The sequence below is a fragment of the Piliocolobus tephrosceles genome, chromosome 3 (genome assembly GCF_002776525.5).
Source record: "Piliocolobus tephrosceles isolate RC106 chromosome 3, ASM277652v3, whole genome shotgun sequence".
NCBI lineage: Eukaryota > Metazoa > Chordata > Mammalia > Primates > Cercopithecidae > Piliocolobus > Piliocolobus tephrosceles.
In genome coordinates this window covers 26,138,785-26,210,873 of record NC_045436.1, presented here as the reverse complement: position 1 = coordinate 26,210,873, position 72,089 = coordinate 26,138,785, and positions in this window count along the sequence as shown.

The window sequence follows — 72,089 nt, the reverse complement described above, 5'->3', positions numbered from 1 at the left end:
ACTGTTGCATGAATGGTCCAGTTGCCATACCAGCTTTCCTTGCCTTGCCCCAAGATGCCCACAGGGATGTGCCTGACCCTGACCCACCCTGCACTAGGGCCCAGGTCTTCTTCCTGGCATGGAGGGTAACAGCAGAATTCAGACCACCAGTCCAACCCAACCTGCAGCCCTATGTGGAGGATGTCAGGGGAGGGGAAGGCTGGGGTAGAGATTGAGTGAACAAGAACCCATTTGGGTGAGGCAGAGAAGCAGTACGAGGCAGGACCTGTGAGCTGTTTCCAAGTCCCTCAAGGGTACTCTGTTGTCATATTGGACTTCACACAAAACACAAATTCAAAGACAAAAGTATTAAGAATTGTTATTTTAAGATGACATCCACAGAAGATTAAACCCTGAACATAGTGCCTTCTGAGTATGGGTCCCTATGAGATTGCACGAGTCCCACAGCCATAAAATGAGTGCAGTCCCTTCTGATTATGGGTCCATAGGTGATTGCGCTGGTCCCACAGTCATAAAGTGTAACTCAGCCCAGATGGAGATAGGTAGTGTCTTAGTGAAGCTTGTGGAATTTTTGATTACTTTTATTTTCTCAATAAAAAGAGATGATCAACTAAAGAAAGAATTGGGGGTGGTGCTCTTAGAAGACAAAAAGAAATTAAATTATTTAGGAATAGTAGAAGAGAGAGGAAATGAACTAGAGAGAACAGTTCAAGGGCCCTATGTGTATTTAAGTCATGAATTTAAAAAAAGATCAAGCCACGAGATGGTGTGGTTTTCTTCAGCCACATTCAGATGTGTAGGTGCAGCAGGGAGGGGTATGTGAAGAGTTGGATTTAAGTGGAATTGGAATTTTTTTTTCCAGGAAAACATGATGAAGGAAAAGAGGGCTAAAGAGTTGAGCTTGTATATAAAGAAGTGATTACAATGTCAGAACATGGCCAAAAATAACCCAAAACAAAAAAAAAGAAACAAAATCATAGATTTCTTAGTAAATTCCAGACACTTTGTTCCAGATAGATTATCTTCTATCATTATATCATTAATATCATTCATTATATCATTAATCTTTATGTCATTATATCATTAATCTTCAAAACATTATTTGATATTGTATTTATTCATTTCACTGAACAAATATTTGTTGAGTACCTATTAGGTGGCAAGGACTTCAGCTTCAGCTGTTGCTCATTCACAGAGGTTTGGACTTTAATGAGGCAGGAAAATCACAATAACCACAAATAAATGAATAGGAAAATTCCAGGTAATGGGAAGTCCTTCAAGGACAATGTAATTGAGTAAGAAAGTACAGACTGAATGAGGTTGGAGAGGATACTAAATCAAGTGTTTAGAAAAAGTCTTTCTGAGATGACAACTGAGCTGAAACAAGGATGAGAAAATACACACTCTCCAACACACACAAAGTTAATTTGAGCAGAGGATGATGAGATAAGGCTTACATTCATAAGAGCAGCTGAAATACAGTGAAGCAGATGGGGGTCTTTCATTATACAGTCTGTGCCTAGCACAGTCTATGTGAATGGTGCCCTTCAGAGATTTGCAGTGCACAACCTGCACATAGGATCCTAAATTAAGGGAACTTAATGTTCAAGTGGGTGTTATATAGCAAATTCTCTGCTGAATTATCTCATCCAATTGCAAACACATAATTAAAGTACACGTAGAAATCACTACTCTCAGCCGGGCACGCTGGCTCACGCCTGTAACCCAGCACTTTGGGAGGCCGAGGCGGGCGGATCACGAGGTCAGGAGATCGAGACCATGGTAAAACCCCGTCTCTACCAAAAATACAAAACATTAGCCGGGCGTGGTGGCGGGCGCCTGCAGTCCCAACTACTCAGGAGGCTGAGGCAGGAGAATAGCGAGAACCCAGGAGGCAGAGCTTGCAGTGAGCCAAGATCGCACCACTGCACTCCTGCACTCCAGCCTGGGCGACAGAGGGAGACTCCGTCTCACACACACACACACACACACACACGCACAAGAAATCACTGCTCTCTCTGTATACATAATATATATGATATATATGATATGCTAAATATAAGTATATATTGAATATCATATATATTTAAATTACCAACAGATGTGGATTTCCATACTTTAGGAATTGGAGAAACTTCTTTACCCCGTGAGGTTAAGCTGTTTGTTTCTGTTTCTATCTGGTACCTATTTTTCTCTTCTTTTGTTGCTGCTGCTGATTTGTGTACGTGTTCTCCACTGTTCTGTCACACATGTCTGTGCTTGAATGCCATTTACTTTTAGCAGAAAGCTTATTTAACACTCTGTAGAAAAGACCTGGTTTCTACTTCTACAGTTACACAAGGTTCATTTTAAAAGAGAGTCATTACCTATTGTATTGTCTGTGGGGCTCTGATTTTCTTCCCCGTGCTCTGCAAAATACCTGTCACCAGTTTTATGTACGAACACTCTACTCTGAGTGATGTCTGTTCCTTCACCAGATGTCCCAGTGTTCTCTGGTCTTTCAGCACTGCTTCCGTGGGAAGAAATTTTATCCTCTGTTTCATTATGACAAAGTATAATTTTCTGATTGGGTATCGACTGTAAAGGAATCTCCATTGGGCAAAAACATGAATATCATAACAGTTATAATACAATGTAATTTTTCATATTCTAAATTATATATTCTCATGGATTTGCCTGTTTAGTTCCTTAATGACCATCGTATCACAAAATGAAAAGAACCATAGACTAGGAATCAGAAGATCTCTGTTCTAGAATTGTTGCTGATGCTTATTACCAACCTACTAAACATTGTTGATTATTATTTTTTCTCTTTAAACAGGTGTGATGATTCAGGTGTAGCCTACCGTGTTCTTCTGAAGACCAAAGAGATAATGTGGGTGCAGATGGTTTGTACACCAAAAATAAATAAATAAATAAACCACTTTGTAGACGTAAGGCATCATTATATCGGTAATTTTTCTGATGATGTCTCTGTAATACATTTATTTTAAGATCATAATTAAGAAAGGTCGTAAAAGGATACAAGTGAAATGACATCTCTGGCCAAAGATAATTATATGGAATATTCAAACATAACACTATCACACAAAAGCAAAAAGATTTTGCCACGGAAAACCTTGCCCTTGCTGTCCAGGAGATGGGGTTAAAGATATTAACAGTAATTGATCTTTTTGTGAATATGAGTCACGAGAAATTGAACTGTACTAATGTACTAATGACTTAAAAGCTTATGAACTGACCAAAATACATTCTTACACATGAGACAGAACATTGTGGCCTTACAAAGTACTGAGGTTATGTAGCTACCTTAAAAAACACCAAAGCGGAAGAAGTCTTACTGTCTTGTTTAACCCCTGTTTATTGAAGAAAGGAAGTTTCATTAACAAATTGTTACTAAAATAAAAATCTTCAGTAAGAAATTGATATGGAGAAACGGATTTGGAAGGATCACGGAGATGACAGGAATTCAAAAGGTAAATAAATGAGTAAGAATAGCTCATTTTAGAAGTGAAATGATCCCTTTAAATAAAATGAATCTAAGAACTTCCATCAGTTGGCATTGATTGGAGAATCAGCAGATAGAAAGGGGTTGCTGTATTCATTGTTACCAATTCTGTCTCCTTGGTTTTTACTTCTATCTGGGATTTTCTATTTTTCCTACTGCCATTAATATGCTGGTCCCCAAGGCTTCCCCTTAGTATACCAAGAGCCCTGCCTTGATTCCTCTAGCCTAAATCTGAGTCTATGAAGACTTAGTCTAAACTGAAACCAGTGTTAAATTTGGACTCTCAGAAATGTCACTCCCACCAGATTTCATGTTCTTGACACCACAGGTCACAATCCAAGCACAAGCTCCTAATTTCTCCTCTGACCCATCTGTCATTTCCACTCAGCCTAACAGATCATTCATTCACACGCTAACCTTCTTCACCGGATACTACCTTTACTATCTAAATTTCGTAGGAAACATCCCTCTCCAAAAACACCACATTCCCTGTAGCCATCTAAGCAGAAAATGTCCATCCTCCCAATCTACCAAATCTACCAAAATATCAAAATGCGGAGATTTTTTAGTCTGAATAAATTAGAAGCCAGAGGGTTTTTAACAGAGAAGTGATATGGTCTATTAAACGTTTTGAAAGAGCCACTCTGAGTGACATAAGTCAGTGAACACAAAAAGGAATATATTTCAATAATCCAAGTGATTGATAACGGTCTCTTGGACTAGCATGTTAGTGATTAGAGGTGCTTAAAACATGGTGAGGCCCTGAATATTTGTAAAGGTAGAACTGTCAACATTTGATGTTGAATTGGAAGGGGATGTAAGAAAAGAAGAGGCAAATATGTTTTGTGTGTATGCACACGTGAGTGTGTGTTTATTTGCTAATCAGGAGGGTGAAAGAGGGTGTCATATTGAGCTGGAGAAGACTAAAGAGGGAAGAGGATTATTTAGTAGGAGTGGTGGTAAAGAAGTTCAAAAATTCTGCTTTGGACATGTGAATTTAAAATGCCAATTCGATATTTGTGAAGAAACTTAAAAAGAGAGAGAGAGACTGAATTGTCAAATCTGGGATTAAGGAAAGAATTTGGAGCTGGATACATACATTTAGAAGTTTTCTGAACAGAGGTGGTATTTAAAGGCTTGAGACTGGAGATTATTCAGATAATAAATACACCTAGAGAAGATTAGCAATGCAAATACTGTACACACAAATGTAGAGAGATGTGGTAGAATGACAAAGGATACCAAGAAGGAGCAACAAAGGAAGCAGAGAGAATCAAGAGAGAAAGGCGTTTTGAGAACAAGTGAAAAAAAGCTTCTCAAGCAGGAGGAAACCATCAATTGATGCTGACAAGTCCAAATGAAGATAAAAGGACAAATATTTCCAGGAAATAGTTCTTTGGATTTAGGAGTTCTTGGGGTGGGCAGCTCATTTCCTGCATTTAATTGAGGATCTTTAGAAAGCCCTGTCACCAGAGAAAATCACTGTTTTCCAAATTTCCAAAGAACCCATGTTAGATGAAAATCTAAATATGAACAATAGTCAGCAATAACAACGACAGCGAAGATAGATAACATAATTAGGAATAAACAAAATAAGAGAAGTATAGGATCTGAATGAAAATAAAAGCTTTACTGAGGGCTACTGTGGTGGGAAGAATAAGGGCCCTCCAAAGATGTCTATGCTATAATTCCTGAAACCTGTGAACAAATTACCTTACTTGGCAAAGAGGACTTCGCAGATCATATTTAAAGATCTTGAGATAAAGAGATTATTCTACATTATCTGGGTAGTCCCAAAGTAATCGCTACTCTCTTTAAAAGAGGAAGGCAGGAGGATCAGAGTCAGAGAACATGTGACTCCTCTGAAAGAGGGCAGAGGGATCTGGGGCTACTCAGAAGGAATGCAGTCAGCCTCTAGAAGCTGAAAAAGATAAAGAAATTTTTCTCCCAGAAAGCTCTGCCAACTGATTTTAGACCTCTGACTTCAAGAACTTCATGGTAATACATTTGTTTATTCTCTAAGCCACTGTACTTGTGGTAATTTCTTGCAACCAACAACAGGAAATTGATACAGATTTTGAAAGACTTAAACCAATAGTAAGTAAGAAATCCCTTATCATTCATAGACAGATATCTGTATATGCCTGGAAAGGTTTTTGGAAAGACTCCCAATTGGGTAGTAAGATTTGGAACAGCCTTAGGGAAGAACATTTTACTTCATCTTTTATCCTCCTGTGCTGTTAGAATCTTTTTTTAAAAAATTAGCCATCTGTATATATCACTTTTTATACATTTTTTGAACATGCCTCCAATGGGATGAAACTTAAACCAATTCATTTCTAGTCACTGCACTAGGTAGTTTCACCCACCATTAGTGAATCAGAATGCTTCTGCCACTGTGAAGGACAAGAAAGTTTTGAGAAAGAAATGTGTGAACAGTTGGTTTGTCCTGCTGCCCTTAAATTTAAGCAGTCGTGTTTTATACCTTAGTATAGAAACATACAAAACCTAGAATCATAGAGAAAATGTAGCTAAGGTTTTCAAGCTTCGCCAGATACTCTGCAGTCCAAGTAATTACGAATCATCAAATGATAGTATTTTCTTATATTTAGAAATTACAATAGCTTTGAGGCAAATTTTGTATACCTACCCGTTATTGTTCATTTCCTCCTCGAAAGATGATTTAAATCAGGGAGGAGAAAAGAATGATAGAACAGCTCATGAATAATAGCTCAAGGTTTAGATAAATTAGGAGTTTGGTAGAGAACTGCTGTTATTCAGTATATGGTATTTTACTTGAATAATAACTGGGTAATGTGTGAAAAGGCATAAATGTGACTGTTTAGCAAGCAGCATGTTTTACTTAATGCAAATCACTAAGATGCAAATCCCTTTTGCAAACCCTCAGCATGTCTGCTTCATTATAAAATGATGCCACTGATGATGATCAAAGCAATAACTGTGTGTATGACTGAGAAGAATAAGATTCAATCAACAAGGTTTTCCTATTTGGGGACATTTACAAAACTAATATTTGCTTATTGTGGTAGACAGTTGTTTCTTGCTTTTTCAACCACAAACTATTCGGATTGCTGCACATTCACTGTTAGGCTACATATTGCTATTCTTTCTCAGAAGGCCACACATGATATCATTTGCTGTCATACTTTCATGTTTCCTCAGGTTACCACACTTTGGTTCTATATAACAAATTACATAGGATGGTACAAGACTTCAGTCTTATTCAAAAATATCATAAATGTAACCAATTCACCTACTATTACCTATATTCCCTAATAACTGTTTTTAAAATTCCAGAGCTTAAAAATTATTTCTAATAAATACAATTTTGGCATTCTATCCCTACACACTAAAATACACATTTTCTTTCTACATAAAGAAGATTTATAATATTTTCTAAAATTGGCCTAAAATAATAGACATGCTCATTTTTAAAAATGAGAATTTCACTTGAATAGAAAGTACCATGTGCTTCACTACTCTTTCAGAGAATTTAAATACAAAAATGTAAGCTCCTTGGAAACTTAGCATGTATATTGTAACCAAAGAATGTCTTAATTTTTTCCTGTTAATATCAATATTTTTCATGTTCCCAAAAGTATTCATTTCTAGCTAAGAAATTCAAATGCTGTAAAGTAGGATTTAAATGTTATTAGATAATAATGGAACCTGAAATGTGAATTCAGAAGATAACTACTACATAAAGGTAGTGATTTGGCCCTAAGTGATTGTAGTTTCTTCCTTTTTTTTTTCTTTTACAGTTTAATTCTGAGAGAAAGCAAATAAAGAGACAGGTGCCATGTTCACTCGACAGGGATTTTCAATGATGTTCATTTGACTTTATGAATTTGGGTTTGCAAAACAGGCACTTAGTACTTTACTTGTAATTAACAGGTATTGTCATCAGGAAAATCAAGGCTGTGCCACTGATAGCATTTACTATAAAAATTCTACAACTTTATGACCTTAGTTAATAGTAGTGTATAGCAGTCCTCTCTTATTTGTGGGGAATACATTCTAAGACCCCCAATGGATTTCTGAAATTGCAGAGAGTACCAAACCCTATATATGCTATATATTTTTTCTTATGCATACACACCTATGATAAGGTTTAATTTATACATTAGGCAGAGTAAGAGATCAGCAATTATTAATATTAACAAAACAATAATAATACATATGCTGTAATAAAGGTTATGTGAATGTGGTCTCTCTCTTTTTCTAAAAATATCTTACTGTTCTGAACACATGCTTTTTCTTGTTATGACGTGAGATGATACAATGCTCTACGTGATATCATGAAGTGAGGTGAATGATATGGGCATGATGACCTAGCATTAGACTACTATTGACCTTCTGATCATTCATCAGAAACAAAATCATCTGCTTTGGATGATTCTGGATCATGAAGCCATGATGATGTTGATGGTTGAATGTCAGATGCAGATGATGTTGGTGGCTAACTAGAGGGTAGTGTATATAGGAAGGATTCACTTCCTGGGCAGGACGGAATGGGATGGCACAAAATTTCATCACACTGCTCAGAACAAAACAGAATTTGAAACTCATGAATTGTTTATTTCTGGAATTTTCCACTTAATATTTTCAGGCTGCAGTTGACCCTGGGAAACTGAAACCATGGGAAAGTGAAACCATAGATAAGGGATGACTACTGAATTGTATTTGCAATTTTTGCTAAATGAGTAGATTACAGCTGTTCCTGCCATAAAAAAACTATGTAACTATGTAAGATAAAGATAAGGAATCATCATGATGTTATGAAATACAAAGAGACAAGAAAAAGATGCAAAGTACTATGCATCACTAACCTTTTTCCTATCTGTTTGTATTCCATAACATCATGTTTTGTATCTTAAGTATATACAATAAAATTTATTTTAAAAAAGAATTTATATGTTCTCCATTCAGCAGTATTAATGAAAACAGGACATTTAACAATTGCCAAATACATCATTTGTCACAAAATAATACTGAAATGTGGAAGGTTAAACAAACATGGTTTCAAATGTAATTTTTTCTTAACGTTATTATTGCTAATGTGATAGTTAAATATTGTTAATGCAGCACTCTATAAAGGGCGCTACTTTCTTTCTCGGCTCACTTGAAACAAAAAAATATTGATGACAACAGCCATTTAGGCTTCTCGTCATCAATGTATTTATGAAATGTGAGCCCTATGCTATGCACAGTATAATTCACTAAGCATAATTGAATAGTGAATCATATAGAGAGGGGCTGACAGTTTAGAGTCCTCCATATTAAGGAAACGGTGAAAACTCCACTGGATGTAATGGCTTCCACTCTCACCTTTCATTTTCTGTTTGTCTTCAATTTTCCCGGCCTCCAGTGTTGGAGGATGCGATGAGGTATTATCTGCTCTTTTTGCTTAAAAGTCATTTGGCAACTCCCAGTCTAAAGAGACAGCAGGTGTTACAGTGTCCAAGGCCCATTCAGTCAGTTTTCTGGGATGGTGAGCTGTCTTTCAAAGTGAAAAAGAGAGAAAAATAAGTCTTGTGATAAAGCTCCAAATATGTAATCTTGAATGAAGCATGTTGTATTTCTAATTAGAGGGAAACTTTGAAGCTACTTGGCCATTCGTTTAAACTTTAGATCTTTGTCTTTGAAGCTTAAAAGGAAGGTAGTTTCTAATCTATGATGTATTATCCTCTTTATTAAACACAAAATTTTACTATATTTCAGCCTTTTAATCAAAATTTTAATCATGTTGATATTTATCAATGTATTCATTCATGCATCCTATCAACAGACATTTATTTAATGTCTACCACATGGAAAATATTGTAATAGGCACTAAGGATTCAGAGTATAACACAGACCTGGGTCCTACTCTTATTAAGCTTTTTATTTTACTCAATTATAGATATTAAACAATTCTGTTTTGCTAGACATAATATTTCTCTTTGCTAGAATCTGCCTTGAACTCTTGAGATGCTGAATCTTTATGACTGGAGGGCAAAACACTTGTTTTCGTTTTTTACTTTTGTTTATTGTAGATGTAGGATCTTGCTCTGTTGCTCAGGATGAAGTGCTGCTGTGTGATCTTAGCTAATTGCAGCCTCAGACTCCTAGGCTCAAACTATCCTCCTGCCTCAGCCTCCCAAATGGCTGGGATTATAGGTACACACCACTATGCCTGGCTTTTTTCTTTTCTTTTTTTTTTTGTGTGTGTGTGAGAAGAGGGCTCACTGTGTTCGCCAGGCTGGTCTCAAATTCCTGGGCTCAAAGTGATCCTTCTGCCTCAGGCTTCCAAAGTGTTAGGATTATGTCAGCCACTGTGCCTGACCATAGCTTTCTTTATTAAAAGGGTCCCAAAGTAGGGTTGCTTGGGCCATGATGTTATACAATTTAGCTAAGCAGATATTTCAGTGCAGACAATCTGTTTGATGGTTCTGATATGTATACATTTCAGTTATTATGGTTTAGTTAAACATTACTAGTTTCCATCAACACAGTTCATATTTCAGTTACCATGGGATATTAACTGTAATTGCATAAAGCACCAGCTTCACCGCTAACTCTTTAGTCTACATATCTCTACTGAAATAACAGATGTACATCATGATCAGTGGCAAAACACACCACTTTCAAAGTCTGTTGGTGATTGGTTATGGCACATCTGTTATTTGGTTCATATTCAGATAGCAAGGCAAGTAGTTTCATTCCTTCCTTGTTTTTCAGTGATAAACACACATGATATGAAATTTAAAAAAAAAAAAAAAAAACAAGGATGATTGAAAAAGGGAATGGGCCAATAAAGACACAGGTGCAGCAAAGAAGCAAAAAGTGATAATACTGGGAATGAAATTCAAATCAAACATAAGTGCAGTCATAGAAGAATTAGCTAATTATAGAAACATTGACACTAAGGCAGTTTGAAAGACTCTAGATATGTAGCCAGAGGAACTTAGTAAGGTAAATGTACCAACATAAATGAGGAAGGTGGTATGGTGACATGTCCCAGTGGACGGGACACTAGCAACAAAATTTTCATTAAAGAATCTTCCAGAGATAGAAAGCATAAAGAATAGAACGTTGGAAGTTGATTCAAATTTAGAAGGAAGCATGGCAATTTGCAAAGGCATAGAAAAGATGCTGGCTTTCTGTCATTACACAAAAAGAAGGCAAGCACATTTCAAACCATTCTTGCTAAGATTTTTTACAAAGAAATAAAACCCATTACTTCTCAACATTTCGAAAGTTTTAAATTATAGTGTATTAAAAAATAATAAATACTAGTTTTACTATGTTTTTCTTACACATCTATAACTGACAGTAAAAAAGCATCTTTTAAGTGTTTTGATAAAAAGCTTTCAAGATCAAGGATTCTGCTTGAAGTTATTTTCATGCTCCTGCATGACTCTGTAAAGTGGAGATTGCCTGTACGGTATATAGTATATCCCACTACCTTCACAAAAATCTATAATGCATGCAGGGGTTGGTCCAAGAATGGTTTAATTACTGGCAACCAAACTCAGAACCCATTTTCCTCTTCAATGACTAAGCACCAATTATGCTTCTCAGTCCTTCTGCAAAGATAGGCAACTTCACCATTTTGGTAGGCATGACAAAATATGCCTGAACCGTAGAAATGAATATAGTTTAATTGGTTTTCCAGGCAATTCCTCAGCTCCTGTGTACATATAATTAAACAATCTTAGCAGGTCTCTCAACATTTCCAGTCACAGGTAACAGGAAAAAGGACACTGCCCCAGCTGAGATCCTCGGTTTTTTTTTTTTTTTTTTTTTTTTTTTTTTTGAGACGGAGGAGTCTCGCTCTGTCGCCCAGGCTGGAGTGCAGTGGCGCGATCTCGGCTCACTGCAAGCTCCGCCTCCCGGGTTTACGCCATTCTCCTGCCTCAGCCTCCCGAGTAGCTGGGACTACAGGCGCCCGCCATCTCGCCCGGCTAGTTTTTTGTATTTTATAGTAGAGACGGGGTTTCACCGTGTAGACCAGGATGGTCTCGATCTCCTGACCTCGTGATCCACCCGTCTCGGCCTCCCAAAGTGCTGGGATTACAGGCTTGAGCCACCGCGCCCGGCCGAGATCCTCGGTTTTTAAGAAAAGCTAGCAGAAAGAAGAAAGTTTTCAAATAACACAAAAATGTGATAGATTGCCAGCCATCATTGCAGAAAAGTTCTAATAATATTTAGAGAACAGCGGAAAAGAATATTTATTTCTAGGTCCTAAGGCAAAACTATCTTGATTTTTTTAATGCAGTATAATTAAATAAAAAGAAAACCTAGGCAATACTATTGAAGACTTAGGCATTAGCAAAGACTTCATGATTAAAACACCAAAAGCAATTGACAAATGGGATCTAATTAAACTAAAGAGCTTCTGCACAGCAAAAGAAACTAACATCAGAGTCAACAGGCAACCTGCAGAATGGGAGAAAAATTTTGCAATCTATCCATCTGACCAAGGGCTAATACCCAGAATCTACAAGGAACTTAAACAAATTTACAAGAAAAAACAACCCCATCAAAGGATATGAACAGACAATTCTCAAAAGAAGACATTTATGCAGCCAATAAACGTATTTTTAAAAAGTTCAGTATCATTGGTCATTAGAGAAATGCAAATAAAAACCACAATAAGATACCATCTCACACCAGTCAGAATGGCAATTGTTAAAAAATGAGAAAACAATAGATGCTGGTGAGGCTGTGGAGAAATAGGAACACGTTTACACTGTTGGTAGGACCGTAAATTAGTTCAACCATTGTGGAAGATCGTGTGGCGATTCCTCAAGGATCTAGAACCAGATATACTATTTGACCCAGCAATCCCATTATTGGGTATATACCCAAAGGATTATAAATCATTCTACTATAAAGATACATGCACATGTATGTTTATTGCAGCACTATTCACAATAGCAAGGACTTGGAACCAACCCAAATGCCCATCGATGACAGACTGGATAAAGAAAATGTGGCACGTATACACCATGAAATACTATGCAGCCTTAAAAAAGAATGAAATCATGTTCTTTGCAGGGACATGGATGAAGCTGGAAGCCATCATTCTTGGCAATCTAATACAGGAATAGAAAACCAAACACCACATGTTGTCACTCATAAGTGAGAGCTGAACAATGAGAACACACAGGGACAGGAACAATGCAAGGGTTGGGGGGCAATGGGAAGGACAGCATTAGGACTAATACCTAATGCATGAGGTGCTTAAAACCTAGATGATGAGTTGATAGGTGCAGCAAACCACCATGGCACATGTATACCTGTGTAACAAACCTGTACATTCTGCACATGTATCACAGAACTTAAATTTTTTTAAAAAAAGAAAGTCAGCTAAAAAAAAGTCTCTTAGAAGACATACTCTATTCATAATTTATCATGACTTGAATGCATATTTTGGGGCTCAGAAAATGATATCCCAAAGTATGGTGCTTTGACATGCTGAGTATTTGAACAAAAGGATATCAGAAGACACCTGAAGCAGCTTCAGAGTCAAGGTTTCTCTGAACATCTCTCGTCTCTCACCCTTCATTCTCCCATAAAGTGAGTCAGAGAAATAAGACTTTCTCTTCCTCAAGGCAGGTCATAGAAACTAGAACCCTTTTTCCCCAAAACAAGCCATAAAACCTAGAAACATTACTCTAAATTTTCCCTGCCTTTCTGTTTAGGAGCTAGCCATAAAGAAATTCTCTGAGTTACCCTTGTCTGATAGTTGTTAATAAGACCCTCATTCCAGGGGTCCTGCCCCACACTCAGGAGGAAGGAATGCTACAATAGAGAGGCTAAGAAAAATCTGAACAGACAAGCCTTGTTGAGTTTCCCTCCTTAGTCTGTTAGCATTAGGTCATACCCATTTGTCCAAACACATTTGTACATGGTTGTCCATGTTTCATGGAACCAAATCATAAAAATAGACAGTTTTCCTTGAGTCTTTGTGCCTTCATTTCCAAAACCTCTATGTTATGTAAAACTTTGATTAAATAAATCTGTTATGCTTTCCTTTTGTTATCTGGTCTTTTGTTCTAGAAATGTCCGTTGTGATCCTTATGATAAATAAACGCGGAACATGAAAGTAGAAAACACTAATATCTTTTAATTTACATTTCTTTTGGTTAATTCTTCATAAAATGGAGTAAAAGCAATATATTTCTATTCTCTGTCTAAAAGACATTCACGCAATTCAACTTCTGACATTTCCAAAGATACACCACTTAGGATGGTAGTAAAAACACCATTTTAATGAAACAGTTGCATTTATTTGCCTGATTTTGAATGTGCATTTGGATGTGCAGCCTTGAAAAAGATTATATATAAAACAATTTCCAATAGTGATTTGATGGTGGAGGTCACATATTTTAACTCATGAGTCATGTGGCTCATTGCTATACTTTGAGAGGCCTGGAAATGAGTTGTACTAGATGATGGTTGCATACGTAAATGAACAAGGCCAGAGCAGTTCAGCACAGCACCAAATCACCAGTGAATGGATACTAAAAACCTTCAATCACGCAGCTCCAATTTTTCAAAAGCAGCAGCTGGAACAAGCACAAGGCCTCAGGTTTGCTCTATTTAATATGGAGTAAAGAAGTCTTTTTTTTTTTTAAATAATAAGTATTCTTACACTGCATCTTAGGTAATAAAATACAAATCCAAGTAAGTGAGCTATACTTTTGAAACTCCTGTTAATGCTAATATTCTTTCAGAACTGAAGAGTAAAGAAGCATTTGGGATTAAATTATTAAACATCAGCGGAAGTGCAAAAGTGTTTTTTAGAATATAACATTTATAGGCTACATATATTAAACAAATTATTGTTTTTATAAATAAAAATTAAGTTAAAATATGTAGAATTTTAACTTAAACTGTAGAATTTATACTAGCCAAATTCATTACGATTTGGAACTCCCTTTGTTAATAACAGTAGGTAGCTTAAATAAGAAGGACTATAGGAAACAGGAGCAACAAGAAGACCCAAACTACCTTTGCCACTAATTCAATGTCTTGAAAAACCAAACAAAAAGGAATATTTTTCACTAAGGACTTACTTTATGTCAAGCACTGTCAGGCCCTTTGTCCATACATTCATCTGGTCCTCACAATAATCCTGTGAGACAGCATCTTTTTCTATATATTACAACTAACAAGCAGCATCTCAGGGCTTCCCAAAGCTGCAGACAGGGAGTAAGTAGGTACCCAATATTAAAATCAAGATGTGTTGTACCAAAGCAAAACCAGACCTGATCAGCAGATAAGGAGTAAAAACAGATTTTATTTAAGACTATTACAATAGGGGGAAAGAGACTTCAGTATGAAACTGGGCTAAACTCTGACTGCAGCATGGGCATGTGGGAATATATAGTCAAGGAGCAGGGGGGAGGTCACTGGATGAAAAATTACTAGGAGGTAACACAAGGAATAAGGTGAATTCAGTCTAAAACAATCTAACAGGATTCTTGGTAAAGATTAGCTTGAGTATTCAGGATATCACCCAGGGAATGATGAAGGATGAAGACCCTGATTAGATATTGACGATGATCAGCTATCAAGGGTGGGAGGTTCTTGCTAAACTGACAAAGAAAGATTCTTGCTAAAACTGGATTTTGTAAGGAAGTATACAGATGGGCCTAGGGGAAGACTCAGAAGCCTAACTACAGTTGGTTCAGGCAAAGAAGCTTTGTCAATGGCACTCTAAATACTGTGGCCTTCCCCATATGCTAAACTTTGTTCCTACTGCAATAATCCAAAACACAATGGTTCCTTTCTCCTGTCAAATCAATTGTAAATACAAAACCCCAATTTCGCTTCTGTCATTGAAGAAGCTCTCATTTCTCATCCATGTTCTTTCTAACACTTCATGCTACTATCACTATTTTATGATATTAGTTAAACATTTATACCATTGCCTTTTGTATTTCTAGTTTACCGTAAGGGTATTTTATTATCCTTTTCTGAGCATTAATAAGGCCAATTGAGATAATTAGGATACATGTGTTTTGAAAATTTAAAGGTAGTAGATGAGCTGGGGTCATAATTATGCTTCCAGTATAGAAAAACAATTTCCTTAACAAATTTTGAAACTACTTTAGAAGAGTGTGTAGCCATGTCCTTCATTCTGTATCAAGAAAATCCATGTTAAAGAAACTATCTGTACACTAATCATCAGGAGATCATCTGCTAAGAGTGTAAGGGCATATGCAAGTGAAAAATAAGAGCCTTAATTCCTCCAGGTTGAAAATAAGAAAAGACATGATTTTTCTCACTTTTCTTAAAGCATTTACTTTAGAAAACTTATCATTGAAACCGTATGTAAATTGTTTTAAAGCTAATTAAGCCTCTTGTCAGGTTTATTACTCAGAAATATCTATCTCCAAGACCTGGAAATCATCTCTTTAACATACAATCATCAAGAAAGATTGTGGCCCTATCTCCCTGTTTCTGGGATGGGTGAGAGCTTTATACTTCTACAGGCACTACAGTCTGAGTTGCAAAACTCCCTTGCCATAAAGATATGAGACTTTTACTTTTTTCTTTGCATAAAGCTAATTAGCTAACACAGATGATCACCACAATTAACAAGTAAATATAGGAGTAACTGTGTGTGACAAATGGTGCTGTCAAGTCCTCTTGCTTGAGGAATAGCTATGTTTATTTCGAGAACACGTATGTAATGGGTTGTATCTGCTTGGCTATATACGAGTGAGATTTCTTTCTATCTTGGCAATCTCTTTGATGATTGCCTAGGATATGCATCGCATTCTGGTTTAATGTTTATTCAATATTACAATTGTATTCTTTCTCTTTCACCATTATGTAGAGGTTTCCAGAGTTAGAAAGATATTTTGTTTTCAATTATATTTTTCCAACAAGAGAAAATATATCCTAAAACTTGAGCTCTGAGCACAGAGAATGAAGACCATAAAGACAATGAACATTTCACCAATGGAAATTTTAAAAGATGGGTATAACTTACTTGTTACAGGAATTCATAGTGAATTATTCTTTTTGGTATGAAAGAGGTGTGCTTTGTGCCTTTTCAGAAGAATATCAGTTCAATTTTTCCATAAAGCATTTGAATTGCATGAATGGATGTATTGGTGTGGGGTTATGAAGGGTTACATATTTAAATGCAAAATAGTGAAAAAAAAACTGGTGATTGACAGGATATAATAAACTAGGGCAGTGTTCATGAACATTCATTTTCTAGACTCCTAACCCATAGGGTGTTCTGTTAAAACACATGGGGGAGAGGAGGCAAAGAAGTTTTGGAGACTGTATATCATACCCTATTTTAAAGGTTCACATTATTAACATATTTTTGCAGTGGAGGTATTTGTCTCACTTTGTTTGATCTAATTTTCTCTAAATTTATTTTACCTTTGAGAACATTTTTATAAACTATTTCTTAGTACCCCCTGATGCTAATGTTATTCCATAGAACATAGCCCTGCACTGTGAGGAGTCACTGAAGGTTTTTTTAAATATTAAAACCCACTACATCATTGGAACATATTTTGGGAAATGCCGATGTAAGGCCAAAACTGAAAGTTTAGATTTTCCCTATCCCATTTAAGAGTATGGAGAAAAAAGGCACATTTGATCAGTTTGTTTCAGAGTTTAGTGTACGGCAACAGAGCAATTCAAGGTTTTTGGTTAATGAGGATTAACAAACACAGCTGGAAAGCCTCTGTTAATCATTAAGAAAAAGTAATCTGTAAAAACAGTTTTAAAAGTGCTTTTCTTTCCCTGAATTTTTGAATTGTGACTATTCTAAGGGAAATGAATTTAACATTAATCCCTGGTGAGTAAAATTGCCATAATCCTTTCTATAATTAAGTGAATTATTTTTAAACACATCTACAGCTTATGCAAGCATTTTCCCAAGCTAAATAAGTAAAACATAAATTCCCTTTAGGCCGAGGTAAGTTGTTTCCCTGGAAGTTTATAGTCTTCAGAATGAGAGCCGAAACCTCTGTCACTACATTCAACCTGGACACTGAGAACTGTATCTACGACCCTATGAACACTTACAATAACATGAGTTTGCTATTTCCTTGTTTTTGTTGGCATTACTTTATTTTTCCTGGAGTCTCTTGCTTAAGTAAAGGATTTTGTTCAGGACACGAAGTTCCGGTGCAACAATCAATTTCTGTTTAAGCTTCCCAGTTTGTGGTATTTTGCTACAGAAGCAGCCCTGTCAGAAAGAATATGCCTTCCCCACTCCGCAATACTGCCAGTGTTCTGTGGCGTTGGTGCTCTTTCCTGCAGTAAGCAAGAAACTCAGCCTTTTCTTAATGATAACTCATGCTACTTATATTGGAGATGCCAGCATTCAGCAAGAGCCCGCTGGATTTGCCACTCTTTTAAAGTTGTCAAGAAGAACTTTTGAATAAGATATTATGCCGTGATTTTTTAGTAATGAGAGAAATGTGCATGATTCTTGGAAATGCCCACCAGTTACAAGAAACATCTAGAAATGAGGCCCACGAAATGGTTGGCAGCAAAATATCTGATAGGCTTGAGCCATACTGTGCAGTCTGAAATTTACCCTGAAAGCAATGAGAAATAATTAAAGGATTTAAACCAGAAAAGCAAACAAACAAACTAAAAAAATCCTTCAATTCTATTATAGCTGCCATTAATTTCATTTGGAAACTTTTTATAGTATACCATATGCCTACATATATGAAAAAAAGTTTGCCTAAACTCTGTTCTCAGAAAAATTAAATTGTCATATCTATCTATGTCTCTATCTATCATCTTACAACTCAGGCAAAGTAAAAACGAGTCCCAGGTATATTAGATGATTCAAAATACAGCTCTAGTGAAAATGAGGACGCCAAAGTCAAAGATGCATGTGAGCAATATGAAAAAATTGCTTTGCAAAATGTGAGACTGAAAAAAAGAATTATTTAGAAATTTATATTACATTATATAAAAATGTGTTCAAACATATATGAATAAATTAATAAATTATATCAAATAGTAATATATTTGAGTATTTTAAGTATTTTATCTATATCTGGACAATAGATATAGATAAAATTTACCTATCAATTTTCAACGTTTCTAGTCAACACTTAAGGCCGGCCAAAAATTTACTTGGAGGGATCTTATCTTTGGGAACATAGGGGATCAGAGTATCACCTTAATTACAGTCTTATGCTATTGGTGGGTAGATACATAGAGAGACAGCCAGATATTAATCACAAATTCTAGCAGATTCACAAATGTACTTACTCTATAGGTCGGGTCCTTTATTTCTTTATATCGCAAGTGATTCTTCTCTTCCAAATACTGAGTACCAGGAAAATAAGTGAAATTTAATCCAATCTACCTGAAGATTAGTCTATTTAGATTTAACTTTCTTTCTTCAGAGTAACTGCCAAGCCTTCCTCATTTTCTACCCCCATCCTCTTACTCCTCCCCAAAATGGAGTCTCATGTTTGTTTCAGGCAGGAATGTACATGCCACTATGCCAGTGAGGGAGAGGAAGACCTCAGCTTTCTGCTAATCTTCCAGGGCACACTGGCTGGTATCTCTAGAAGCACAAGTGGCTCGATCCTCTCCCTGAGTGTTCTGCTAGAATCTATTAATCATACAATTAATGGTCTACACTTCCTCAGGTTGGCTATTTCCCTCTGACCCTTCTTTAATATTTGGTCTCACTTTCAATATTTCTAACATTGAAGATCCATGGTGAACGTACGTGCCCTGGGATATCATTGAACCAAGAGTTAAGAATTCTTATTTATCTAATAAACAATGAAATAGTCAAAATGAGAGGAGAGGAGAGGAGAGGAGAGACACAAAGAGAAAAGAGCCTGGGTTTAAAAATAAAACATATTTAATTATACTTTATATTTCATAATAATAAAACATTCCCTCTCAATATATTTTTTAAAGCAAACTTTTAGTAAGTGGAATAACAGTATGGAATAACCAAAGTGGATCTTTTCATAACGGAAAATTCACATTACCAAAAGCCCAATGAGGGTAGCATTAGAAAATCAGTAGGTAATATCTCATGAACTGTGATGAATATATTTCAAATAAAATTAGCTTTCAAAATTCTGCTGAAGTGCTACTTCCCAGAATATGGAGTGACTGTAATCTTGTTTATTACTATGTGGCTTACTCAGGAATATACGTAGGACTGCATCATCTTGACCACTGATAACTACATGGTTGTTTATATGGTTGCTTGAGACTCTTGCAGAGTTGTGCCTTTTAAAACTAAAGAGTTGTTAGTTTCATTTAAAAGAAAAAAAAGAAATTACGTGCAACTCAAAAAGATTTGGAGCAAACATCATGTAAAATATAATGAGGGTCTTTCCTCCATTCCAGGAAATTTAAGAACATTTTTATATTCTATGGTGAGGTCTTCTGAAACTGGAGCCTAGAAAGCATTATTTCTAAAGTAGTATATTTCAATAGATAACTTTCTTAGATAATCTGTTTTTGTTTCCTTAATTTTCTCAGTGTTTCAGTACATAAAATACTACTAAATTTATATTGCAGGAAGCTTTCAAAAGTATTTCAAAAGCATGTTTGACAATTTTTAATGTGACTAAATGTTATTTCCTAATGATATAGAAAGTCCTGTTGACCTTGTGATGTGAAAGCACATAATTAGGTTCCAAATTAGTGATCTGTTTAAACTTGATACTCTTGAAGTAGATGAGAGTCTGGTTTTAGGAGGGGCCCAAACTGAGGGATAAAACTTTGCAGATGAGGCTCAACATTAGACTATCCTGGTCTACATAATCCAGTTTAAACTTCTTTAAATTATGGCTTTTCTACATTTCCTCCAAAATCCCTAGGCATATTTCTTCACTTTTAGGTAATGTAAGCATAAAGTAAGGAGAAAATGATATCTTCGGTGAATGTAATTAGGAGGTGAAAAGTCCACCAATGTGTTAAGATTTGAAACAACCTTTATCCAATACATATTTTCCACATTTTGATATTTTAGAACCTAAAATTCACAAATAGACACTTGGTAAGAAAAAAGTGACAACATACACTTCCTACCCTAATACTTGGGTATGTAATACATCTTTTGTGCCTTGTACATAATAGGTGCACAATAGATGTTTGTTGAATGAATGAATGAATAAATGAATGAAAACGTTGTCTATGTAGGTTTATCCTAACTTGTGGAAAGCATACACTAATGAATTCTACCCTTTCTAGGCATAGTTATATCTCTTACTATGATCTGAGGATCATATCCTTTAAGTGAAATTGCTTTTCTAAATCTAACACAGTTATGATATCAAGTGATCAACAATGAGATCTTTTGTTTTTAATTCCATGACAAAATAATAATTATTTGATAAGGAAATAGTTACTGATCCTTAATTAAAAAGAAAGAGAATTCTGATTTGGTGAGTTTTCAATAAAACTTATTAAGTCTACAAGGAAATATGGAGTTGGTGAAAGCTAGAAATTGGAATCTACAGTCAGTTGCCAAAGAGCTTATTTTATCTCTTCATTTCAGTAAAAGAAATGAAGCTGGCAAAGCCAATATTAAACTTGTTATTGAGTCCAAAAATTACTATACAGTGTTCATGAGGAGACTACAGCAATGCTTCCAGACTCAAACTGCTCTTACATCAAATTTCACTGAAGACAGATTCAGCCTAATTCATGAGTACATTGAATTAGCATGACTACATGCTTTATTCAGGTCCCTGAGGAGACTGAATTTATCTGCTTAGTGGGAAGGTCAACTGGATGGGAATTAATTAAGGAGTATTGGAAATGGATTACATTGTAAGCTTCCATATAGAATATAGAAGAAAATTAAGACCCAGAGGTAAACATCAATAGGTAGGAGAAAAGGTGCACCAGGTTCGCATGGATTAAAGGTAAATTTTAGTGAAAGAGAACAAATATATTTTCTGAGGACAAAAGGATATGGAAGTAAATTAAAGTACTTATGAACCTTAGGTAGTCATAAGAAAGATAGGCTCTTGTCTAACGTTTAACTCCATCAGTCTTAGCAACTGCCTGAACACATGAAACTTTACCAAAAATCTTCCATTTCCTAATTTTGGGAACTTGGCTATTATACGTTTTGGCAAATATGATTTGAGACTCGTATTTTAAAATTATTCTTTTTCTAATCTTTATGCCTCTAACTATTAATAAACAAATATTACAAACTTAAACAGCTAGTCAAGCCTCTAAAAGCATATATAATATTATTCAAAGTAAAAGTATTGAAGAATGAAGCCTGAGCAACAAGGCATAAGGAGGTAATTTAAAATTAAGATTTGGCATCTATGTATAACTTTTGACAGTTTTGTTGTTGTTCTTATTTTTTCTATTAAATACAGTACTCTCTTCCTTCTCTTTTTTTCTTTTTCTTTTTTAGATGGCGTCGTGCTCTGTCGCCCAGTCTGGTGTGCTGTGGCGTGATCTCGGTTCACTGCAAGCTCCACCTCCCGAGTTCTCACCATTCTCCTGCCTCAGCCGCCTGAGTGGCTGGGACTACAGGCGCCCACTACCACATCGGTCTAATATTTTTGTATTTTTAGTAGAGATTGGGTTTCACAGTGTCAGCCAGGATGGTCTCTATCTCCTGAGCTCACGATCTACCTGCCTTGGCCCCCCAAAGTGCTGGGATCTCTTGCTTCTTTTGAATACAAAATGGAAATTAGTAAAAAGGGGTAGATTTAGAAATAATCCAAATTTATGAAGAACCTGAATGTTTGAAATATTTTGGAGTTAATTTCGCAGTTAGAAAGGAAATTCAAAGAATAGTTTATAAAATTCAAACTACATTATAGCATAGACTTTAGAATCAAATAGAAATAGCTTTGCATTCTCACTTCATTACTTAATGACTGGGAAAATTTGTACAATTTACATATTCTCAGTGAGCTGCGGTTTTAAATGGGATATCTTATTGTGTTGTTAGGTAAATTAATATAGGGAAAGTGTATTTAATATCATCATATAAAAGTAGCCCCTAGTAAGTATTATATTATATGGGGCATCTTGTTTCTGTATTCAATAGAAAGAAAGCTTTAGTTATTTTTAAAACAACTGAACTCCGACAAACTTACAAAAATAACCAAAGGAGGAAAGAATATTGTATACCTTAAATCAGAAAATTATTTTAGAGCCCTGTTTTACAATTTTTAAGTGTGTTAATAGTTTTTTGTGAAATATTAAAATCTCCAAAAAGAATTTTCCATTTTTAAAACAACACTTATTAACATCTTATGGAACTTCATCGTACCCAAAAATGCAGTTTAAGAAAAGCGAATTTTGAACATTTGGAATTCTGCTTGCCAAATGTTACAAAAATACTTAATTTTTAAAATACATATTTAAATTATATAACTATTCCATTGGTGCTTCAGTCACACCCCTGGGAGGAAAAAGATTATGGATAAAAACAAGGCACTTGAGGATGTTTGAGACTATTAGAGTTAGAGTACATTCAAATGAGTCCAGTGAGTGGACTGTTTTACAAAGACATGAGGAAGCTTTAGAGAAATCAGTTAGAGAGGAGTCAGTACCCCATGGCTAGCAATAGGAAAGAGCTATTACCACACCCAGGCTTAAAAGTGCAAGGAGAGGAAGTAGACCCTTATGAACAGAACTAACCTAAGATTACCGAAGGGGAGCCCTTGGTGGAGGAACAACACCAACCTACAGCAGTCTTAAAGGGAAAGAACCACAGCAATAAGTACCTAAACTGTAATAGCTTAGAATCTGCCAGTATCATTCATCGTGTGTCATTGGTTTAACCCAACTAGAAGCCAGACAGTGAAAGACTCCACTCCACTCCGCAATCCTTAAGAGTCAATGTCCTAGATACTAAGCAAGGTGCCAAAACAAATAATAATGTAGAATGGATCTATAAAGGCATGAACAACATCACCTCTAATTGTAACATTTCTGTTTTATAGGATATAAAGTTTTGTTTGATGGCAAGGCACAACCCAAGTGAACTTGAATAGATGAAAGCCAGAATTTTTTGTTATAGTCCTAAGTGAGAGAAGACTGCCTGGCAAGGCCACATGGGAGTTTGCACCTGGAGAAAGATAATAGCAAGCTGGAGTTGTAGGGTGCAGTTTATGTAGGGTAAGTAGGGTGGCATTAGCTAAGCTCTTTGTGGACTGCTTAATTTGAATTATTCCATGGGCTTCAGGGTAGAGGGGTTGTCCATAGTCATGTGGTAATTTTCAAAAATATTTTGAATAATTTGTTATTTATATACTCATCTACTCTGTAAAAAATAGATCGAGATGACTAAAATGCAATATAGCGGATCATGAATAAAAATCTATATTTTTCTAGCACTTATGAATTTATATTTGGAATTTTTAAAGCACTTCAATCACTATAGAATTGATTTGTAGACTTTTTAACTTGTAAATTATAAACATTTCTCTGTAACATTAAAATGCTTCCAAAAATATTTAATAGTTGTACATATTATTTTATATGACTTCCCTCTAATTTATTTAATAAATCACCTTATTAAAAACATTTAATTTAACTTATTCCTACTCCCTTTGTTTTAAAAAAATATATATAATGCCATGGTGATGCTCTTTATGTGTGAATCTATCTGAATATCTTTGATTTTTTATAATACATTTCTATAAATTACCATTTTGGATGCTCTTTATTCATTTCAGTGTGTCTATATTTCCACCTTCCATCATTTTCTTTTTGCCTTAAGAATTTCCCTTGACATTTTTTATAGTGTAGGTCTGCTAGTGATGAAGTCTTTTAACTTTTGTATGTCTGAAAAGGACTTTATTTCACCTTTATTGTGACTGGGTATAGTATTCTAGGTTGACAGGATTTTTTTTTTCTTTCAGTTTTTAGGAAATGTCATCTCACTAGTAGCATTTCTAACCAGCAATCTTCTGTAACCTCTATCTTTGTTTCTTCATACACAGTATGTTATTTTTTGTCTGGCTGTTTTTATTATTTTCTCTTTGTCATTATTTTCTAACAATTTAAAATGAGTCCTGATGAAATTTTCTTTGTATTTCTTGTAAACGGGTTTCATTGTTCTTGAATTTGTAGATTCACAGTTTTTATTAGATTTAGAAAAATTTTGGTCATTATTTTTTCCATTTGTTTTTCTATCTCTTGCTTATACTCTTTCTTTACTCCTTCAGGCACTTTGATTACATGTGTATTTTCAGTTGCTTATTTTCTATAACAATGTAGTTTTTCTTTAGATCATATTATATTGGGGGCAAATGACTCATTTTTAACTTAACACTATCATGTGGAATCATTCTGCTTCAGTTATAAATTCTGCTTTGGGATGCTTACATCTTGAATACACTCTCTGAGTGAATAGCAATACTGCAAACTAGGAATACAGGAGAGTTTATAGAATCAAAGCACATTTCCTCCTAGTCACTCAAATTTGATTCTGCTGATGGAGCCCTTCCTGTTAGTTTTCCAGTCATCTTTTTGTTAATCAAGCCAATAAACTAGAGTCAAGAATATGTCAGTCTTACCATTTGTAAGAAGCTGGAGAACCAGTATCAAAGAGGAAAAAATAAAATCACTTCTTTAATGCTCTGAAAATAGAGTTCTCACTGTGAAATTTCCTCCAACTTAAGGCACAGTCTGAAGGTGAGGCTGAGGAGTAATGTATCTAGTTATTTTTGTGGGGAAAGGGGGTGGGCAGTGATTATTAATAAATATGTGTGAATTATGTTTTCAAAGAAAGAATTTCCTATTCAGAAAAATGTTAATCCTATTTTGTAGCAACCAGAAAACCGGATTTGTAAAGTGTTAGTGGTTGATATTTAAGTTAATTCTAAAGCATACTTTTAAGATTCCAGCTAGGTATTTTACCTAAACTTCAATCTTTCTTGATTTCAACTCTAAGCAGCTGATGGTTATTTATAGTTAATGATTAGTTTGCAAAACTGAGAACAATATTCTTTTGACAGTATTCCTTTATTTACAATTGCCTTCTTCAGGATCATTAAGAAAGAACGATTTTAAAATGATATGTTCCTGGGTCTCAATCCATATCATGGCAGTGGGGAGGGGAGGTGGAGGAGGACTAAAATCTTTATAGTTTTAAAAAGAACCACAAGTTATTTTTATTCACCTTAAGTTTTGAGACTTTATCCCTGAGTTTTTGAGATTGCACATATATTAATTTTCTTAGAGAAACATACATTTTAAATCATTTTAAAAGCCAGAAAATAAGAACTATTTCTTACAGTACATTAAATAACAATAAATTCAACACTGTTTACTTAATTCAGATAAAGATATAACTGTTTCCAATTTTGAAATCTTTTCTCAGAAAGTAAATTACTGAGTTTCTAAAGCTCAAAAATCAACATTGAATATATTCACTAATAAGAATTTGTTTCTCCAGTCTATCCCTAATTAACTGGATTAACTTAGCCATTCTCTAAATTTATCTATCTCTCTTCTTTCTTTTAGAAAACATCACTGTCAGCCTGAGGCTCTCTCGGTAACATTCATCATACTCATCCACTTTGGCTAATAAAATAGGCTTAAATAAAGATTCTCTCAAAAGCCTATGAATACATATTTTTTCCAATTACACAGCTTAATAATTATCAGTAGCACAGCTTTTCATTTGAAAAATAAAATAAATTTGTTCTGTCAAGCATGAATCATTTTCTTAGGAGTGAAAAAAGTGATTTTAATGTTAACTTGATGAATTTTCATTATACAAATTTGAAAGCTTCTCATAACTTAAAACGAGTTTCTTCTTACCAAACCTTTTAAAGATGAGCTCCACTCCCATCTTTATAGCAAGTAAAATTTGTGTTTCTAGGCAACCTGCTCAAGCTGTCTGGCTCACTTTGTTCACTTCCGTTTGGGGACAAAAGAATTTGCCATTTCAGTGGACTCTGTGTTATACATTCCCACTTTCCTTCAAGATGTTCCCTCTTCATGTCCAAGGTATTTATTCCTGAGCCCCTGGGGACATTGACTGCTGAGGGTTCATAGTTCAGTCTTTTTTAAGAAATCATTCTTAACCATCCTATGTTACACTCCTACCCAAGGTCAGCACTTATTCAATGACTAGCTCATGTGAAGTACAAAGTCCCCACTCTCTTTTCTTGACCGAGGACAAAACTGAAGGGCAACCAGTATCCATGTCATGTGAACTGCAATGCAGCTTAATTTTTCTCTTATCTGCCCCACCGTCTGTCATCATTCACACTCAGGTATTGTTTCTGAGAGCACATCCCAATAAACCTACTGCACAAAATGTTTTTTCCTCTGTTTTCTGGCAAATCTAACCTAAAAACAGATATCTTGTGATATGTGTAAAGATGTTCAAAATAATTGTGCCATTTATTAGTTGATAATTTTAAACATTAAAATGTCATATTTATAACTGAAAATGGATCATAGACCTAAATTTAAAATCTAAAATTTTTAAAGTGTTAGAAGAAAATCTTTGTAATCATGAGTTTTACAAATATTTCTTAGATACAACACCAAAAATATAATGCATAAAAGAACAAATTAATAAATTAGGCTTCATCACATTTTAACACTTCTGCTCTTCAAAAGAAACTGTTAAGAAAATGAAAAGATAAGCTCCAGACTGGAAAATAATCTTTTGCAAGGCAAACATCTGATAAAACTCTTGTACCCAGAATACATGAAGAACTCTGAAAACCCAATAAAAAGAAAATAAAGAATTGTATTAAAAAGTAGACAGAAGATTTGGACAGACATTTCACCAAAGAAAGTATACTACAAACGACAAATAAGCACTCAAGAGGATATTTAACATCATTACCACTAAGGAAACAAAAATTAAATACTTAATGAGATATCACTGCACATTTATTAAAATGGCTAAAATTAAAATGACTGGCCATAACAAGTGTTGGTGAGAATTTAGAGGAACTGGAACTCTCATACACTACTGGTAGGAATATAAAATGGTACAAACACTTTGTAAAACAATTAGGCAGTTTCTTGATAAGTTAAACATATGCCTACCATATAATTTAGCAATTCTACTCTAGGTACCTACTTAAAAGACAAAGAAAATATGTCTGCATAAATACTTGTGCATTTGTATTTACAGCATTTTTATTTGTAATGGCCAAAAGCTGGAAACAACTCAAATGTTCATCAACAGATAACTAGCTAAACAAATTGTGATATATCCATAAAATAAATCTATATTACTCAGCAGTAAAAGCAATCAGTTATTGATACATACAACATGGATGAATATCAAATTAAATAAGCTGAGTGAAAGAAGGCAGTCAAAATATGTATATTTTAGGATTCTATTTATATAAAATTCTGTAAAATGAAAACAAATTTATAGTGACAGAAAACAAATCAGCTTTTTACTGGCATTTGGGGGGCAGCTGCAGGAGAGGAATTGCAAAGGGACACAAATACTTTTTTTGTTTAATGAATATCTGTATTCTTTTGGTTAGGCTGATAGTTTCATGGGTATATACAAAGCTTATCAAATTATACAATTTAAATATGTACAGCTTATTCTATGTAAATTTTACCTCAGTAAAGCTGTTTTCTTCAAGGCCATATTTAGCCCTGTGGTCTGCTCCCTGAAGTGTACAATGAATGCTGAAAAAACGTGAAGGAAAAATTCTGCAGTTCTGTGTACTGTTATACTGGAAGAAGTTGAGAGATGCAATTTGCAGTGACAGGTTCAACAAATATTAGAACAGCATGAAATGAGAAATTATGTGGTGAGCAAAAAATGTGTTTAATAACATAGTGCATTAAAAATGGTGAAAATGTTTTAGCCTAGAAAAATATTGACAGATAAAATAAGCTATGGAATCAAAATGTTCCTTGAAAATGTGATCTCAATCCTTTGATAAAGGATTACTGAAACTTGTAACACATTGATTTAGAGCATCTCATGTAAAAGAAATCAAATACTATTACTTTTAAGGTTTAAAAGTAATAAAGGATACATATAATCTATGATTCCTTTCCCAGAACAACATGGCTAGAAGTGAATATAGTAGACTTGGCCTCAAAGCTTGATTCTGGCCATTGGTAGCTGTATAAATATGAGCCAGTCATACTCACTGTAAACCACAGTTTTCTCATCTATATAAAATATGAGATTAATAATGCCTAACTTAAGGTTGTTGTAAATGTATGTCTTTCTGTGTAGACGTTTTGTTTCATAGTAGGCATAAACAAATGAAATAATCCCAGTGCACCCTTTTAGCTTGGAAAGTAAATATGTGGTATGATTTTTATACAGTGTTAATTTTTTCCTGAATATGTATTCATCAACATAATTAACGTTTAGCTTTGCTACAGTCAGCCAATAAGTCTTGGATCTTGGTAACTTAAAGGAAGCAACATTTATTTTACAAAGTCTTATGCAAACACTTTGAAGGATCCAGGCTGCATCCATCTTGTGATGACTAATATATTTAAAAAATTTTTTTTTTTAATTTTTAAAATTGGTCTCCTGGAAGTGGTGAATAGAATGATATCTTAACACCTGTCCTCTAAGGCTCTCCAGCTGGGAAGAAGGAAGGTAAAGGTACAGAGTACATTAAAATGTTCAGTTTGAAAGGAATTTGCATTAGTTTCTCTCACATTTTATTGGTCAGAATTAGTCACATGTCCTGACTAACTGTAGGAGGCTGACAAATGGTTTCCTTGCATATGTTCAAGAAGGAAAGAACTGGGTTAGCTGAGTACTAATAGTCTTGATCACAGTATAACACTGGGTTTATTTTTAAATGCCTGGAATGCCACTTCTAAAAATCATGCTTATTGGTGTAATGGTGATATGTACATGTCCTGATGCATACAGCAATACGCCAAGACACCAAGTTGCAGCAGAGAAAGAGTAACAATCACAGGACCACCTAACTAGGAGATGGGAGGTGATATGGTTTTTCCTGTGTCCCCACCCAAATCTCATCTTGAATTCCACTCCCATAATTCCCACGTGTTGTGAGAGGGAACCGGTGGGAGATAACTTGAATCATGGGGGTGGTTTACCCCATACTGTTCTCCAGGTAGTGAATAAGTCTCATGAGATCTTATTCACTACCATGAGATGGTTTTATCAAGAGTTTCCACTTTTGCATTTTCCTCATTTTCTCTTGCCACCACCACGTAAGAAGTGCTTTTCATCTCCTGCCATGACTTTGAGGCCTCCCCAGCCATGTGGAACTGTAAATCCAATTAAACCTCTTTTTCTTCCCTGTTTGAAGTATGTCTTTATCAGCAGCGTGAAAACAGACTAATACAGTAAATTGGTACCAGTAGAGTGGGGTGTTGCTGAAAAGATACCAGAAAATGTGGAAGCAATTTTGGAACTGGGTAACAGGTAGAGGTTGGAACAGTTTGGAGGGCTCAGAAGACAGGAAAATGTGGGAAAGTTTGGAACCTCCTAGAGCCTTGTTGAATGGCTTTGACAAAAATGCTGATACTGATATGAACAATAAGGTCCAGGTTGACGTAGTCTCAGATGGAGATGAGAACTTGTTGGGAACTGAAACAAAGGTGAATCTTGTTATGTTTTAGCAAAAAGACTGGTGGCATTTTGCTGCAGGGACAAAATGCCTAGAGTTCTGTGGAACTTTGAACTTGAGAGAGATGATTTAGGGTATCTTGGTGGAAGAAATTTCTAAGCAGCAAAGCATTCAAAAGGTGACTTGGGTGCTGTTAAAAGTATTCCATTTTAAAAGGGAAACAGAGCATAAAAGTTCAGGAGATTTGCAGCCTGACAATGCCATAGAGAAGAAAACCCCATTTTCTGAGGAGAAATTCAAGCTGGCTACAGAAATTTGCATAAGGAGGAGCTGAATGTTAATTCCCAAGACAATGGGGAAAATGTCTCCAGGGCATGTCAGAGGTCTTCAAGGCAGCCCCTCCCAGCACAGGCCCAGAGGCCTACGAGAAAATGGTTTCACTGGCCAGGCCCAGGGTCCCCATTCTGTGTGCAGCCTAGAGAATTGGTTCACTACATCCCAGCCACTACAGCCATGGCTGAAATGAGCAAATGCAGAGTTCAGGCCATGCCTTCAGAGGGTATGAGGCCCAAGCCTTGACAGCTTCCATGTGGTATTGAGCCTGTGAGTGCACAGAAGTCAAGAATTGAGGTTTGAGAACCTCTGCCTAGATTTCAGAAGATGCATGGAAATTCCTGAATGCCCAGTCAGAAGTTCCCTGCAGGGGCAGGGCACTTATGGAGAACCTTTGCTAGGGCAGTGCAGAAGGGAATGTAGGGTTGGAGGCTCCACACAGAGTCCCTACTGAGGCACAGCCTACTGGAGCTGTGAGAAGAGGGCCACTGTCTTCCAGACCTCAAAATGGTAGATCCACTAACAGCTTGCACCGTTTGCCCAGAAAAGCCACAGACACTCAACGCCAGCCCGTGAAAGCAGGCAGGGGGGAGCCTATACCCTGCCAAGCCACAGAGACAGAGCTGCTCAAGACCATGGGAACCCACCTCTTGCATCAGCGAGATCTGGACCTGAGACCTGGAGTCAAAGGAGATCATTTTGGCGCTCTAAAATTTGACTACCCTCCTGGATTTTGGACTCACATGGGACCTGTAACCTCTTTGTTTTGTCAGATTTCTCCCATTTGGGATGGCTATATTTACCCAATGCCTATACCCGCATTGTATTTAGGAAGTAACTAGTTTGCTTTCAATTTTACAGGCTCATAGGTGGAAGGGACTTGCCTTGTCTCAGATGAGACCTTGGGCTGTGGACTTTTGGGTTAATGCTGAAATGAGTTAAGATTCTCGGGGACTGTTGGGAAGGCATGATTGGTTTTGAAATGTGAGGACATGAGATTTGGAGGGGCCAGGGGCAGAATGATATAGTTTGGTTCTGTGTCCCCACCCAAATTTCATCTTGACTTGTACACCCATAATTCCCACGTGTTGTGAGAGGGACCTGGTGGGAGAGAATTTGAATCATGGGAGCAGTTTCCCCCATACTGATCTCGTGATAATGAAAAAGTCTCACGAGATCTGATAGTTTCATCAGGGGTTTCCGCATTTGCATCTTCCTCATCTTCTCTTGTGGCTGCCATGTAAGAAGTGTCTTTTGCCTCCCACCATGGTTCTGAGACTTCCCCAGCCATGTGGAATTGTAAGTCCAATTAAACCTCTTTTTCTTCCCAGTCTTGGGTATGTCTTTATCAGCTGCGTGAAAACGGGTTAATACAGGAGGAAACCTCAAGTGTATCTCCCCAGGGAGTTTGGGGCTAGGGATTTAAAGGATTTTGGAGGGGATTGAAATGTAGAGATTGTTAATTGGTCAAAGAATGCAGAGTGAAGTCATGGGACAGGAAGATGAAGAAGTTATATTCGTGCTGATTCCGTACCTCTGTAAGAGTCTTTAAACTGGTTGGCATCAGCTATTTTGCTGAAATTTGGAATCTACAAAAACACCTTCAGCAACCCATAAACAAAATCTTATGATTCTAATGTCAAAGATCCTGTCTATAAGTACAATGTGAATGCAAATCAATTCTTAAACGGTTTTATGATCCTATTACCAGCAATCCTACATATGAGAACAATCAGTATCTAGTGCTACGTGACTTCAGCAAGAAGGAAGTGGGCGAAAGTGCAGTCTGATTAATGTTTCATTATGCCTATATTTCTGTCCAGAACCTGGTGTGCAACTCCTGTCAACCCTGTAAGGATTAATTGGCATGAAACAAAGTGTACATGGCTTACGTTCTCTAACTCCTAATAAATCATTGCATTGCTTTTTAAATTGTTGCTTGCTTAAAATATGAATTTAATCTGTGTCTGGCAGAAAGAGATGCTGCTTTACTTTGCCATTACTGTATTTGCTTGAGTATATCTGGCTATCTTTCAGGGAATACATGGATATATTTACTTCTTACTGTCTCCATGGCTAATACTCAAGTCCATGAAATCTCCATTATGTCTCGTTAGGAAGTCTGTAAATGTAATCGAACTAATTATCCCTCTTCAACTTTTGTCCCTCAAAGTGCATATGCACAGCAGCCATGGTGACTTTTTATAAACCTAAATTAGGTCATGTCACTCCTCTGCTCAAAACTCTCCAGTTCCATCATACTCAGATTAAAATTCAAACTATTTACTTCAGCCTATAGAATCCTGCATATATTTCAACCACATCATTGTGTAAACCTGCCCAGTCCTCTTGCAACTTTCTAGCTGATACATGTGTGCATGTATTTGCATACATGAATGCATACATAAATACACACATACATATACTCCTCAAAATCAGTTATTAGTCACAGTTCAAGATACAGAAATTAGAAAATAAATGATTAGATATCTAAAATGGTTTTGTGGTCTTAGAAACTTTAGCAAGAGAGAATTCTCAAATAATAACATTTTATTGTAACTGTGTATTTAGTTTGTCTCTCCCAATAGACTGAAAGCTTCCAGAAGTCAAGAACTATGTCTTAGTTGGGTGCAGTGGCTCACGCCTGTAATTCCAGCACTTTGGGAGGCCAAGGCAGGCAGATCACAAGGTCAGGAGATTGAAACCATCCTGTTTAACATGGTGAAGCCCCATCTCTACTAAAAATACAAAAAATTAGCCAGGAGTGGTGGCACGTGCCTATAGTCCCAGCTACTCAGGAGACTGGGGCAGGAGAATAGCTTGAACCTGGGAGGCGGAGGTTGCAATCAGCTGAGATCATGCAACTGCACTCCAGCCTAGGCGACAGAGGGAGACTCCGTCTCAAAAAGAAAAAAAAAAAAAAAAAAAGAACTATGTCTTATTAGAGGTTGTATAGTGCTTAGCTAAATACTTAAACATGATGGGTGACTAAGGTGAATGATTTAACAAGTAACAAGATATACATTAAAAAACTGGAATTCTACATGCCATTGGCAATGGTAACATAAAGACTATAAGGTCTGTATCTTTTCTATGACAGATCTCAGCGACCTTTCCTTCCTTCAACATCTGATGAGCCACTTCTGTCTATTCACTTAGTGATTTATTTTTAATTAACTCTTTTGTGGTCTAGAGTCCTTAATAGACTGTAAATTTGGGGGAAGAGGAATCTTACATTGTCTTTGTTTGTATCTTGTAAAGCAACCTCCTGTAATGAACATTATATATAATTGCTTTTCAATATCAATAAATATCAGGTAATTGCTAGGTTGAATGGGCCCTAACCATGCAAACCTGATTCAGGACAAAGTGTAGTCTCAGATAGAGTTTAGAGAGTAGCAAGAAAGCAAATGGGCAGCTATTAGAGCTTTTACTAGAAACATCCTGAAAATAGAGAACTAAGGCCATTTTCAATAGCATTCAAGGTTCAAACTCCATGGCCAGTGAATTAGCTAGAAAATTTCAGCCTAAATTCAGATTTTCCTTTAATGTAATGATTTATTTTGTTTGCAGGCTTAGATTTATTGAGGAAAAAATATGGGTGTGTAAACAGTGAAATGACTTGATCTGTTATTTATTGCATATAATTGCATACCATTGACTAAAAACACAATACCAACAGTGTGGTAAAGGAGTTAAAGTGAGGAAAACGTTTGTTTTTTAAAAATGAACGTGAAAACCTAAGAAAATTTTTCCTGGTATGAGTCACGTTTTTGAAGTACAGATTTTTGTCCCATGAAAAGCTGATTCATTTCCATTACCATGATGAGCTAAAGGGAACATGAAATTGCCATGGGTTGATGGTTTCATTTAGGGGTCAATTTTCAAACTAATAGACATAATGTTCCTTTGTCCTTACTCTTGTTAACATTTACCAGTGAACTTACATCAAGTTTTGGGATATATTGCCTCTTATTTTATCAGGAAATGACATGTCTATGAAACTGAAACAGAACAAATTGTATGCCTTTGACATAACTCCCAAAAGTAACTAGTGAATACAGAGACCATTTCAACTAACATGCTTGCCTTCCTATTGAAAAATGTGGCAGAGGCTGCTGGAAGTTTATTAAAATCCATTGTCTTCTTTCTTGGTACCAAACAAGATTATTTCACTGCACTCGGATTTGGCTGTGTGAATTGGGTTCTACCCAATGCAATGTCATCAAAGGTTAATTAGTCACATTCATTGAAAGCTCATAAAGTCTCCTACATGTGCCCCTTCATATTCTCTTCCCCTTCCAGGTAATAGGATGGCAATATCCTTGGACGCAACATGTCAGTGATGGCGGAGAAGCTGTCAGCCTTGTCAGTGAATAATTTCGTGAAGGAAAGGCTCTGACTTTGATACCTGCCTTGTACTGGTATAGGAGAAAGAAATAATCTTCTTGTTCTTTAAATTACTAACTTTTGGAGGTCTATTTTTATTGCAGCTTAGCCTACCCTAACTAATATTAACGTTGGACTTAGTATACAGATAAATGTATGCATGTGTGTATGCACACACACGGGCCTATCTCGTATCAGTTAAAATTATGAATTGAGAAGAAATGTAATTATTAAGAACCTGAATTGTGAGATCCAAAGAAGAAAGTGATGCATCTTCACAAATGACTTGAACTTCTCAAGGGATAGCATCAAGAATAATTTTTTAAAAATGTGTTTTATGCTTATATCTTTTGGTTGGCATAAACTAATATAACTTACTTCTAAATGTAAGGACTTTAAGAATTTAATGATAAATACTTTAGTAAACTGTATCTATACATTTTCTTGAAATTAAGGGTTCCTTTCTCATTATTTTAAATTCTCTATTTTCTTACTAATGTGGATCCATTAAACTGTGGCAATCAATAAACATTTGATTACCACAAGTGTCAAGGCTCAAATAATATCATTTTGATATACTAACAATCCCAAAAGAATAACCTTGCTATTACATAATAATAACAATAATAGCGATATGTTTAAAGTAGGTGTCATAGCACTTGCTACTTACACACGATATAAATTGACTTTAATCTTCATACTAAGTTGAAGTTTGATATTTTTATTCACATTTTTCAGATGAAAAACAAAGGCTCAGACAGAGTTAAGTAACTTGTCCAAAGCCCTACAAAAAGTAAGTGGTGGAACTAGGATTTGTACCCAGACTTTGACTCCGAATTTCATGCTTTTAGTTCCCCACTATACCATCTCAGAAAGGGAAGTACTCAGAACAATCACTTTGTCAATTTTCCTTGGATGTTATGTTTTATAGATGACTCCATGTTCTATCATAGCACTAATACAACTTTGTATTGCTATGACATAACTGGACCCTTAAATTCCTAGCTTTATATAAATCTCTTTTAAATCAAGAAGAGAATAGAAAACATAATTGCTTAATGATGGAAAAAAATTGCCTTTTAAAGCCAAGATAATTACACCTTTCAAAATGTTAGAACTGTAAGCTGAAATTCTTGGTTCTTCTACATCTACCATGGAAACCCCATGTAATATTATATTATATCCATTTATGTTTCTACAACAAAAATCTGAATGTTTATCTTCAACTTCTACTTTTAACCTTGGTTTCATAACATAATTCTCAATATTTTCATGAGTTCCCTCTCGAATTTATATTAAAATATTTAACTCAACAACTCTTTTATTATTTAACTCTTATTTTAAATTCAAAGGTACGTGTGCAGGTTTGTTATACAACTAAACTTGTGTCATGGGAGTTTGTTGTACAGATTATTTCATGATCCAGGTATTAAGCCTAGTACCCATTAGTTACTTTTCGTGATCCTCTCTCTCCTCCCACCCTCTGATAGGCCCCAGTATGTGTTGTTTCCCTGTATGTGTCCATGTGTTCTCATCGTTTAGCTCCCACTTATAAATGAGAACATGTGGTATTTGGCTTTCTGATCCTGCATTAGTTTGCTAAGGATAATGGCCTCCAGCTTCATCCATGTTCCTGAAAAAGACATAATCTCATTCTTTTATGGTTGCAAAGTATTCCATGGTGTATATATACCACATTTTCTTTATCTAGTCCACCACTGATAGGCATTTAGGTTGATCCCATGTCTTTGCTATTGTGAATAGTGCTGCAATAAACATACATGAACTCAACAGCTCTTAAAACACACAATTCCTCTAAGAAAATGATTACCCATCCTGACATTTATGTCTCCAATGAAGGAATTGATTTATTTGTTCCTTCATGTTACTTTGTTTGTATTTTACATATACTAGTTATCAAAATTTGTAAATTCTAACTTATTTTTATGCATGATCCCCCTTTCCTAGTCACTTATAAACTATTTTATGGGTGCATTATTTGTTTAGGAGGAATCAATTTTAAAAATTCAAAATTCAGTGATTTATTTATTAAACCACAAATATACTTTAAGAGATAACGTTCTCTCAACTAGGTAGGAACCATAGCTCCATATTCATTTTTTATGCTTCCAAAAAGATCTGGTGCAATGACCCAAATTTAACTGGGTCATGACAAATATCTGTCAAGTAATAAATCACACATAAATCCATTAATAAAGAATGCTAGTACTAATAGAAAAGATAAATTCTGAAACAAGAAAGGACAGTTATGTGAAAAACCTAAAGTATGCATGAATCAATCAACTTCTTACCAGTGGCAAGAAGTAGGTAAAATCCATCTTAAATTATGATTTGGAGAAAATTTTACTGATAACGTTAAGGTGATGAATAATCACCTACGAAAAATATAGCTAATTGGGAACTCTAACATTTTGCAAACATAAGATTGTATGATAACAGGAGTTTTGGAGACAAATAAAGAATAGCGAAAATGAAAAGCATTGAATAAGTATTTGTCAGTGTTTATCCAGAAGGATGCAGATGACAGACACTCTTTACTTATTTGACAGACAAGAGTATTAAAGTCATTTTTAGAAAAATGTTCTCAGAGAGGAGCAAAGGCAGTTCTCTAGGCTTAATCAGGTAAGATTATTCATCCTCCCTTGCTTAACTTTCTGATAACTTCTTTCATTTATCAGGTACCTTAATGCTGACAATTAGGTATTGTAAGTATTGGATTTGAATATTAAGATCACTGGAATAATTACAGGTATCACCTTCTGTTGTAATATGTTTATTAGTATACAAACAGGTAGCTTAGTGTGGCATGTGCTGTGGAGTCCATTTATGTGAAATTCTGATTTTATTATTAAGAAACTATGAAATCTTAAGCAACTTACTTAATCTCTCTGGTTTCCACTTTCTTCATCTACAAAATGAAGAAATGGGATTAATGTCTTAAATTTACAGGCTTCCAATAATTGTTTTTGTAGAAAGGACTGCATTATTCAGTAGGATAGTCACCCTGACTGGTCATCTTTTCTGACAGGCCACATCTTTACTCTGATGTGGCTAGTCAAAGGGAAAACTAAACATTTCTTAAGAGGAATATGTTTTTAAATGGTTTGAACTCATTTATTTCTTGTTTACAAGTATTTAATTTGATGCTTATAGTTAAGGAACACATTTCTTAAAATTAAGTTTTTATTCAAAATAGTAACCTGGACTGGCACAGTGGCTCATGCCTGTAATTCCAGCACTTTGGGAGGCCGAGGCGGCGGGATCCCCTGAGGTCAGGAATTTGAGACCAGCGTGACCAACATGGAGAAACCCCGTCTCTACTATTAACCTGGCGTGGTGGTGGGCTCCTGTAATCCCAGCTACTCGGGAGGCTGAGGCAGGAGAATCGCTTGAACCCAGCAGGCGGAGGTTGCCGTGAGCCAAGATCGCGCCATTGTACTCCAGCCTGGGCAGCAAGAGTCAAACTCCATCACAAAAAAAAAAAAAAAAAAAAAAAAAGGAAAAAAAAGAAGAAATAGTAACCTGTAGGGAAAAGAAAGAGAGATCATACTGTTACTGTGCCTGTGTAGAAAGGGAAGACATAAGAAATTCCATTTTGACCTGTACCTTGAACAATTGCTTTGCTGAGATGCTGTTAATTTGTAACTTTGCCCCAGCCACTTTACCCCAGCTACTTTGCCCCAACTTTGAGCTCACAAAAACATGTGCTGTATGGAATCAAGGTTTAAGGGATCTAGGGCTGTGTAGGACGTGCCTTGTTAACAAAATGTTTACAAGCAGTATGCTTGATAGAAGTCATCGCCATTCTCTAGTCTCAATAAACCAGGGGCACAATGTACTGCCAAAAACTGCAGGGACCTCTGCCTTGGAAAGCCGGGTATTGTCCAAGGTTTCTCCCCATGTGATAGTCCGAAATATGGCCTCGTGGGATGAGAAAGACCTGACCATCCCCCAGCGTGACACCTGTAAAGGGTCTGTGCTGAGGTGGATTAGTAAAAGAGGAAAGCCTCTTGCAGTTGAGATAGAGGAAGGCCACAGTCTCCTGCCTGCCCCTGCGAACTGAATGTCTCAGTATAAAACCTGATTGTACATTTGTTCAATTCTGAGATAGGAGAAAAACCGCCCTATGGTGGGAGGCGAGACATGTTGGCAGCAATGCTGCTTTGTTATTCTTTACTCCACTGGCATGTTTGGGCTGAAAGAAACATAAATCTGGCCTACGTGCACATCCAGGCATAATACCTCCTCTTGAACTTAATTATGACATAGATTCTTTTGCTCACATGTTTTCTTGCTGTCCTTCTCCTTGTTATCACCCTGCTCTCCTACCACATTCCTCTTGCTGAGATAATGAAAATAATAATCAACAAAAACTGAGGGAACTCAGAGACTGGTGCCGGGGCAGGTCCTTGCTATGCTGAGTGCTGATCTCCTGGATTCACTGTTATTTCTCTATACTATGTCTCTGTGTCTTATTTCTTTTCTCAGTCTCTCATCCCACCTGATGAGATATACCCACAGGTGTGGAGGGGCAGGTCACCCCTTCAGTAACCTATCCTGCAGTTACTAGATTGATACGTCTTCTAATAATAGCAAATGTCCACCTGATTTTCAAGCACAAATCATTGTAAGAAACTGTGACAGCTGCCACAATTGGGCTATTGTCTTCCTTTCATAACTTCTTTTGAAAACAAATAAGAAGGATCTCATTCGTTTTGAAGAGAAAAAAGAAATTTGGTTCTGGATTTGACTTAGCTGAAACCCAGCTCTATTCCAGTATTTTCCTTGAGCTTAGGTGAACTCTAGGGTTAATATTATAAGTTTGGACTCTATTGTGCTCTAGAATAAACCTAAATTTTTAGGGATTTTCAAACTAAGAACCAAATGAAATTAAGTACATTGTATAAATTTTCTCCTTCCCAACAAGATGTGGATGAAATAGATGTTATATCTGAATAGTTCATTTCACTAGGCTATAAAATCAATTATCAGGATAAAATAAGAAACAGAAGAAGATAGGAAACTGAAATATAAACAAAGGGTAAGCTCAAGACATTTATAAACAACCTCCCAAAAGTTCTTTTTTTTTTTTTTTCAAAAGTTCTTTAAAGAGGAGACTTCCTAACAAATGGTTTATTTTTGCTTATTTTTTTATTTTATTTTGAGATGGAGTCTTGCTCTGTTGCCCAGGCTGGAGTGCAGTGGCACGATTTGAGTTCACTGCAATCTCCGCCTCCCAGCTCAAGCAATTCTCCTGCCTCAGTCTCCTGAGTAACTTGGATTACAGGTTCCCACCACCAAACCCAGCTAATTTTGTATTTTTAGTAGAGACAGGGTTTCACTATGTGGGCCAGGCTTCTCTCAAACTCCTGACCTCAAGTGACTCGCCCGCCTCAGCCTAAAGGGCTGGCGTTACAGGCGTGAGCCATCGTGCCCGGCCCAAATGGTTTATTTTTGATGGGCAAAGTCAATTTGACTACATTCGTAACTATTATAACTAACAAGCAGACTCCTGCTTCGTCTATTTTTGGCTGAGATCCACATTATTTTTCATGCTAGTTTACCCCCAAATATAATACATTATACATTTCACCACTTTAGGCCAAGCATGGTGGCTCACACCCGTAATCCCAGCAGTTTGAGAGACCGAGAATCGCTTGAGCTCAGAAGTTTGAGACCAGCCTGGGCAATATAGTGAAACCCCATCTCTGTTTTTTTTTTTTTTTTTTTTTTTTTTAATGAAAAAATTGTTATTATTTTTGAGACGGAGTCTCGCTCTGTCGCCCAGGCTGGAGTGCAGTGGTGCGATCTCGGCCCACTGCAAGCTCCGCCTCCCAGGTTCATGCCATTCTCCTGCCTCAGCCTTCCAAGTAGCTGGGACTACAGGCGCCCGCCACCACGCCCGGCTAATTGTTTTTGTATTTTTTTAGTAGAGATGGGGTTTCACCGTGTTAGCCCGGATGGTGTCTATCTCCAGACCTCGTGATCTGCCTGCCTCGGCCCCCAAAGTGCTGGGATTCCAGGTGTGAGCCATCACACCCACCCAGTCGAAAAAACTATTAAAGAAAAATAAATTTAAATAAATTTAAAAATTAAAAAACACAACATTGTATAATTTTAAACAATGCTGTTGTTTAAATAGTTTAAAACTTCCACTGTAGTGGCAGTAGACACTCTTCTATTCTATAGCATCTCAATAATTAGCTAGAGGGTTGCTTTTGTGACTTCTATATATTTTGCTTAAATATTCGAAAAATGTTTGCCCATCCCTGTGATTGCATCCCTTATTTCTTTAAATATTTCACACAAAACTATTCTGTATTCCTGTATTCTATGCCAGACTATCTCAAGTCTGTATTCTATCTCTGAAAATTTCCACATCATTAGTTTATATCCATTGTTTCTGGCTTTGTTGACTTTAACTCTTGTAAGCTTGTCTTACCCTCTGTCTAGTAATGATTTATTTTAACCTGAAGCAGTCTAATTGGCCTTTTTTCCTTCAAAAGTGAACTTAATCCCTCTTTTGCCTCTGGGGAGACTGTAATATGACTTTTCTCAGTGACCATAATTTTGTATCTTTTTTGTAGAAGTTTTTCAAAAAATATACATATATCGCAAATCAATCTCATTTATGCGACCTTTCTCTCATTATTGTCCCCCGTGCTTGTCTCAGAAAATATCACCTTACAAGTCTTATCTATGTACACTTTCTGTATTCATATCTCTTCAAAACAACTCAAAAGCAGAGAATCAGAATCTGGTCCCTGAAGGACTGGAGCCCCTCTGAACATGTTTGGCCCCTAATGAGATTGCTGCTTATATATTATTTTTCTTTTCCAGTTTCACCTAAGATCTTCAGTTTCCCAAAATATTCGATATCTGCAATCTAAACTAAACATTTAACAAGTAATACAGATTATATAAATAAAATCTATAAAGAACTAATCCTATTAAGATTAACTTAGATGATTCTAGGGTAAGGAGAGCAGAGAGCCTTCTGTCTTGTATAGCACCTCATTAAGATTGGCCTCCCCATCAAGAGAAAATGTAGGCCTGAAAGGTGTTTTTCAAATGTGCAAAATTTCTGGGTATCAAAAAAGATTTGCAAACTTTATTTGTTCCATTCCCATCTCTAGCATAGTGGAGTTTCATTTAAAATTGCTTACATATGGGCTAGGCATGGTGGCTCACACCTGTAATCTCAGCACTTTAAGAGGCTGAGGCGGGTAGATCAGGAGGTCAAGAGATCAAGACAATCCTGGTCAATCAACATGGTGAAACCCCATCTCTACTAAAAATACAAAAATTAGCTGGGCATAGTGGCAACGCCTGTAGTTCCAGCTACTTGGGAGGCTGAGGCAGGAGAATTGCTTGAACCCGGGAGGCCGTTGCAATGAGCCGAGATTGCACCACTGCACTCCAGCCCAGGTGACAGAGTGAGATTCCATCTCAAAAAAGTAATAAATAAATAAATAAATATTACTTATATATGTCAAACTTGTGTTTAATGTTAGAAACATTCTGATCATATAATTCCAAACAATATAGAAATTAAGGTTATAATGGTCTTTAGTTTAACCCCTACTATTAAACAGGTTGAAGTGTACATGTATACTTCATTGTTAATATATTTTTATTAATGTGTTTTTGAACGGCATAAACCCTACACTTAAAAAAAAATTTGGAAATTATAATAGCAGAGATGCCTTGGGATAAAGGGTCTTGACTATGCTGCTCATCCAGGGGAATATAACTTGCTTTTGAGAAACAAGCTGCCCCCTCATCCACGTCCACTATGCTGAGGCAATCACTGGAAGGCACACTGCCCTAGAGGACAAAGTTTCTCTGGGCCAGAAGCCCCCAACCAGATGATCCATCAACAAGACTGAGGGTGCCCAGGGCAAGCACCAGCTCACGTCATCACCCTCACTGAGTCCCAGGTACATTTAACCATTGAGGGCCAGGAAATTGACTTCCTTCTGGACACTGGCACGACTTTCTCAGTGTTAATCTCCTGTCCCGGACAGCTGTCCTCAAGGTCCATTACCATCCGAGGAATCCTGGGATGGCCTGTAACCAGGTATTTTTCCCACCTCCTCATTTGTAATTGGGAAACTTTCCTCTTTTCACTTGCCTTTCTTGTTATGCCTGAAAGTTCCACACCCTTATTAGGGAGGGACATATTAGCCAAAGCTGGAGCTATTATCTACATGAATATGGGGAACAAGTTACCCATTTGTTGTCCCCTACTTGAGAAGGGAATCAACCCTGAAGTCTGGGCATTGGAAGGAACAAACTCAAGCTCCAGCCTTAAGACTTCCCACAGGACAAAACTTCTCTTTATACGTCACAGAGAGAGCAGGGATAGCTCTTGGAGTCCTTACTCAGACTCGTGGGACAACCCCACAACCAGCGGCATACCTAAGTAAGGAAATTGATGTAGTAGCAAAAGGTTGGCCTCACTGTTTATGGGTAGTTGTGGCAGTGGCCGTCTTAGTGTCAGAGGCTATCCAAATAATACAAGGAAAGGATCTCACTGTCTGGACTACTCATGAGGTAAATGGCATACTAGGTGCCAAAGGAAGTTTATGGCTATTAGACAATCACCTGCTTAGACACCGGGCACTACTCCTTGAGGGACCAGTGCTTCAAATACACATGTGTGTGGCCCTCAACCCTTCCACTTTTCTCCCAGAGGATGGTGAACCAATCGAGCATGACTGCCACCAAATTATGGTCCAGACTTAGGCAGCCCAAGAGGATCTCTTAGAAGTCCCCTTAGTTAATCCTTACCTTAACCTATATACTGATGAAAGTTCATTGGAGAATCTGATACAAAGGGCAGGTTATGCCATAGTTAGTAACGGTACTTGCAAGTAAGCCTCTTCCCCCAGGGACCAGCGCCCAGTTAGCAGAACTAGTGACACTTACTTCAGTCTTAGAACTGGGAAAGGGAAGAAGAATAAATGTGTATACAGATAGTAAGTATACTTATCTAATCCTACATGCCCATGCTGCAATATGGAAAGAAAGGGAATTCCTAATCTCTGGGGGAACCCCCTTTAAATACCACAAGGAAATCATGAAGTTACTACACGCAGTGCAAAAACCGAAGGAGATAGCAGTCTTACACTGCCGAAACCATGAAAAAGGGGAAGGAGAGAGGAGAACAGCAGCATAAGCAGCTGACAGAGGCAGGGAAAGACCAGCAGAAAGGAAAGAGAGAAAAAGACAGAAAGTCAGAGAGAGACTGAGAGAGAAAGAGACAGACAGAAAGGCAAAGAGAGAAGGAAAGAGAGGAAGAGACAAAGAAGGAGTCAAAGAGAGAGAAAGAGATAGAAGTAGTAAAGAAAAAGCAGTGTACCCTATTCCTCTAAAAGCCAGAGTAAATTTCTGTCTACCCAGCCAAAGCATATTCTTCTTATGTGGAACTTCAACCGATACCTGCCTCTCAGACAGTTTGCAAGAAATAACGAGCTCTATCCTTACTCTACAATCCCAAATAGACTCTTTGGCAGCAGTGACTCTCCAAAACTGCCAAGGCCTAGACCTTCTCACTGCTGAGAAAGGAGGACTCTGTACCTTCTTAGGGGAAGAGTGCTGTTTTTACACTAACCAGTCAGGGATAGTACAAGATGCCACCTGGCATTTGCAGAAAAAGGCTTCTGAAATCAGACAATGCCTTTCAAACTTTTATAGCAACCTCTGTGGTTGAGCAACATGGCTTCTCCCCTTTCTAGATCCTGTGACAGCCATCTTACTATTACTCGTCTTCAGGCCCTGTATTTTAAACCTCCTTGTCAAATTTGTTTCCTCTAGGATCGAGGCCTTCAAGCTACAGATGGGTCTTTTAAATGGAACACCAAATGAGCCCAACTAACAACTTCTACCAAGGACCCCCTGGACTGACCCACTGGCCCTTCCACTGGCCTAAAGAATTTCCCTCTGGAGGACACTACAACTGTAGGGCACCTTCTTAACCCCTATCCCCAGCAGGAAGTAGCTACAGTGGTCATTGGCCAAATTCCCAACAGCAGTTGGGGTGTCCTGTTTAGAGGGGGGATTGAGAGGTGAAGCCAGCTGGACTTATGGGTTAGGTGGGGACTTGGAGAACTTTTCTGTCGAGCTAAAGGGTTGTAAATGCACCAATCAGCAGTCTGTAAAAACGTACCAATCAGCACTCTGTGTCTAGCTACAGGATTGTTAAACACCAATCAGTGCTCAGTGTCTAGCTAAAGGATTGTAAATGCACCAATCAGAACTATATAAAAATGCACCAATCAGCACTCTGTGTCTAGCTAAAGTATTGTAAATGCACAAATCATCACTCTGTAAAATGGACCAATCAGCACTCTGTAAAATGGACCAATCAGCAGGACATGGATGGGGCCAAATAAGAGAATAAAAGCTGGCCACTCGAGCCAGCAGTGGAAACCTGCTGGGGTCCTGTTCCACACTGTGGAATCTTTTTTCTTTTGCTCTTCACAATAAATGTTGCTGCTGCTCACTCTTTGGGTCTGCATTACCTTTATGAGCTGTAACACTCACCGGGAGAGTCTGCAGCTTCATTCCTGAAGTCAGCGAGACCACAAACCCACTGGGAGGAGCAAACAACTCCAGATGCGCCACCTTTAAGAGCTGTAACGCCCGCTGTGAGGGTCTGTGGCTTCACTGCTGAAGTCAGCAAGACCACGAATCCACCGAAAGGAAGAAACTCGGGACACAGCTGAACATCTAAAGGAACAAACTCCAGACATACCATCTTTAAGAGCTGTAACACTCACTGTGAGGGTCCGCGGCTTCATTTTTGAGGTCAGCAAGACCAAGAACCCATCAGAAGGAATAAATTCCGGACACACTTTGACTCACAGTCCTTTAAAGAATCTGAAAAGATGGACCCATTCTTCTCCTTAATGAGTATCACTTGCAAACAATCCACACATATTTTCAAATGAGCTTTAACCAAGAGAAAGGCTTTAAAACTTAGAGTGTATATGGAGTGCCAGGTAATCTTACACTGCCCCATGGTCTTCAGAGACTGCAGCAAGACTTCCTCCCACTCAGTCATGATTACCAGCAAGAGAGCTGTGTGGCTCAGGAAGCACCCTTCAAAAATCTGGCCTGGTTTCCACTCCCAATTCCCATCTGGCTCTGGATACTTCCTGACTCTTCACTGTTTACAAAGGACTTTGAAGTGTTTTCTTTTAGTAGTGCTTTCTCTTCCAGAGTACACTTAAATCAGTGGCTCTTAGCCTTTATTGTGCATAGAGATCACTCTAGGAAGGTTTTCCATAGTATATTTTTTTAAAAAAGGAGACAAGAAAACAAACACTTCAAAAAGGAGAGGTAAAATATTACTGCACTTGTGTTCTCCACTCTTACATCTGTTTTCCTTCAAAAACAAAGCCACACACTCTCTTTCGTTACTCTGCTACCTGATGCCCAGACATTCCTGATGACATTGATAGTTGCTTTAAGGCTTACAAATTGCACACTTTTGGGACTCTTGTGTTATTCTGTTTCTGCATTGCTACAAAGAAATACACAAGACTGGGTAATTTACAAAGAAAAGAGATTTAATTGGATCATGGTTCTGCAGGCTATACAGGAAGCAGATGCTCAGCTTCTGGGGAGGCCTCATGGAGCTTTTACTCATGGCGGAAGGTGAAGCAGGAGCAGGCATATCACATGGTGACAGCAGAAGCAAGAGACAGAGAAGCAAGAGAGAGATGCCACACACATTTGAAAACCAGATCTCAGGAGAACTTACACACTATCAAGGAAGGCACTAAGCCATTCATGAATGATTCACCTCCATGAGCCAAACACCTCCGGCGCTCTCACCAGGCCCTCCTCGAACACTGGGGATTATATTATGTTTGGATATGGTGGGGACACATATCTAAATTACATCAACTCTGCTTCACATTCTGCTCATAAATGGAAGGGACACAAAGATGCGCATGAATTTTCCTTTAGAGTCACACCATTTTCCAGGTCACACATGATAAACACACTCAAAACCCACTCTTTGTTACTCACTTCTTTAAAGTGGACCTAAGCTCTGGTGTAAAGATGAAAGTAGGGCCTACTTCAGATAGGACCACTGTGGGTCAGGTCTGGTTCTCATGCTATCATTTTCCAAAAAATTAGTTTATCCCCTACTATTTTCCAAAAAAATGATATCAGGAGGACCAAACCTGACCCACAGTGGTCCTAAGTGAGTACTTAAGTACTCACCCACTCCAAGTTTCAATAATATTACTGAACAGATACACTGACCACAGCATGATTTACCTGCATTCTAATTTATTTATTTTGAATGGAGAAGTTAACATTATCTTGGTCTAATAATTGGAGCCAATTATCTGAAGAGGCTAACCCTTTCCTGATGATTCTGGAAAACTTATAGAAAAATGTTGCTTATTGAGCTAAGTATTATAACCCACAAGGTGAGATATTACAAAGGAGCATCTGTCAAGCTCTGATACTCTCATAAATTGATTTTCTTTATATTAGAGAGAGTTATATCTAAGCAAATGGGACCAACAGTATCGAATCAGAACACCTCTCCATCACCACAGACCAATTTCTATTCTTCACACTGCCTTTTTGATATTTCTTATCAGTTGATAAGTCAGTACAATACTATCTCATGAACAGATTAGAGTTCCCAAGATTTTATTTTATATACCTTAGTTTTCAGGATCTGTGTTTTCCTGACTTGGAATTTAATCAATCAATTAGCTCACAAGCATGATCCAAGATGAGTTATTTCAGAAAAGTTTCCTAAAAGTAATTCAACCTATTTGTAGTTTGGTGGCTCTGGTACATTTTATTGAGAGCACAACTTATTTTTGAAACTTTTATTCATTTAATGCTGCCTCCATCTATGTGTTTAGCCAATCCTTTGGACTTTTTCATCAAAATACAAAAATAGATAAGTTCACAAGTATGATTGTATAGAATGAAATAACAATGTGATTATCCACTTTTTTAGGGACTTTTGACATTAGAATCTGATATAAGAAAATACAAAGATTTTTCTACAGTACTAGCAAAATAATTATTTTTAGAAGTAAAATAATATTTGCAGGTCAGTATTACTTGAATGAAAGACAAACCTGGTTTTCTTTGAAAGTTTCTATATTACATTCTTTCTTACATAGCTCAGTTTTTCCCAATTGAAAATATTATTAAGAAGTCTAATAAACAGTATAGAAAATACAGGAAAAGAAGCAAATGTATTAACCTGAGGTACCAATGTCCTCCATACTACATTGGGAAAAAGTACTTCTTGACTGTATCATACTGTCTAATACAGTTTTTTTAAGTTGGACAGCATTAAGAATAAGGAACTCTGGTATCTAGAACTGATCAGAGGCTTTGAAATCAGAATATGCTGGCTTCCAATAATTATTTATTGGATAGACTTGAGCAATTTATTGTATCTCTTTGATTCACAACTTCTGTATCTAATAGAAGTAGCTGTTTTGGTTGTGATAAGTTGTTTGGAGATTGTAGAACATGTTTGTAAAATGATGAAATAATTCTCATGTCTTTGGCGTTTTATGAGATTTTTATGACATTCTGTAATAATGTCTAGTGTATTATGGGTATTTAATCAGTAGTGTGGGTCATTATTACTGAGATAATGTTGAGACTTACACTGTCCAGGGGAAAAAAAAAAATATCTTTCAGGAGTTAAAGGCTTTTCATGTCTGTGGTTATTCTCAAATTTAAAAAATCAAAATATAGATAGATTCAGCAGCAGTCACGGAAAGATTCTTTTATGTAAAGAAATCTACTAAGAGATATGCAGAATAAATAAATACAAAACCGGCATGATTTCCACCTTAAGAAACTTGAACCATAGAAGACAGAACTCATCAACAGAAATAACTGTTATGAGGAAGAACATTAAATGTCATAAAAGAATATATAAAGGATTACTTAAGATGAAAAAGTGTTTTGGGGCCAAGATCAGTAAATCAAAAGTTTCTTATAAGTAGACCTTGAAGTTTGGATAGAATTGCAACAGGTACATATTATTGGAAGAAACATAGCAAGAAGTTAATATCACATTGCAAAGTCATCATTAGAAAGATGAAGTTAACATAGGTATCATGCATTGTCCAGATTGATGATCAACTCAACCAATGCTTGGTGAGTTAGGAGAGCTACGAGTCATGAAATAAGGTGGGAAAGGTAAATTAGAGCCAGATTTTGCCAGACATTGTTAGTGAGCTGAGTTAGAAATATTTCCCAAACACAATTGGTCTTTATACCCACTGAATAGAGAAAAACCTAAACGGTGTTATGGTAAGTACTCTCCTTCTGCCTTACCTGAATTGCACCTACTCTGTAGTGAAGAAATAGATTATAAGTAGAAGTTCTCTATCCTGCCCATAGCTGAGCCACACTCACAATTGTTAATGCTTTCAGGCATTCACTGTCAGTAGGCTCTCTGGAAATTTCCTCATTTCTATAGCACATTGCTCTGGATAGAGTATTAGAGATTTATGTCAAATCTTGAAGTCATCTTTTAATTTGGTCCTAATCATTTTCTATGGCACAGACATTATTTAGGATATTCATATGAAATTATAGTTGTTCCCTAACTTCAATGTAGAAGAAGTTTCTCTTCCAGTTTTTTATTTTGGGAATTTTGTCTGTTTTATTTGATTAGTCTTAGTTTTATTTATTTACTTCCATATGGACTTTTTTCTTCCACTTAAAGTTTTGGTAGTGGGGTTGAACAAATGCACTACTTTGCCATTTTAAATGGAAGTCAAATTTCTTCCTCTTAAATCTATAGGAGATTTGGAAACATGCTTAGTAAGCTTATGGCTGAGTTTTTATTTTATCAACTCCAAAGCATAAAAGAGAATTTTTCTTTCAGTGTGTTACTTTTTAGGAAATGAAGCATTCTCAGAGTTTCTAAGTTAAATTAAGTCAAACTTTCTTTTCTCCCTGTGCATCAGGTCAAAGGTTTTTAATAGATTGCCTAATTAGTCTGGGAAGGAATTGTTCCAACAGTTACAAAGGTCAGTCCTATAATCTGAAGTGATCTAGCTCTTACCATATCACAACTTACCTGTGGAACACCCTAATTTCCATAGGAAGTACAGGTCTCAACACATCTCACTTCAGGGCAGCACTCTTTCCTCTAAAGAAAAAGAAGTTCTGTTTTATTAAACCCGATAGCCTTTTCCATGGTTTTTAGGATTTTCCCAGTGCAAACCTCTTGGTGGCAACTTTGGTAACTGGGTAAAGAGAAAATATTATGATTAATCTGAGACTCTTCAAGTAAACCCCTCCTTGGGGTAGACTCCTGGCACCATTGCTAAAACTGTACGGAGCTATGTGGGAAACCCTAAAGTGCTATAGCTTAGAGCGGTTTTACATATAACCAACCAGTTACAGTTTTTTTGCGTGTGTGTAACTTAAATCAGAGAAATTAAATCACCTGGTCAAGATGGACAATGGCTAATTATTGAAGAGACAAGACTAAAACCCAGGCTTCTGTGCCTGTTTTAATTTCATCACTCACCACTCATAAGAATAAAATATTGCACCCACCATTTGAGCCATCTTTTCCCTGGTGAATTCCCACAAAGAGATTAAACATCCATTTTTCTTTTAAGCCAGACATTTTTAAATGTTTGAAATATCTCTAAAAACCATGTGAGCAATTTGGAGTTGGTAACAGTGGTTGCTTCTAAAGAAGGGAACTGGTTGACTGGAGCAGGAAGAGATAGGTGGAAAATTTATTTTTGCTGTATACCATCAGCCTTCCATATCCATGGGTTCTGCATCCATGAATTCAGCCAACCACAGATCAAAAATGTTTGAAAATGAAACAATAAAATAATAGCAATACCAGTCCAGATGTGATGGCTCATATCTTTGATCTCAGTGTTTTGGGAAGCCAAGGTGCGAGGATCACTTGAGACTATGAGTTCAAGACTAGCCTGGATAATGTAGTGAGATTAAGTCTCTACAAAAAAAAAAAAAAAAACAGAAAATACAACAATTTAAAGAAAAACATAGTATAACAATGATTTCCACAGCATTTAGATTGTATTAGGTATTATAAGTAATCTAGAGATGATTGAAAGTATATGGGAGGATGCATGGAAGTTATATGTCAGTACTACATACACCATTTTACATAAGAGACTTAAGCATCTTTGAAATTTGGTATTGGGGGGTGGGTGTTTGGGTACCAATCCCTCAAGGATACTAAAGAACAACTGTACTCATTTCATATTGTTTGAATTTTGTGAAGTAGTTCTTCACTTACGGGCCGGGCGCAGTGTCTCACGCCTGTAATCTCAGCACTTTGGGAGGCTGAGGTGGGCGGATCACGAGGTCAGGAGATCCAGACCATTCTGGCTAACACTGTGAAACTCCCTCTCTGCTGAAAATACAAAAGAATTAGCCGGGCGTAGTGGTGGGCGCCTGTAGTCCCAGCTACTCAGGAGGCGGAGCTTGCAGTGAGCCGAGATTGCGCCACTGCACTCCAGCCTGGGCGATAGAGCGAGACTCCGTCTCAAAAAAAATGTAGTTCTTCACCAACATAGACACGTTAAAACTGATACAGAACATGTGTTTATGTGTGTGTGTATATACATATATATAAAAATAATAAATATATATAAATAATAAATCTATCTATATATATATGTATACACACACACACATAAATGGAGAGAAAGGGAGAGGTAAAATCCGATCTTGCTTAGCAATGTGCCAGGTACGTTGTATGCTTTACCTCCTTTGATCCTCGCAGAGACACTGGAAGATTTGTATGTGTTGTGATGTGAAAGAGGTTAGGGCACTGGTCTGTGATCCTTGCTTCTTTTGCCCTAATTGACTGGGGGACAACCCTGGGGCAATGAAAAAGGGCAGATGACCCTGTATAATCTCCTTGTCAACATGTTAACAGAACCTCTGAGTAAAAAAATTCTGAGTTAATAATACTGGCCAGGAGGAGGATGTTTATCTATGGAATGTTTTTAACAGGATGTTTCTGGTTAAGTAAAACATGGTAAATAAACCCCAAAACTATAGGCCTGGTCTATGGAAAATGTCTCATAAACTGGAATATAAAAATGGAGATGTGCTGTTTGTGGTAAACCCACAACACTCTACTTTGAAATCTCATATATTATTAGGGATCAGAGAATATATGTCTGATGCAGGAAGCAAAAACTTGGGGAGTCAATGTGAATATCACAGAATTCTCCCTGTGTTGACTTAAATCTTTCTGCCTACAGGCCCCTTCTCGCTTCAGGGTCTCTCAAGGAAACTTATTAACCACTAGACAGCTCTCGTATGACGATTTGCGAGTAGATATTAGAGAGAACCATCTGGAAATGGGCACTCCTCTAATTTTTTGTGAAAAAGAACAACAAAAAGGGTAGTACAAATGGGTGAGAAATGACAGAAACTACATAAATAAGCACCTAGTGAAAGCTGACCATTCACATCATATGACAAAGGATACTATTTGGTCTTTCAAAATATAAAAAGAGCAGTCTTTATTTGTGCATGGCTTGTGAAATCCAAATGTTGAATTAAGATGGATATATCATCATCATTATTGCTGCAGCTTATTAAATTCTTGCTTGAGAGGTCGTAGAATATAACAAATATGAGCTTAGCCCCTGGAGCCACACTGACTGGATTAGAAAACCTACTCTGCTACTGATTAGCTGTAAACTTGGTCAGGCTACTTAGCTTTTCTGTGCCTTACTTTTCTCATTAGAAAAGTGGAAACAGTATCAGTAGTACTTAGTTCAAAGGGTTGCTGTAAAGATTAAATGAGATAATACATGTGAAGGACTTCAAAACAATGCCTGGTGCATAGTGCTTTATAGGCATCAGCTATCATTATTCTAAGTGTTACATCTGAGGTTCAAGAAGATAAACATCTTGTAAGAACTTGGTCAGTGAGAGTCAGAATTCCAATCCTGCTTTTTCTCCAAAATAATATGTTGCTATAAAATATATTTCTATATTGAAAGATTTAGGAAATATTTTAAAATTAGAACTATGCTTTACTCTCTGATCCCAGAGAGAATTTTACATGTATCTTTATTCCACTTTTGGAATATACTGTGGTTTGGTTTTATTTTTCAATTTTTTCTACCCAAACTGTGATTTCAGAGAATTGTAGTACGTTCATCTTTGTGTTACCAATGCCTAGCATAGTGAATGTTAAGAAGTGGTTCTTAATAAACTTCTGCTAAATAAACACTAAGGGTGGCGAATAATAATAAAAATGTACAGTTAAGTCTATAATTTTTCTAATGCTTCAAATCATATTACTCGAATTTTTTTACACACTTTAGCACGTCTTTGATAGAACATTGCCAAACATTTTAATGATATTTAGTGGCAAATACAAAAGACATTTCTTGAGTCGTACTTCCTTCAATCTAGCCATAACATTCCTCTTAGCAAATGTCACTTATGACTCCTAAGACACTTACTCAGATTTATCTCTTTGATTGATCAAAGAAACATGTTATCTAATGTCTAATAAGCATATCTTCCCAGCAACTGAGATTTTGAATTCCTCAGCTCTGTTATAGTAATTTAACCAAGGCTGCAACTCTTCTCAAAAATAAAGAAATGAAAATAAACATGGAGATTCCTTTCTTTACAGAAAATGTTCTTATGAAAATAAAAAAAATAGAACATTAATATAGCAGGTCTTATTCATGTTATTCAAATCTCAAGCTAGTCACCGCAGCTTTCTGTTTTATGCAAATTGTATAGGCACATACACAAGACACATATCCCTGAAAATGTATAGGATTTCAAACTACTAAAAATGGGACAGTACTGACTCCCTGATGAAAACAGGAAAACATGGAGGAAATAGATGGCAACTATGTTGGTAAGGACAAGCTAATATGAAATGCTTCGGCATCACAGTTCAGCATTCCTCTTACTATTGCAGAGCACTTTAATTCCACAAATTAGTTACCTTTTCCACAGATCCAGTAAAGCTTTAATAGTGTTTAGGGGCCCTGATGTACAAAATCCACTCTTATTTGACTCTTATGCCTATAAATCGACTTTCCTGGTTAAACAATTTTCCATAACCTACAATTTCCCATTAATCAGAAAGATGTGCTTATTGGATAATCAAAATATAAGCAAAATCTCTGATTAGAAAGTGTAAGCAGACTCCATGACTAAGTGGAACACACGGATTATTTTAAAGTGAGACAAAAAAAGAACTTTTAAAAGCTCTACAAATCCAATTCTCAAATGTCCCCATATTAAGCCATAACTTGGGCATCAAAGTATTATATTTTGGCCTTAATTTCTGTGTTTTCAGGTGTTGGAAGTATTAAAACATAGTTCAATCTTTCTCTAGTTAGTCATATATATTTAGTGTATGTATCTAGCTATATAAAATGAATCATGTTATACCTGCTTATCAGGGCTTATTGAAGATGGGCTATTCAGGAATAAAGTCAAGTAAAAAATAAAGAACTTCTACTTTACTGGGTCAACACTTTGGGTATAAAAATATTTTTGAAAGGTAAACTTTCAGCCACCTATAAGCCTTTATAGCATATAACCTATTTATTTTGTTTTGGATTGCAAAGACATAAGCTTGCTTACTGTATATAAATGTAAAGAAAATTTCAGCAAATAAAAACAACAAATGATTAAGCCACTATTTCTCCAAAATGCTTTTAGATAGCTTTTGTGCAATAGAATATGTACATCTTATTACTTTAAATCAAATGGAAGCTCCTAGACAAATGTTATATTATGAATCTATAGAAAGCCTAACATTCAGTAAGTATTAAAATTAATCAGACAGAACAATATATTTTAATTTAAAAACTGACAGAAAGACTTGTCACATGTTTAAGAATACCTTACCATCTAATGTTGAGCAGAATGAGTATCTTGTAAAACATGTATACTTTTCTGATAAACAATGTCCACAATCTAGTTTATTTTACTTTTCAGTGAATGATAGGAAAAAGTGAATGCAATGAAGAGTCATGCAATAATAACAGGTTCCTTGGCTCATACTGGTCAACTGGAATTACAAACAAAACAAAACACCCCACCATTAGCAGTACAATCGAAAGCAGATATTTTCATATCACATAACAGGTGTGGTAAATATTATTTATGCCCTTAACTGTCTTGAAATTATTATGGCTACTATTAGCCATTGCAATGATTATTTAATGCAGTACTTTGAAAAGCATACATTTATTTTAAAATATTTTTATTACTATATTTCAATATTTTAGGCTTTAAACATGATTCTGAGAAGAAAACTACAGGTTTCACCAGACTGCAAAGGGTTCCATGTGTGAAAGAAAAATAGCCCCTCAAAAATATCCATGTCCTAATTCCTGGAATCTGTGGATCTGTTACCTTATATGGCAAAAGGGACTTTGCACATATGATTAAGTTAAGAATGTTGAGATGGGAAGAGTGTCCTGGATTAGTTATCCCAGTGAGCCCAATGTAATCACAAGATCCTAAGAGAGGCAAAATTGTAAAAGTCAGAAAAATAGATGTAATAATGGAAGCTGAGGTTGCAGTGATGCACTTTGAAGATGAAGTAAAGGGTCATAAACCAGGGACTTGGGGCAGGGCTAAGAGCTGGAAAAAGCAAGGAAACACACACTTTTTTGGAGTATGCAGAAGGAATGCAGCACCTTGATTTTGGCTCAATGAAACCCATTTTAAACTTCTGACCTTAAGAACTGTAAGATAATATACTTGTGTTGTCTTGACCACTTAGTTTTTGGTAATTTGTAATAGCTGCAGTAGGAAACTAATACATCACGGTGGCAAAGAGTCAAGAACACCCAAGTGATTTTGCTCGTTATTGAAGGGTAATATCAATTCTCCCATAACTTAGAAGAAGCAATTCAATATTTTCATACAGGAAGATAGCCTTGGTTAAATGGAATAATACTAAGAACAAGTGCTTTGTTTTCTTGGAACCGTTTTAGTACCAAAACATCTTTAAGGTTTTAGTACTTTATATTGGCCTCACACCAAAAATAAAAGAGTAGATATATTTTCTGATATTTGGGAAAAAAGATCACCATTTAGATCTCAAACTGAATAGATCTAATACCTAGCATTTACACAAATGACATTCTTTACTCAAATGCAATTGTTTCTCCTAGAAAACAATTTTAAAACCTTGATAATCATTTGAATACAATTATAACAACTTTTGGCAGCTGGAAAAATTCTACAGTGATTTAATGCTTTATCTATGCTCATTCGAAATTAAAATAATAACTTATGAAATGCAAAGTCTATGACCTGAACTGCCCTTGTCACTCTTTCAAGTACATTGACTAATACATATATCGCTACTTAATTAATACGAACCTGCAGGCACCACTTTGGAATAACATATTACTTGCCCTCACCATGGTAATGTACACATTATAAATCTATATTGGTTGATAAAATTGACATATTGCTAAAAATATTATTTGTATTTTAGGTTACTTTGCATAAAAGTATACTGTTGTTTTATCCAGTTGGTAATATAAAATAAAATCATCAATCGCTTTTACAAAAGCAGCTTGAAGAAATAGTGTAATTTTGATAATGGAAAAGTCCTTGTTTTATAAGCTAGTGTAGCTCTTTATGGAAACAATTCAAAAGCAACTCAATTCTTTGTAAACATCTTCATAATGCTAGAGCTACTGTTGCAATTTAAATCACTTCAAATCACACTGTTTTGATAACTGGTTCCTGGTAGCCAAATATTTCTTTTTTTAATTCAAAATCTAGAAAGGGAATTACTCTTTAATGACATGGGTTAACAGTATGTGTATAGACTTTGAAGTCATTCCAATAAATCACAGGTTCCAATTGGCCTAGTCATGTAAGCCTTTTTGTATTCAAGGTAATTCAATAGACTCCAAGTGCACTGTATGGATTCTACTTAGATAAAAGTTTAATTACACCCTTGCTTGGTTTTGTGTCAGTGTGAGAAATCTGGTAGCTTTGGGAAATGTTTGTATTCATAGCCAGACTTCTTAGTTAGCCATTAGTGCTTGAGCAAAAGCCTTATTATCAACTTTTATATGATTGTATTTGATCCTCGGTGCCTAGGAATGCATCAGTGCTCTTTATGCAAATTATGAAAACTCATCTAGCAAGGTCAAGCATGGGACACATCAGTCTGAATCATGGAGTATTGATATCAAAAGTAATGTCAGCAATCAACTGATGTTTTCATTTTTACAGATTAGGAAACAAATGCACAGAGGTTAAGCAGCTTCTGTATATGAAACTAGTTAACACAGGCAAAGTTAGAAAGCAGAGTTTGGCCGGGGGTGGTGGCTCTCACCTATAATCCTAACACTTTGGAAGGGAGACTGAGGTGGGCAGATTTCTTGAGCCTAAGAGTCTGAGACCATCCTGGGAAACAAGGTAAACCATGTCTCTATAAAAACTAGCTGGGTGTGGTGGCATGCACCTGTAGTCCCAGCTACTTGAGAGGCTGAGTTGGGAGGATCACCTAAACCCACGGAGATGGAGGCTGCAGCAAGCCATGGTCATGCCACTGAACGCCAGCCTGGGAGGCAGAGTGAGACCTCATCTCAAAAAACAAACAAAAAAACAAAAAAAGCAGAGTTTTCTGCTTGTGATCACATATTCATTCCATTAAATAACATTAGCTTATCTATATATCAACTCAGTACAATTTATTTGGTTCAGTATAATCACACACTATTAATATTACTGTATTCATCGTTACTCAAACACTGAGTGATGGAAACAAAAGAATAAAAGATATTACAAACTCTAAGGAGAAAGAAATATGTACATAAATAAATTGTATTTATTTGAGATCAGTGCCATGATAAAAGTATTCGGGGTTCAAAGAGGAAGCAATCAGCTCAATTCAGGCACGTCAGTGATAGCACCACAGAAAAGTTAATACCTGAATAGAGTTTGAGGAGAGATCAGTTATTTGTCAAACTCAATGGGAGAGTATTTCTATCAAAGAGAAAAAAGAAAGAGCATCCACGTCAAATTGTTTTTCTGCCTTAATGAGAATATTTTAACAATTCATCACTAAATACGATGTTTGCTGTCATTTTTTCATACATACCTTTAAGAAAATTAAGAAAAATTATTTCTATGTTACTAATAATTTTTCTTACAAATAGCCATTATTTGATTTAACCTGTCAATATGCCAAGGTTGAGAAACCCTGACCTAGCATAAGATCTAAAAGCAAAAAAGAACATATCCTTTTCTGTGAACTTCTCCTGGCCCCCATACCTCCGATAGCAGAAATTAAAGAGGAAAGCCAGGAACATCTTATATACCAGGTAAATCATCCCTTCTCCTGGCCTCCATGACACAATTGGCAGGAATCAAGTGGGTGTCACAGAGCCTCTTATAGAAGGGAGACCCAAAGATACAAGACTTTTGAGAAGACTGGCCTCTACCTCACTGATAGTGGCTGTGGAAAGGGGGGCCCATGCTCAGCATGCTCCTAGTAAAAGGGAACCATCCCCAAATCTCATAACCCCAGTACCACATTCTACTTGAGACAGAGTTGATCATTTCATAAATGTTATGTGACTACTTAAGTCACTACAAGAAGTCCAAGACTTCTGAACTAATCCCCATCCCTTAGGTTCTCATCCTCATGGAGTTCTTTACATCCCCCTCCAGAGCTCATTATGAGCTCACAGGAAAGCCTTCTTTATCAAATGTACCATAGCTAAGTTACACTGTGCTGCCGTACAGCTTTTGAAAGATACTTTTGTCTCCAGTGTGAGAGTGCCAAGTCAAGACCCACAGGTTGAGTAGTGGGGTCCAGGCTGGATTTTAGCCTCCCAGTGCCCTCTTGCATAACACCTTTTGGCAGAGCACAACCCCTCAAATGTATGTGAGGCTTGCATCCTCAGTCATTGTAGTAGTCCATTGTCATGCTGCTCTGAAGAAATACCTGAGACTGAGTAATTTTATAAAGAAAAGAGCATATTTTTTAAAAGTTTTTAGTAATTTTTTGAGACAGTCTCACTCTGTCTCCCAGGCTGGAGTGCAGTGGCACAATCTCAGCTCACTGCAACTTCTGCCTCCTGGCTTCAAGCGATTCTTGTGCCTCAGACTCTCAAGTAGCTGGGACTACAGGAGCTCATGACGATAGCTGGCTAATTTTTGTATTTTTAGTAGAGACAGCGTTTTGCCTTGTTGGCCAGGCTGGTCTCAAACTCCTGGCCTCAGGTGTTCTGCCTATCTCGACCTCCCAGAGTGCTAGGATTAGAGGTGTGAGACACCATGCCGAGCCAGGAAAGAAGTTTAATTGGCTCGCAGTTCTTCAGGGCTGGAGAAGCCTCAGAAAACTTACAATCATGGCAGAAGGGGAAGCAAACATGTTTTTCTTCATATGGCAGCAGGAAGAAAAAGAATGAAAGAGGTGCAGAGCAAAGTGGGGAAAAACTCACAAAACAGTCAGGTCTAGTGAGAAACCACTCACTATCAAGAGAACAGCCTGGGGGAACTGTTCCCATGATTCAGTCACTTCCTAGGAGGTCCCTCCCTTAACATGTGGGGATTACAATTTGGATTACAATTCAAGATAAGATTTGGGTGGGGACACAGAGCCAGACCATATCAGTCATTTTTCTGAATCTTACCCTCACCTTCTCACTTTAAGTGACACCTACTGAGGATATTGCCTCTCCTGCATTTTTTTGAGTGCCTGGTTTCCTCTCCCTTACTTTTGGAATAATGCTTAATGTTTGCAATAAAGTATGTAGATGTCCACCAACTGAAGACTACAAAATCACAAGAATCAAACAAGGTTGGGTTTATTACTTGTTGCAACAGGAGAGACCATAAAATTTGGGGAAACAATGGGATGTGTCATTAAAAGGGTATTAGGAGGAGATTGTTATAACATTTGGGCTAGAGTGGGACCAAACAGGTTTACCTCTGGAATGGGTATTATAAGAAAATGGAGGTGATTGTACAATTGTATATCTTAGTATCTGTCTAGGAAGTAAGTAAAATGAAATTAGGCTAAGGCTGTAATTTTTTTTAAAAAAATTAGCATTTGCTCATTTAGCATGCAGTGGGGCATGCTTGGTTATTTTTGTGGTTTGCTCAGTGTTCTTATTTTTTCTATGCTCAGACATGATTAAGAAATAGTCTTGTTTTTCTCCCTCAATCACAGTCATTCACAGTGACCTTGTCTGATGTGAGTGTTCCATGAAATTGTTTATATTAATGAAGAAACACCATAGCCTTGCTATGAGTGTCAGATCATCAACCTAATAGTTGTCAGAATTGCTTCTTTTCTTTCTCAATAGACATCCTTGTCAGTTTTTTTCTCCCTTAATGAGACTATTTTAACAATTCATCACTACGTATAATGTTTGCTGTCCTTTTTCTACAGATACCTTTAATAAAATTAAGAAAATTTATTTATATCTTACAAAGAATTTTTATTACAAATGTCTATTATTTGATTCAACCTGTCAACATGCCAAGGTTGAGAACCCCTGACCTTATATTTCACATAAGATGTGAAATATCTCTACCCAAAAATACCTGTAAGACTGAACAGAGAAAAACTTGAACAGACCGAAATATGTGGAAAGCACTACGAGTTCATGGACTGTTGTGATGCATATTCTCTCTAAATTGACTTACAGATTCAACAAAATCCCTGTTAAAACCGTGTCATTAAAAACATTTTAAAGAAATAGACAAGTTCATCGTAAAAATGTTATAGAATCATAAAAGATTTACAGTAGCTAAAACAATTTTGAAAAAGGAGAGCTCTTATAGTACTAGATATCCAGATTCAAGACTTACCATAAAGCTGTAGGATAGGGTAATGCCAGGCAAATAAACGTTCGATCATTTGAGCAGAATGGAGAGGTCAACGAACAAAGAAACCCCTTTTTAGGATATGTGACTTTGTTGCAGCTGGAAATCTGTATGGGGAAAGTAAAACAAAGCAAAACAAAACAAAAAACACCAGAAAAGAACCCACTCATCTACTTTTTCATATTAAACATAAAAATTACTTTGATATGGATAATAGACCTAAAGATTCAACCCAGAACCATACATCTTCTAGAAGAAAACAGATTATCTTTGAAACTTAGATCTGGCAAAAATTTCTTGGGCAGGACACAATCAGCATTAAACAAATAATTTAAATTGATTAATTAAATTCCTTAAAAAACTAAAACATCTGCTCTGCAAAGCACACCATTATAAAAATGAATGGACAAGCCACAGACTAAGGAAAAAGTTTTGTAACACATATGACAAAGAACTTGCACATAAAGAACACCTACAAATCAACAGTAGAATGATGACCATCCCAGTTTTTACAAGAAGTTGAAGATTTGCACACTTTACCATAGAAGATGTATTAATGCTCTATAAACACATGAAAGTTTAGATATTCAATATATTAAGGTGCTATATTTGGGGATAGCATGTCCTCAACCTCATCTGGTACTTGACATCTTCAGTCATAGGAATCTGTAAGTTAAAACCACAATAAGGTACCATTTCATACTCAGTAGATTAGCTAAAGTCAAAAGGAGTAACTCCACTGCCTATTGGTAAAAATATGGAACAATTAGTAATGGTATCTCAGATTTCCTTGGAAAACTATTTCCCTGTAGTCTCAGACCACGTGTATCTGGTGGAGTAGAATCTATCTGAAGACTTCTGCAATAGAGTGAAGACTTGGGCCTGGCCTATTAGAATAATAGTAACAGATTAAGAAATATTACTTAATACAAGCTGGCTCAAAATCAGTACAGTCAGCTCTGAGCCTTTGTAATTCTTGGGAAAGAAATGCAGGGATTTTTTGTTTTTGTTTTTGTTTGTTTTTTTTTTTTTTTTTTTTTTTTGTATTGGCACCTAAACTGGTAAATGTAAACCTAGAGTAATTGGTGGTTATTGTGATCACCACCCTGGAAAAGTACTTATAAAAAGAATCTTAGCCAGGTACGGCAGCTCATGCCTGTAGTCGCAGCACTTTGGGAGGCTGAGGTGGGAAGATCGCTTGAGCCAGAAGTTGGAGACCAGCCTGGGCAACATAGGAATACCCCGTTCTCTACAATACTAAAAAAAAATTAGCTGGGCTTGGGGTCATGCACCTGTGGTCCCAGCTACTTGGGAGGCTGAGGTGGGAAGATCACTTGAGCCCAGGAGGTAGAGGCTACAACGAGCCATGATGAAGCCACTGCACTCAGCCTGAGTGACAGAGTGAAACCCTGTCTTAAAAAAAGGAAGGAAGGAAGGAAGGAAGGAAGGAAGGAAGGAAGGAAGGAAGGAAGGAAGGAAGGAAGGAAGGAAGGAAAGAAGGAAGGAAGGAAGGAAGGAGAGGGAAAGAAAGCTATCTCAGAGTTACATGGCACCAAAAGATAGAAAGACACAGAAAATTTTGGCCCTGAATCCAGCAGTACATTAGCTTGCTATACCCATGTCCTCATCAGTTAGGAAAGTCAAAAATTCCCCTTTTCTTCAAGCTAGTTTGAATTTTAGTTTTATTTAGAACTAAAAGAATCTTAATTAAAACAGAAGTAACCAGATTCTATTTTTCCTTTGCCAGTAAATGACAACAAAAAGTCTGGGATATATGTTGGAACCAATCTGTATACTATATTCTTTTTTTGATGCAAGACTTGAGGGGGCAGGCATTAATTGCTTTCTGCTTTATAAGTTAAATATTTCAAAAATTTCTTCCTAAAAGATATTAGCTAAACAATTATATTTTAACATTCAGTATATCAAATTAAAATAGTCAGATACAACTTTCAGAACTAAAGTATGAAGTTATCTTTGGAGTAAACTAAAAGAGCTAAAGTATAATAAATAATAAATAATCAGTGATGTTATCTTTGTAGTAAATTAAAAGAACACATTGGGCTGAATTTTTAACATTAGAACACAATAGTCTTTTAGTTCATTATACATATCCTTTAATAATCTGATACTTCTTTTAAGTTCCAAATCAGGCATACAGGCCCATCTCAGATAAGAAAATATCTTTTAATAGACTATAACAATAATAGCTGCATTTGTTGAAAGCTTATTATTTTTTAAGCATTTGTTCTCTTTAAATGCATTATTACATTTAATCCTTACAATATACCATGTTATAGATTCATTTCATTGAGGTCATTGTAAAGATGAGGAAACTAAGAATTACAAAAGTTGTATAAATTCCTTGTCACATGCTAAATACCATACATACATGGACTTTGGCTTATCTGACTTCAGATTTTGAGCTCCTAATCATTTCCCATATATAAGTCAAACTTGCAAAAAGAAAAAAAAGAAACAAAAATGAAATAAATCTAGGCCCTAAGAGTGAAGTAAAAGATTCCTAAATTTAGGAACTACAGAAATAAGGATTCACTGGATGAAAGAAAGCCCAGTTCCCAATTTCTGTAGCTGGCTTTGTTCAGTTTTAACAGATACCTCTCTTAGAACACATAATATGCAAACATAAAATCTTTTAAAATATCAAGTGATTTTATTTTTTGCAAATTCATTGGAAGAAACAAAGTTCACTTCTCACTTTAAACAATAATTTTAAAAATCTAAATTAAGGTTTGTTATAAAAAACATCTAATTATTGGAGAGAGTTTTGGAAAATATTTGTACAGTCTTAGATTTAGCAAAACGTGGGAAAAGGTAGACTTTCTAAAACAAAACAGCCCACCCAGAAGTTATACAGTACAAAATGGACATATTTGATTGTATTAAAATATTCAACCACATTTATTATTTCTTTTCCCTTTTTTTTTTTTTTTTTGAGATAGAGTCTCACTCTGATGCCATGCAGTAGTGCAGCAGTGCGATCTTGGCTTATTTCAACCTCCGCCTCCCGGGTTCAAGCGATTCTCCCAAGTCAGCCTCCTAAGTAGCTGGGACTACAGGCACGTGCCACCACACTTGGCTAATTTTTTGTATTTTTAGTAGACACGGGGTTTCACCCCATTATCCAGGATTGTCTGCATCTCCTGACCTCGTGGTCTGCCCGCCTCGGCCCTCCGAGGTGCTGGGATTAGAGGCATGGGCCACAGTGACCGGCCAGCATTTGTTTTTTCTAATTACTGGTTGCTGCTAATGCTTTTACTATCATCTGCACTATAAATGTTTTCCAACTCTATTGTTTGTCTTTTAAATGTGTTTCAATATTTTTAATATACAGAGAGCCTATAAATTAATAATACAAATAGAAAAAAAAGAAGCAAAGGATTCACAAAATACTTCAACAGACAAGTCAAGGAAGATAAAATCCAAACATCAACAAACATAAAATGTTTTTCAATTCTCTGGTAGTAAGAAAAACACAAAATAAAACCATAATGACATAATATTTTTAACTTATCAGATTGGCAAAAATTAGAAAATGGAAAACATTTTCTTCTGGCAATGGTTCAGAAAATAAGCACTGGGAGAAGGAGTTGCTAAAATCATTTTGGAAAGTAATCTGCCAGTAACTGTTAATATATGAAAAGACAAGCAGCTTTTGATTCAGTGGCCCCATTTTTCCTAATTTCAGTTACAGAAATACAAAACACCTTTATATGAATATATTCATTATATATATACACACATATATACATATTTTATATATGTATAAATATATTTATATGTAAATATATGTGTATATGTATATACACACAAAGGCTTTTTTTTTTTTCTTTTTTTTTGGAGATGGAGTCTTGCTCTGTCACCCAGGCTGGAGTGCAGTGGTGTGACCTTGGCTCACTGCAACCTCCGCCTCCCAGGTTCAAGCAATTCTCCTGCCTCAGCCTCCCGAGTAGCTGGGACTACAGGCGCACACGACCACGCCTGGCTAATTTTTTGTATTTTAGTAGAGATGGCATTTCACCGTGTTCCCAGGCTGGTCTTCAACTCCTGAGCTCAGGCAATCTGCCCGCCTAGGCAAAGATGTTTTTTGTAGCATGAAAGCACTTGAAAGTTTACCAGTTGGAAAATGCTAAATAGATTATGTTATACTCATGCCTTGGAATATCTTGAAACTATAATAAAAAAGCACAAGTTATACTGTATCCATAGCCACTGACTTCAAAAGATGTTTGTAGTATATTGTTTTAAAATAAAACCAAATTAAATTTCATGTATTATATACTAAATAAGAATATCTTGTGAAAAGGCCATTTGTCTGACTATGGAGAAGAACCTGAAAGGAGTAAAAGGCAGTTAACATTGGTTATTACAGAGGGATGAGCTAAAGAAAGGTTGTGATGTGTAAGATCATGAATTTTTTACTAATAAAATTCTGTATGATTTTTGTCATTTTAAAATCTAATATAGAAAGGCAAAAAAAAAAAAAGAAGCTGTAGTAGTGACATAGAGTAGATTTTAATGTTGAAAATGTCAACCTGACATGTAGCTACTGCATAGTGAGTACAGTGTTGTATGTGACTGCAGAATGAGTCATACAAATGGCTCCGGGGACCTTGCCGATTTTGCACTGTGAGTGGGCCTGTGGCAACTGCAAAGCATTCAGATTCGAAAATTGTGGAACACTGTGTCAGCTCACCTCCAGCTTTCACTCTGAGACCTCCTCGTAAGGAAATGAGTGTTGATATCTTTAGGGACAGAGAATGAATGGGGAAGAGGGAAATCTGATGAAGCAAAGATGTGTCAGGAGATGATTTGATCAGATCAGGCAGTTCCTAAGGGAATAGTCTTTAAAAGGGGGAAGGCTGGCTCTTCCTCAGCAATGCAAGTTAGGATGAGGCTCTTCAGTCTACCTTTCAACAACAATAACTGACACATGCTGCTTACTTTTTGGCAGACACAGTTCTGAGAGCTTTATACATTTGACTCATTTAATCCTCCAACAAGCATATTAAATTGGTCTTATCACCTCTGTTTTACAGATGAAGTAACAGTGGGACAGATGAGAGAGGGAACTTAACAGTTTTATAGTCTCAAAGCTGAATATTCTTAATATAGTCTTAATTACATAAAAGTATACCTCAAATATATTGCAGGTTTAGCTCCGTACCACCACAATAAAGTGAGTATCACAATGAAGCAAGTCACATAAATGTTTGGTTTCCCAACACATATAAAAGTTATGTTTACACTATATTGTAGTCTTTTAAGAGTGAAATAGCATTATGTTTAAAAATACTATGTAAATACCCTAATTTAAAAATACTGTATTGCTAAAATACACTAATCATCATCTGTGCCTTCATCTTTTTTCCTGGTGGATGGTCTTGCCTCAGTGTTGATTGCTGCTGATTGATCAGGGTGGTGGTTGCTGTAGGCTGAGGTGGCTGTGGAATTTTTTAAAACTAAGACACCAATGAAGTTTGCCACATTCATTAATTATTCCTTCTATGGAAGATTCCTCCGTGGCATGTGATGCTGTTGATAGAATCACACCCACAGTAGAACTTCTTTCAAAATTGGGGTCAATCTCCTTAATTCCTGCTTCTGCTGCTTTGTTAACTAAGTTTATGGAATATTTTAAATTATTTGTTGTCGTTTCAACAATATTCACAGCACCTTACACAGGAACAGATTCCATCTCAATAAACCACTTTATTTGCTCATTCAACTTCTTATTCATCCAAGTTTTATTATGAGATTACAGCAACTCAGTCATATCTTCAGGCTCCACTTCTAATTCTGATTGTCTTATTTTCACCACATCTGCAGTTACTTCCTCCCATGAAGTCTTAAACCTCTCAAAGTCATCCCGGATGGTTGGAATCAACTTCTTTCAACTCTGTTATTGTTGATATTTTGTCCTTGTCTCATAAATCACTAACATTCTTAATGGCATCTAGAATGGTGAATCCTTTCCAGAAGGTTTACAATGTATATTGTCCAGACCCAACAGAGGAATCACTGTCTATGCCAGCTATAGTTTCACAAAATGTATTTCTTTTTTCTTTTTTCTTTTGAGACAGAGTCTCACTCTGTTGCCCAGGCTGGAGTGCAGTGGAGCCATCTCCGCTCACTGCAAGCTCAGCCTCCTGGGTTCACGACATCCTCCTGGCCTCAGCCTCCAGAGTAGCTGGGATTACAGGTGCCCGCCACCATGCTGGGCTAAGTTTTGGTATTTTTAGTAGAGACGGGGTTTCACCATGTTAGCCAGGATGGCCTCCATCTCCTGACCTCGTGATCCGCCCGCCTCGGCCTCCCAAAGTGCTGGGATTACAGGCGTGAGCCACTGCGCCTGGCATACAAATGTATTTCTTAAATGATTTGACTTAAAAGTCCAAACGACCCCTTGATTCATGGGCTGCAGAATGGATGTTGTGTCAACAGGCATGAAAACATCGTGAATCTCCCTGTGCATGTCCATCAGAGTTCCCTGATGACCAGGTATGTTGTCAGTGAGCAGTCATATTTTGAAAGAAATATTTTTTTCTGACCAATTTCTCTTAATAATAGACTTAAAATATTCAGTAAACCGTGCTATCAATACATGTGCTGTCATCCAGGCTTTGTTGTTCCATTTCTAGAGCTGAACAATAATAATGACACAATCTATCAAAACATCTGGGATACAGCAAAGGCACTGCTATGAGAAAAGTTCATGCTTACATCAAAAAGTCTGAGAGAGCACAAATAGACAACCTAAGGTCACACCTCGAGGAACTAGAGAAACAAGAACAAACCAGACCCGAACCCAGCAGAAGAAAAGAAATAACCAAGATCAGAGCAGAAGTAAATGAAATTGAAACAAACAGGAAGAGATAAATGAAACAAAAAGCTGGTTCTTTGAAAAGATAAACAAAATTGATATACTGTTAGCAAGATTAACCAAGAAGAGAGAAGATCTAATTAAGCTCAATTGGAAATGAAATGAGAGATATTGTAACTGACACCACAGAAATATAAAAGATTACTCGAGGCTACTGCTATGAACACCTTTACGTGTACAAACTAGGAAACCTAGAGGAGATGGATAAATTCCTGGAAATATGCAACCTCCTAGATTAAACCAGGAAGAAATAGAAACTCTGAACAGATCAATAACAAGCAGTGAGATTGAAACGGTAATTTTAAAAGTCCAGGACCAGATGGATTCACAGCTGAGTTCTATGAAACATTCAGAGAAGAATTGGTACCGATCCTATTGAAACTATTCCAAAAGATAAAGAGGGAATCATTTTATGAAGTCAGTGTCACTCTAATACTAAAACCAGGAAATGACATAATAAAGAAAGAAAACTACAAACCAATGTCCCTGATGAACATAGATGTAAAAACCCTCAAGAAAATACTAACTGAATACAACAGCATATCAAAAATAGAATAATAATCCACCATGATCAAGTGGGTTTCTTCCAGGGATGCAAGGATGGTTTAATATATGCAAGTCAATAAATGTGATCCACCACATAAACAGAATTTAAAACAAAAATCATATGGTCATCTCAATAGATGCAGGAAAAGCGATTGACAAAATCCAGCATGATTTTATATGTAAAACCCTCGGCAAAACTGGCATAGACCGGACATACCTTAAGCTAATAAATGCCACCTATGACAAACTTACAGCCGACATTATACTGAACCAGGAAATGTTGAAAGCATTCCCTCTGAGAACTGGAACAAGAGAAAAATGCCCATTTTCACCACTTCTATTCGACATAGTACTGGAAGTCATAGCCAGAGCAATCGGGCAAGAGAAAGAAATAAAGGACATCCAGATTGGTAAAGAGGAAGCCAAATTGTCACTGTTCACTGATTAAATGATCATATACCTAGAAAACCCTAAAGACTCCTCCAAAAAGCTCCGAGATCCGATAAATGAATTCAATAGTGTTTCAGGATACAAAATCAACTTACACAAATCAGTAAGACTGCTATAGACCAACAGGTAACCAAGCTGAGAATCAAATCGAGAGCTCAACCCCTTTTACAATAGCTGTAAAAATTAAAATAAAACAAAATACTTAGAAATATAACTAACCAAGGAGATGAAAGACCTCTACAAAGAAAACTGCAAAATGCTGCCAAGAGAAATCACAGACAGTATTAGCTAGATCTTCTGAATGATCTGCTGCAGCTTCTATATTAGCACTTGCTGTTTCACCTTGCATATATATATATATATTTTTTTTTTTTTTTTTTTGAGATGGAGTGTCACTTTATGGCCAGGCTATAGTGCAGTGGCATGATCTCAGCTCACTGCAATCTCCGTCTCCTGGGTTTGAGCGATTTTCCTGTCTCAGCCTCCCAAGCAGCTGGGACTACAGGCGTGTGTCACCACACCCAGCTAACTTTTGTAGTTTTAGTAGAGACAAGGTTTCACCATGTTGGCCAGGATGGTCTCGATTTCTTGACCAGGTGATCCGCCTGACTCAGCCTCCCAAAGTTACCTTGCACTTTTATATCATAGTGATGGCTTCCTTCCTTGAACCTCATGAATCAATCTCTGCTAGCTTCACAGTTTTTTCTGCAGCTTCCTCACCTCTTTCAGCCTTCATAGAATTGAAGAGCATTAGGGCCTTGCTCTGGATTGGATTTTGGCTTACAGAATTGTTGTGGTTGGTTTAATCTTCTATCCAAACCACTCAAAGTCTTTCCATATCAGCAATAAAGCTGTTTCACTTTCTTATGAATCCTGTGTCCACTGGACTAGCACTTTTAATCTCCTTCAAGAGCTTTTCTTTTGCATTCCCAACTTGACTGTTTGGTGTAAGAAGCCTAACCTTTGGCTTGTTTTGGCTTTTGAAGTCTCTTCCTCACTAAGCTTAATTATTCCTTGTGTTTTATTTAAAGTGTGAGATGTGAAACTCTTCCTTTTACTTGAACACTAGGAGGTCTTTGTAGGATTATTTATTGGCCTAATTTCAATATTTTTGTGTCTCGGGATAGAGGCCCAAGGAGAGGGAGAGAGAGAGAAAAATGGTTGGTATGTGGAGCAATATGAACCCATAAAACATTAATTGATTAAGTTCATCATCTTATATGGGCATGGTTTGTGGTGCCCCCAAACAATTACAATAGTAACATCAAAGATCACTGATCACAGATCACTATAATAGATACAATAATAATAAAGTTTAAAATACTGTGATAATTACCAAAATGTGACACAGAGGCACAAAGTGGGCACATGCTGTTGGAAAAATTGCACCAACAGTCTTGCTCAATACAGAGTTGCCACAAACCTTCAATTTGAAAAACAAACAACAACAAAACAGTATCTGTGAAGTGCAGTGAAGCAAAGTGCAATAAAATGATGTATGCCTGTATATATATATATGTATATATATATATTATGATGTAATATAATGTGATAAATTATATATAGCCTTAATTATAGCCTTAGTCTTATAGCTCATAAGCAGTAGAGTAAATTTTACACCCAGATTGTTTGGCTAGCTCTCTCAACAGCTACATGCTTCTTATACTTCCTAGAATATGTTACTTTATGCCTTCGAATCTAAAAGATTTTTGCTTTGTATAGAATATGCTTTTTCCCTCATCTAAAATTATCATTTTCTTTCTCAATCTTTTTACTGCCTGATTAACATTCATTTCCTGACATTTTTCACAATACCTTAAGCAAAACTTCCAGTATACTACAGCATGTTATAGTCTTAGGCTAAACCACAATAATATGCAATATTTGACTAATTTTGGCCAACAAAAATGGAAATTTTATGTTTTGATTTAATATTTCTTTATGTTTTACAGATGTTACCATAAATATATGGTTCCTCCTTAAGTGAGTTCTACCTCAGTGCCCAAATCTTTTTTTTTTTTAATCTCTGTATCTCTAAAGCCAACAGGGTATTTTGTACATATACATGTATTCATCAGATTATTGCAGAGTGTAAAAGTAAATGAATATATGGAGAAATTCTGAAGTCAAGAGGCAGATAAGGTGAAAAAAAGGAGATGTTAAAACACTTTATTTGAGGGTATAAAAATTAAAGGTACAGCTATCAGTGTATAATTTAAATCCCAAAAAACAGGTGTCAACATTGGTCATAAAGCATATTTTGCTATTGCTCTCTTATGATTAATGGTAAACCCATCTGTTGATTGCTAAGGGATGTATTTTCTATTTCTATTCCAAAATAGCCATGCTGAAGGACACAAGTCCAGAAGGAACAGAAATTCTAAATGGTTAGGAAATATGTTATACAATCTAATTCAAGTCATTATTTGAAAATGGAAAATGATATGAATCTTAGTCTTATGAATGCTTAGAAAGTGCACTTAAGATCAAAGCGAGGACAGTGAAAGGCAAGCTTTTAGGAGAAGGTTTTCAGATTGAAGACAACACTGTAGAGCTGTGTTCCATCTTCCACTGAATACATGTGTGGCTGAGAAACAGTCTTTAAAAATATTGGATGTGGCTTACCTAAGAAGGAGTTTTAAAGATAAATGTAAGCCAGCACCAACAGCTATATTCCCTTTATTTTATAAAGGAAGAAATAGATTTTTAAGATATAAGTGCAAAGCTGGAAAGGGTCAAGAATGAAGATGACTGATATAATGGGCATAAGTGACATTTGGAGTTCTTAGATTGTGATTTGTAAACTCTACAGTTTATGAACAAATCTGTAGAGTATGTCACCGCTGCTTCATGGATAACCTGGAATCTTACACATTTCCTTATCAATACTTCCTCAGTATACTTCCTTATATCTTCCTATTCAACTTTCCTCTGTAAATTTAAATATCATTATTATTTATCTTGTCGCTACCTCAAAGCTTCTATGATGTTAATCCTTTTCTTTCTTAACTCAAAGCCACTCCTTCTTTCAATGCCTTCATCTCTAAAAATTTTATAGCATTCTCTCACCATTGATTTCTAAGCCTGTACCATGCCTCTGCCTCCACTAATCTTAAAAAGCCATTTTCATAAGCCTATTACTTTTTACGGGATCTTCTTAGTAGAAAAAATTCTCAAAAGTCTTGTCATATGTTATTGGCTTTTCTCTTCACTTCCTTCATTCTTACCTATTGTATCTGAATTCTACCTTCCTTTTGCTATTGCATCTGTTCTCTTGAAGGTTTTAGAAAAAGGAAGGGATAGTTAATGGAGTAAGGTCTCAAGAATATAAAAAGTAATAGAAGCATTAAAAAAAAAACTAGGTACAAGTAAGCTTTGAAAAGGAAAAAGGGAGAAAGTACTGCTGAAATTATGGGATGTCCCTCAGAGAACAGAATGAAGATAAGATGTTGGTCAAGCTGTGTCCAGATCAGAATATTGCCAGTCAATGTGCAATGATGCCATATTGGGCAGTAGTACCACAGTA